This window comes from Sapajus apella, unplaced genomic scaffold, assembly GCF_009761245.1.
Source record: "Sapajus apella isolate SASKATOON/1434 unplaced genomic scaffold, GSC_monkey_1.0 scaffold28, whole genome shotgun sequence".
Lineage (NCBI taxonomy): Eukaryota > Metazoa > Chordata > Mammalia > Primates > Cebidae > Sapajus > Sapajus apella.
Genome location: NW_022436968.1, coordinates 2,081,716 through 2,153,804, shown reverse-complemented (window position 1 = coordinate 2,153,804; position 72,089 = coordinate 2,081,716). Strand labels below are relative to the sequence as shown.

The following is a 72,089-nucleotide window of genomic DNA, read 5'->3' as shown; positions in this document are numbered from 1 at the left end:
TAAAAAGTTATTCATACATCTACCATATGGCCCAACCATTCTACTCCTAGGTTTTTACCCAGGGAAACGAAAGCATATGTCCAAAACTGGAAGCAAATCTAATGGCTGCCAATATGTAAACAGATATACATATTGTGGTGTATGGTTACTCAGCATACAAACTCTTGACACAAAATAACACACATGAATCTCCAAGCAAGCTCCTGAATGGAGGACAGACAAAATAAAAGAGTACTTACTCTATGACTACACTGATTAACATGTGCAGAAAATACAAACACCACTTTTCGTGACACAAATTTAATCAGTGATCGCCTGAGGATGGGAAGATAACTGAGAAGGGACATGGGAAAGAGGGAACAGAAAGCTTTCCTTGTGATGGGTATGTTTATTATCTTAACTGCAGTTTTGGTGACAGGTCTGTTTATCTATATCAACATAATAAACTTTAATACACAGTTATTTTATGTCGACTACACCCCATGGTCATTTAGCAGTTAAGTGTCTCAGTAATCTTTGTCCATGAAGCAAGCAGAATAAAATTGGGATTGAGGATATTATTGGTAATAAAGCAGCAAGTCCCACAGAAGGAAGTTTTGTGGGTTTTTTTTAAGTTTTTATTTTCTTTTTAAAACATCTGTGGTAGAGATATGTATAGAAACATTGTTTCCATACCTTGTCCAGGTCTCGTTAGAAAAATTTTTAATAGTCTTATACCTGGAGGGCTAATTTTCACTTTCCTAAGATGTATTCTGATTCTTAATGACAGATATTCCTTAGATAGACATTCCTCAAATGAGAATGCTAAATATGAAATTGTGAATAGATGGATATAAAGTTTTAAGAATTGAACCCCCATTTGTTTCAATATAAGCCATTTGGACCTAGAAAATCTAGGCAACACTTACTTTAGGTTGTTAACTTCATGTACTTGACTATTATACTACACTGGGGCTTGGGGTTGGGGTGGGAGGACTCCGCCTTATGATAGTTAAGTTTCTTTGCTTTGTTTAATTATTTTTTTCATAGATCCTGAAAACATGAACTCTGAGTGAGTGCTTAACTGAGAGACTAGGTATTTTTGGATTGATATTAGTAAAAATTATCCTAGTCCTAATCCCAATTTTAGGAAGTTTGAATAACTAGAGGAAGACACAAATAGAATTTGGTGCAAAATTCCCCCAAGAAAATAAAATGAGTTTTCCACATTTTAAGGTATTTGAAGTATTTTATACCTTCAACAACATGACTCCTGTTAGAGCAAGTGTAACATTGAATTTGTTATGAGGATCAGGGTATGATTGATTGGAAGTTAAATTCATAACTCACAAAATCCTATATGATTCAATCTAAATTGAGTACAAAATAAAAAGAGAAATATTATATGCTATTTGGGGCTTTGGTTCAGCGCTATCAGGCAGCAGGAGCTGATCGACTGCCATTTTACTCTTTTTGTCATTCTTTTAATCTCTTCACTCAGCTTTAACAAACTCTTAATTTGTTTCCCGAATAATCTTCACCTGTGCTCCTGAATCCCTTTTCATGTTCATATACAACAATTTAAAGAATTAACAAACAACTTGGTATTCAAATAAACCTCCATGTTAATCATAATAATCAGTTTCTGAAGATACTCCCAAATAATTTAAAATCCCAAGAAGTAAAAGCACACTTTCAATGAACACCCAGCTTTAAAACAGATTTCTTAATCTTTTATTTTAGCAAGCCAGTTATACCTAAGTACAGTCTACACAGGAAGTTTAGCGCTGCTAACTCTGAAGACTTGTGTTACTTTTTCACAATATCTCAGAAATAATACTTTCCTGTGCTCTTATGTTTGACTAGTACGTATTACATATACTTAAATTCGAATTATGGTGGTGGTGAATTTATGATCAAAATAAATTAGATCAAAATAAACTATAGAGAACTAACACAGTTCATCAATGCACACACAAAAATACAAAAAAAAAAAGCAAAAAAAAACAAAACTGGCATCTGTCTTTACAATGAGTATACCATCATTGCTTGGTATGGAGATGAAATCCATTTTGTACATCTTTACAGTGCCAGGGGCAATAATAAAATTGGCAAACTCTACCTTTGGGATATTTTGAATCTTATAATACAATTTATTCAGAAGTTGGGAAGAAAACACAGTAAGAAAGAAAAAGCATTATAATTTAATGAAAGAGCAGAAAAAATATTTTTCAGGTTTTCTAACAAAGTCTGGAATTCAGGTGAATGTAAGATTTGTATAAAGACAGATTGATCATACAATCAAATGAAAACTGTGGAAAAAATAAATAGAAAAGAAGACAAAGATACTGAGAGCCATCCAATAGTAATTGCTATGTATAGAGACAGAGGTAAAAAGCATTCAACTTCTGAAGTATAAAGTAGTTTTAATGTGTAAGATTATCCTAGTGGAAAAGAATAGAATAAAAGGATTGCTATCATAAAGCAATGCTGATACAAATTTAATATGCATATGAATCACCTGGCATCTTGTTAAAAGTTAATTTTGATTCAGACCCTGGCATTCTTTATTTCTAATAAGCTCCCAGAAGATGGGGATGCTGCTGTTTCCCAGATCACCCTTTTAGTAGCAAAACACCAGAAGGCATACAGGAAAATGGTCAGAGAAATAAATGTAAACAAATATTATTGAAGGTCTTAACGCTTCAAAAGGAGAAAAGGTATGGCTTTAAGGATGTCTATCCAAGTGAGGACATATTAAACTTTAGTGAACCCCAAAGAAGAGGCTGTGGATTCATTGACCAAGATAAGTACCATTCCTATGTATTTCTTGTTATAAAATATAGTGTGTTAATTAAACCATTTGAAATAAGGACAAAAAATCAAAAGGCCATTGTCATTGAAAAAATACTGTATCACTCACAGTTCAAGAGTAGGGGCTCTTCCACGCCTTGGGGAGCCACACAGGGAGGGTTAGGTACAGGGGGAAGAAATGGAAGAACTGTAAGAAAGAGACTTCATTGTGCCTTCTGCAGGAAAGAACAAGTAGAGAAGGGTAAGACGACTTAGTATTGGTTAATTTGAAAAATTTAAGTACTCTTTACAGTATAGGGGGTTTCCATCATTTTGTGGTACCTGAACCTGGGATGATTAGGGCAGGGACATAGTGGCCTGGTGAAGGAGGTGGTTGCATGGTGGCTCCCCACTGGTTGCTTTGTTTTTGAAAAGCTCACAGACAGGCACGTTATATACTATCTCTATGAACTGGATAACCTAGAGAGGGACAGTTCCTCCAGGGACAGCAGGGGTGTAGATGTCAAGGTATCAGGATACAGTAAATAAATGACATGATTAATACAACATGAGCACAAAATAAGATGTGATTAAAATGGAAGGCATGGTTTCTTCTAATTTGGGGAAATACTGGGAAAGATTTTCTTACGGGTGATTCTTAAAATATATTGTAAAATGAATAGAATTTTTTTCAGGCTCACATATGAGAAATATCTGATGCAAAGAGATTAAGCAAAGGCAAGAACATTTGTTTGGGACATATTAGAGATACTGGAGGAAATGAGGTATGGCTAGAAAAATGAGTTTGTGATCAGAGAAGAATTCATGGACAAGACCTAATGTGACTTTACAACCCCCCTTCAAAGAAAACTTTGTAAATCTAGAAAAACAAGTTAGAAGAAATATGTGTCACACATCTGTTTTCTAATTTTCCAGTCTCTCCTCCATCATCCTGACTAGTGACTTTTCTGAAGGATTGCCTGATCCTGTAAAGAATAGTTTGTTTGAGCACGTTAGTATCATTAGAGTTTAAACTACCCTATATCCAAGATTAATGCCATTTTGCCATACACCCTTCAAATGTTTGGCGACTGTCTCTCTCATGAATTAGAGAGAATATGTGCAATTATCTCATGGTCACTTACCTGTATACTTGCATGGGCATGCTTACATATTGAAAATATTTACCATGTAAGCAAATAATTAAACAGAGATGTGCTCCAAAGTAAGTACTTCGCCAAAAGAAATAATAAAATATATAACATAATCTCTGTCAAGGAGAAAAGAATAAGGGAATAATATTTAAAATTATTATGAGCTTATTCTCTCCTCATTACTTTACCAAGTTAATTTAGTTGTCATGACAAATCTGTAAGTAGATTTTGTTCCTGAATCTAAAATAAAGGCCCTGCGTAATGATCACCTGCATGCTTGCAGACATGCACACTATATGTGAGAACTCATCCTCAGGAATTCTGATTCCATAGGCCTTTAGTGGGCACAGAAACTTGTATTTTTAACATACAACACAGATAATGCCAATTCAGGTGACCTTGGCTTATATTTTGAGATAAACTAGATTAATTGATTCATCAATATCATCTAATTAGAAGTAGACTTCCAACTGAGTTTTGTAGTTACACTTTTTTTAAAATTCATCATAATCCCAGAGAAGAAATATTTTCTCATAATATTTTAAAGATGGTTTTATTTTTTATTTTTTGAAGTTCAGATGTTATTTATGAAAAATGCTCCTTTATACAAAAGTAGACATGACAGAAGCTAAGATGGGGTCAGATGTTCTTTATCACAAATGGGAAATTTTGTCAAGGCTTATCTAAAATTTAAAACATTTAATTACCCCTATTTAAATGACTTACTTCGCTGTTATAGATCTAGAGAAACTGATTTCTTTTACATTTAATGAGATATAGAAAAGCAGTCTTATTCCATGTCAAAAGAGGTTATGAGAAATTTTCTATAGGATATTTTTCTGACACATACAAAAAGCAGAAACATTTGGTTATTCCTACTGTTGTTTTTAAATCATTTCTCATAGAATTTAAGTTTTTCTTACATAAATTAAAATGGAAGTTATAGATCCCTATAAAGCTAAACTTCACTGAAACTTGATAGTAAGCAAAATTTTAATTTTATTATGAGTGCAATATGTCATTTATAATCATGTATTTGTAAAGTGAAAAAGTCATGGGTTAGTAAATTTTTAAATATATATATATTGCTCTGCTAATAACATGTTTTTTGATTCAATTCCACTAAGTTACAATTTTTTTCTATAAAATGTTTAAATATAAACTTATTACTCCTTCAAGGTAGTAAAATAAGAACAAAATGTTTCTTTGGAGAGGATATTGAACAACAGAATCTATCAGTTTCTGTCAATTTCTCCTGCTTTTTGATCTGTGACAATGGAAAAACTTAAATGATGTGCCTAGAAGGGAGAATCAGGGTGAATACTGAAGCAAAAATATGTCTGGTCAACTTAAGAGTGGAAGATTAAATGTCAAAGCCTTTTGACCCCTATTGTAAAATCCATACAAATTTAAAGCATTAAATACTTTATTACTCGTGGTAAATATATTTTATTGATCAAATCAAATGTAAAGTTAAATGTATGCCAGAGAAAACTCAAAAAGTAAGTTTTGTTTTTCTCTAATATCATTAAGTTGGGTTGATATTCTTAGCAGTGGACTTTGGAAGATTCATTACAGATAAGCTTTCTTCTTGGAATCACCAGTTAACAGGCATTTTAGGTTTAAAATTTGGATAAAGTAAATTATGTGATTGATTTTTTAACCATAAGCATAGATTTGAATATAATTTAAGTATATAAAATTACTTCTCTTAAGGTTTTTCATTTGTTTTGCCTTATTAGATACATCTTAGTACCCTCTAAAGTCTCATTAAGTAGCTAATTAGAATGTTTAAGTCTTCTATATCTTATTCAACATATCTTTTAGTAAAACAGTTTGCAATGTATTAATATAAAAATATATTTAATTTATTTGCTCCTACTAAAGTGATCAAGACATTATATTTTAGAATGATGAGAATAATTATGTTATTTGAAATAATCAGTGAATAAACTCTATATAATGGAATCTGATATAAAGTACCCAATGTTAAAAAGAAAAAATTTAGCAACCCCAGAATATTCACCACGTTAAGTGAGCTGAATTTTTGTTCATCATCTTTGACCATTCTGATTCTGTTTATAGGAATTTATTATATGGGAATAATGCAAACTACAGAGAAAGGCATATGCATGTTCATCATGCTCTTATTTAAACCAACAGTATAGAAAATGCTATTTAGAAATAAAGAAATGAATCCTATGACTGGAGTAGTTATCAATTAATGACGGTAATTGTAATCCATGTGGTCATACAGATAAACATTTAAGCAATAGTTATTTTATAAAAGCAAGGCTACACGTAAATAATTATTATAACTATTTAAACACATAAATATGAGCAAAAATAAGAATAAAATAATCACAAAAAGGAAAAAATAGTGATTTTCAGGGAAGGAGGATTAGAGACAATTTCTCATCATATTTTTATACTTTTAGTGTATTTATTGTATTGTTTTGATAACTTGAGGGAGAGAAAGATCTCTATTATTTGTCAAATTAAATTCTGCATTTTATAAATAGTAAAAAAATCTATTGAAACATACATGAGAAAATATATTTATTTTTAATCTCATATTATATTTTCCAAATTAAAAAAGAAACTGCACTATAAGATTAATTGAAAGATTATCCATCGAACAGATGAATGACCAGCCAACCCCACACCCTTGCATATACGCACACTAGCGATTGAATCTTTCTTGTCTCAAAAGAATATGCAAAAATCATTTTAAAAGATACATCTTGAGCTCCATTTCCAGACATGATTGAAATATGGGGGAAACTGAATTAAAGTTCTTTTTACTGATTTTTAAACAAAGTCACTACACAAATGTGGCAGAATGCAAGGGAAAAGAGATATCAGCAGACTGCAGCTAAACATAATCACCCATTCATTCACACGTCCAATTATTCAACCAATACAAATTCACAGAGCAGTGATAATCTAGTAAGATTGGAGGTCAAATAAAGTATTGATCAATATCTATTGAGTTTTTATTGAGTTCCACCTTGACAGAACAACACTTTTGGTTTTTCTAACACTCTTGACAGTCCAACATACAGGCTTTGTCTACTTATTTCTTCTTTTATTTTTTAATTTTTATGTACTTATTTAATTTATTTATTTATTTATTTTTGAGACAAAGTCTTGCACTGTCATGGAAGCTGGAATACAGAGGTCTGATCTCGGCTCACTGCAATCTCCTCCTCCAAGGTTCAAGTGATTCTCCTGCCTCAGCCTCCTGAGTAGCTGGCACCATGCCTGGCTAATTTTTTGTATTTTTAGTGGAGACAGGGTTTCACTATGTTGGCCAGGTTGGTCTCAAACACCTGACTTCATGATCCACCCGCCTCGCCCTCCCAAAGTGCTGGAATTACAGGTGTAAGCCACCATGCCCAGCCCCTATTTCTTCTTTAATTATCTGTTTAGCAGATATTTAATAAGCACCAGCTGTGTATAAGGGACTATTCTGAGTAATGGATATATTGCAGTGCAAAATAAAGGAATTGTATCTATCCTCAAAGAGTTTATGTTTTAATTGGAGGAGAATGAAAATGAATAACTGGTAAGTAATTAAATATAATATAGATGTTAGTTTGTACCGTATAGAACAGAAGGATGATGAAAAGATTGTAAGTGAAGTAGGTAGAGAATCATCAGGTAACATTTCTCTGAGGAAATGTTATTTGATCTAAGACTGGAAGACTTTTCTGCAATTCTATAAAAATATTAATCAAATAAAGCCATCTGGTCTTATAAAAGCATTTGAAATCACACATATATTAAATATATGAGTAGTTCACTTAGAGGTTACTGCACAATATATTCCAGGTCATATAGGAAACTCACCTACATTTTTTACTGTGAAACTTCAGATAAAAATTATATAAAAGAAAAGTGGATATTCTTTTTTTTATATCTATAGATACTTAGTTCCTGAATAAATAAAAGGCAATTCTAAATTAAATATAGATTTGAAATTTCAAAACCAGATACTTACTACCAGCCAGAGTCTGGTATTACATTTCTTGTCACCTTTGTCGGGTCTTAATTGATGGTCTTTTAGGCCCTACTTACATTTGTGCTACCAGGCCATGTATTAATAATAAAGGTCAACTAATCTGCTCTATTTCCTAAATCAGTTCTTGAATTTCAGGATTTTTAAAATCCTTTTAACAGCTATTGAGTGTCCTGTGGGTGAGATTAGGGTCCTTGTAGAAGACGTCTTTAAATACCAAAAGACTCTATTATCCCTTTCTCACCCCATACTCGTGTATCACTAATCTCTTACATGTAGAATTAGTGGGGAATGAGAGAAAGAAAGAAAATCCCTTGGCTTGTGAATTATCAACATAATAGACATGGTGGCATTTCTTTTCTCCCCAATGAACTCCAATGACAGAGGGCTCCAAGTGTCTGTAACAATCTAGGGTATTTTATCCTCTAGTATGATATTTTTCTAAAAAGCAAATCTGTTTATCTGCTATGTGCTTACCTGAGCAAAGAAAAAGGTAGAGAGTGATAATGAGAAAATAGTTGGGATGGTAGATGAATAGTCTCAACTCCCATAGTTCGGAGTAGCAGTGACAAGTGGACAAGTGAATTTCTTAAGGGTTAACTGGACCAAAGGAGTCACACTGCAAGCATTATTTATTTCATGCATTATTATTATTCCGTGTCCCCCAAAGACAACAAGCCTATCTCCCTCTGAGACTCAGGTCTAGATCCAACTGAACACATGAAACAGGCAAACCTAGAATAAAGTCAACTCCAGGCCTTAGCAAGTTTCTCCCTTAACCCATATTCCTTCCTTCACAGCCCTCTATTCCCCTGTACCCCCAATTAGGACAACTCCTAGCCTCTGAGCCACCAGGGAGTTTTCTTTGTGGGGTAATTTATAGGGGTTCAAGTGTCACATAACGAAGATACTCTGAACTCTATTGTTCCATAGAGTAGTTAAAATTACTCCCTCATTTATAATACTAATCGGCGATGACAGGTCTTCTCTCCTTCATCATAAATGCAGGTTTTGAAGTAGATTGTCTCAGACAGCTACATACTCTAGCTTCTTTATGGGCTTCATTAAAGGCTACTGTCTTCACCTAGGATAGTATTCAAGATAGCTATACTTGAATAATGTTGCCATTCCCCATCCTAATTTATTATCTCCCAAAAGGGTCTTCAACAGCAAGTGGCCACAGGGCATCCTACTGAAGGAGTACTACTGAGTGAAGGAGTGAGGGGTGGTACTGTGTATCTCATCTAAGACAGTACAGTGATAGCCCTTTGAAGAATCTACACCAGATCCTCAGGAGAGAGCTTTTGATAGTGCCGTGCACAGGCACTAATGGCCAGGTAACAGACAAAGCAGCAACAATTGATAGAGAAACAACTAAAGCATTAATTAAATGAGAGACGTCTGTTTCATTGCTACTCCTGTCCTAGAGTAACCATAAAATGAATCAGAGGAATGGTGATGAGATATCCCAGTGATCTTTCTAGTACTTCTCTCTTGACATCATGATAGAGTGAAGTTTGGGGGGAGAATAAACACCCTATTACACTCCATTTCATCTCAGGGTCTTCAAGTCCCAAGTTAGTGTATAGACAGACAAGTGAAGGAGTGAAGATTACACATGAGAGTGACTGTTCAAGTAGACTTACTTTTTATTTATTTATTTAGTTAGTTAGTTAGTTAGTTAAGATGGAGTCTCACTCTGTTGCCCAGACTGGAGTGCAGTGGCACAACCTCAGCTCACTCTAACCTCTGCCTCACTGATTCAAGCGATTCTCCCTTCTCAGCCTCCAGAGTAGCTGGGATTACAGGCACCTGACATCATGCCTGGATATTTTTTTTTTTTATTTTTCAAAGAGACAGGGTTTCACCATGTTGGCCAAGCTGGTCTTGAACTCCTGACTTCGGGTAATCCACCCACCTAGGCCTCCTAAAGTGCTGGAATTATAGGCATGAGCCACCGCACTCAGCCTTCAACGTATTTTTTGTGTCAAATGATTCAAAACTATATATGATGGCTTTTATATTTTTAGAAAACATAAGAAGTATTTCATTGAATGCTCCTCAATTGGTATCTAATTTTTCACATTTTTTTTTCAAAAAGGTCTAAACAGCTCTGATGTCAATCAGTTTCATGATATTCATAACAGACAAAATGTTTGGAAAGTGCTGAATGCCAAAGTAATTATTTTAATTCTACACTATATAAAGCAGATACTTTTATTCACTTGTTCTAAAGCAGAGTAGTAAAGAGGAATTGTAGTAATGTAATCAAGAAAGTGTTATTGTTTTTATTTTTCATCCTGGAGTCTTGTTTTTTATAAGATTAATTTGTTTAAGTTATACTGTTGGAGAATTACCTTCAGGTAATCATTCATTAGGTGTGGCATTTGATGTCACATTCCAACACTTTTCTCTGGCTGAAGTTTTCTCACTCTTTTACCTGCTTATTTACATTTCTAAAGTCTTCCCATACTTCAGGGTCTGACTCAAAAGCCATCTCATGCATAAAGCCCACTTCCCTCAACCCCAGAATTATTCAGTTTTGACTGGGAACATGGAGGGGAACATCACACACCACACACCTGGGCCTGTTGGGGTTGGGGAGGCTAGGAGAGGGATAGCAGGGGGTGGAGGGATTGGGAAGGGATAGCATTAGGAGAAAATGAAGATGATGGGGTGATGGATGTAGATGTAGATGACAGTGTGATGGATGCAGCAAACAACCATGGCACGTGTATACCTATATAAAAACCTGCACGTTCTGCACATGTGCCCCAGAACTTGAAGTATAATAAAAAAAAGAAAAGAAAAGAAAAAAATAATCCTGAATCTTTTGGTTTCATTGGGTTCTGCTTTGGTAAGAACCCAGCCACACAGATATAAGATGAAATCAAGAGTTGATGTGATAGTTGCACAAACCTACCTGTGATAAATGGAACTATATGCATACAATGTAACAAAGTTAACTTCCTGGTGTTGGTACTGTCCTCTAGCTATGCAAGAGGTAGCCATTCAGAAAAAACCGGCAAAGGGTACCTGGGACCTTTCTGTACTATGTTTACAACTTCCTGTGTATCTATAATGATCGCAAAATAAAAAATAAAGCATAAAAAAAGAAATAAATTCATAATATCAATGATTATTAGAATTACCATTTTGTAATTGCCTACTGTGATCCTGGAAAATGTATTTGACTTTCCTAAGTCTTAGTTTTCCTGTTTGTATAAAGGGGATGATAATACATCTATGTTATCTACTTCAAAAGTTGTTACAGGAAATTATGACAATATACATAAAGCACTAAGCATGGTGCCAAAAAAATAAGAATAATAAACACAAAATGGGTGTTAGCTACTATTATAATGCAATGCTGCGTATAACAATCAACTGTTTCCTTTTACTTTCACTAAATAACTGGAGATTCTGATGCATTTTCTGTTTTTCTAAATTCCTTTTAGGTATGCCTGTTCCTAATAACCTTTCTGGAATTCACTGGTGGTTCAGCTACTAGTATCTAATAATTTCAACTTCCTCAAACAGAACATTTGATGTTTCTGTACTTCAACAAGTAGAGATAGTAGATGTCCATTAACTCTTTTCTAAAGTAAGTATAATTAGGTGCTGATTGGATGATGCACGAGTCCTCTTATTAATAAAGTGCATAAGAATCAGTGCAGATTTAGCACACAGTATCTGGGGGATGAAGTCCATTTCCTTTTATGGAAGGAAAATGTGTTTATCTCGAAGGACATTTGAAAGTGAGATACAAAATAATATCTGCACAGTTTATAAGTCCCTGTCTAGAATATGTAATTTATTTGAAATATATTAGTTATTTTTAGCATCATTACTTGACAAAATATGGCGGCTCTGTGTACACTTGTTTTGTTTTGTTTTGGCTGTAACAGAGGAAAGAGTTTGCATTATTCTTCTTCACAATAAGAAACTGAGTTTCAAGTTATCTTTAATTAGAAAAAGATTTTTATTACAAAAGAGAATTTAACTTTCCTGGAGGCCAGTGCAGAAGGGTTACTGGATGCAAGATACGGCCAGCACAACAAGATCTGAGAAGTCTGAGGGGAAACTTCACTAAAGAGCAAAAGTCTTCCTGGTCTAATGAGAAATTTGCAGTTCATATTTTGAAAAGGCTATTGAAGAAATAATCATTTAGAGAAAAGTGTCTATTTTAAAATAACTTTAAGTTCATAACTAAAACCAAGGACTTGCTGAAAATGTAGGGAAAGCTTTGAATAAGAAAGTGACAGCCCAGCTCGTATCTAAGAGTGTGGGGAAAAGATTAATATGTGACACTTAGATGACGTTCAGCAAAAACTGAATAAAAGAAAGATAACTGTTGAGAACTTCAATCAGGTGAGAAAAGAAGTTATTCTCTAAGCCACAGACACAAAAAATTAATAAAAATAACTTAAGAACTGAAAATTTAATTCTAGAATATAAATAATAGAAAATCAAAATAAATTATGTTTAGTTCGTATTAAGGTGAATGACAAAAGGCTTCCCGACAAGGAGATGCTGTGGAAATACATATCAGACTGGCTCTTGTTTCAGGGTAAAGCTAAAAACAATTTTAAAGCTTCTCTAAGAATTTCCTAACCACATTCAAATGGGTAGAAATCTTAATCCACTCTGTCTCATTCCTGCAACTACCCCCACTGAAACCAAGCAAAGCCTCCAAACAAAACTATAGTCCTAAATTGCTTTTAAATACAAGTTCCTAGAAGAAGCAGACACCCTTTATGGATGATTGCTTTTCAAATCCAGTCTTCAGAAAGTTGTCTTAGAGCAGTTTTTAAGAAATATGAATGAATAATGAAAGAAAACATTATATTTACAAGGAAAAAACACAAATATAAAATCATAACTGTAAAAACTGAAATGTTAAAATACTTTGATATAAAGTATAATTTTTAAAATAAAAGATACACCACAAAAAAACAAGTAACTATCAAAAGTTTGAAAAGGGATGGTGGTAGACGTTGAGATGAGCTGCTAAGATCCTTATTGAAGAAAAAACTCGCTGCCCAGCAGTAGGGAAGGGAATTAGCAGCCAGTCTCCAGATCTCAGATCTTCCAAGGTCTTCATCAGCTTCAGAGAGCCCCTATACCTGAAGTTATACCCTTCCAGAAACATCCTGAAACTGATGTTAAATTCAGGTGTGGGTATAAAGGCTTAGCTATTTCAGCCCTATGCAGGTTACTCTATCAGGCAATACTTGCTCCTGAACTCTCTAGAAAGGTTAGCTGAATTCTGGACAGGCCTGAATCCCAGTTCTCCCTTTGCTCAGTTCTGCTTCTTTGTTCTTTCTTTCACAGATGGTAATACATAGATAACATCCTGAATACCTAAAATCCATTTCAGTATTCACTTCCTGAGGACCAAACCTGCAACAGTGACCAAACATAATTGCAAAAATAAAAAGGAATTTTTGTAAGACGCATACACAGTTATGGAATGAATTGTGTGCTCCCAAATTATGTTAAAACTCAATCCCCAAAGTGACTGTAGTTAGGGATAGAGCCTTTAAGGGGTCTTTAAGGTTCAATAAGGCCATAGTGATGGATCCTTAATCCTCTGGGACAGGTGACCTTAAGTAGAGGAATAGACACTAGAGACCTCTTTCTGTGTGCACTCAGAGAAAAGTCCATGTGAAGACAGAGAAGATAGCTGTCTACAAGCTAGAAAGCCAGCCCTCACTAGAAACTAAATTTTCAGGCACCATGATCATGGACTCCTAGCCTCCAGAACAATGCCAAAATAAATGTATTTTTAAGCCACCTAATCTATGATGTTTTGTCATGGCAACCTGAGCAGACTAATACGTGTTTACATATAATTAAAGCTACAAACTTAACAAATAGGTGAAGCTGCCAATTAGGCAGGTCAAATAGGAAGCATGAAATAAGATTTTGGAAGTGAATTCAAATAAGTTCCTAATCACAGTACTGTAAATGAACTAAACTCTCCAATTACAAGACAAAAAATACCAGACAATTTGTAGAATAAAAAAATAAAATTGGACCATATCTATTAACAAGAATAATATTTAAGCAACATAAGGACACAGTGAAAGAAAGGGAATTTTGAGAATTTTGAGGCATTGGCTTTCCCTATCCAAATCACAAAACAAAACTGTTGTCCCCTTTGAACAACATGGGGTTTGGGGAACAACAATCCATTCAGTCAGAAATCCACCTATAAATTTTGACTCCCCTCAAACTAAACTAGTAATAGCCTACTGTTGACCAGAAGCCTTGCTGCTAACCAGCTGATTGACACCTATGTTGTATGTAATATATTTTATATACTGTATCCTTACAATAAATTAAGTTAGGGAAAAGTAAGCATGATTAAGGAAATGATAAGGAAGATCAATTTATTTACTATTACTATAGAAGTGAATCATCATAAAAGCCTTCATTTTGTCATCTTCACATTTAATAGGCTGAAGGGGGGAAAGAAGCAGAGGGATTAATCTTGCTGTTTTGTCTCAGTTGTAGCAGAGGCAGAAACTGAACCGACACGGTTCATACCCCTGTTGGTCAAGGGTCGACTGCATATTGAAGCAGCCCAACTGCTGGACTTGAAACTTTTTTGAAGAATGTATTAAACTGCACACCCCAATTCCTTTTCATACACTCACTAGTGACCAAACTCTTAACCAAAATGACCCTTATTTAAGAATATGAGCTGTAAAAGACAATACATTCTAAGGAATCCTTTCAGATACAAATCTTGGAAAAAAAATGAAAAACAAGAGATTGAGATTCCTGTGGTGGAAGTAGAGGCTCTCTCTGAGTGTTCCCATGTCTAGCCAGCACTGGTTCAACTCCTCCTGTGGTGATGTGACATTGTTTTCCTTGACACTTGGTGTGCACTCCATATTTCATGAATGTTATAGATAATTCACGTGCATCTAGACTATTCAAGTTATAAATGACAGTGAATAAAAGAAAGTAAAAATCACAATAATTATTAACATGAAAGTTCTGGTGAAGCTGTAAAGTGTTCATTTGTTAGTACTTCCAATTTTTACACATCATTTTAATTGTTCATCAGTAATAGCAACAACAAATTTTAAGGTAATTTATTAATATCTTCATTTCCACATAAATTATATGAATAGCAAATTATAATCAATGCCAATGTGGGTTATTAGCAATATCAGTTACCATATTTTATTAAAAGTGGATAGTGTCTTTTGGTTCATAGTACTGAGACTCCTTAATTGAAAGAAGGTTAATTTTGGTATTTATTTTTAATTTTAAAAACTTCCATAAATATGACCTATTATGGAAGTTAGGAATGCATTTGATTGCATTTGCTTCTAATTTTCAGTATGATTCTTCTGGTTGCTCTATTTATCTTAAAAAGTTATTTATTATATTAGTATATAGTTTCTAATGCCAGAATTACTTTCTGTCTTGCCAAAAAAAAAAAAAAAATATAAAAAAAAAAAAAAAGCTCAGTGAAAGATTTTTTAGAGCAGTAAAATAAGATTAAGTTTGAGCCAAAAATGTAAAAACTTCTACAAGAAACTATAATTTTGCTCATGATGACCTTTTCTGAATATCTTAAAACTTTAAATTAGTGAAAAAAATTTTTAAAATAAAGCCTAAATAAATATTTTAACCAAATCCTTGAATGTAAACAATTTTAAATTTTAACTACCTGTGTAATATGTAGCATAATTATTATGTTGTAAATTTCTGTACAGAAGCATCCTCTTTGTAAATTAATACCAATCATTGTTTAACAACAGTAAAGGTATGCAAATTCGATATTTTCAGCAAAAAGTATAGATGAGGATATAAAAATATTCATCTTGTTATAGTGTAGAATACTGAGGTGTTTTGTCTGCCTAATGTTTTATTATAAAACTATACTGTAATTGCAACATAAATGTCTTAAATAATTAACATATGCTCTCATTTAACATTTTTTTAAGCCCTAACATGGTGTCATGTATTTGCTGTACTGAGCAGTGGGACCGCAATAGAAAGTAAATACTAACTTCTTGTCATTGTAAATACAGTGTCAAAGTTATCATAAATGTCAAATATAGATCATTTGATAAAGTTATGAGCTGCTATTAATAGGAGAAATTAATATGAATAAAAAGAAAAACAGTCAATAAATGGACTCAATGAACACTATTTTAACTACAATAACTACGCACACTAAAATTGTCAATTAACTGGAGAGAATCTTGTCTTTACAGGGTAAACGTTATTTCAGGGTTACTAAATAGGCTTAGTTGATGAGTAAAATAACTTCTCTATAAAAACATTCTAAATAATAAATATAAAATGTATAATAAAAGTAGAAGATCAGCATTTTATAATCACTAATAAACTAGTAGGTTTAGTAATGCCTATCAATGGATGAATACGGTAAATGAAAGGTGAAGGGAAAATCTTACAATTGGCAGAAATGGATGTCACCACTTCAACTCACTGATCAACTTAAACCTAACCAAAAGTGGGACGGCCAGGTTTTGTATATTCTCGATGCAATACAATATGAAGTATATGGTATCACTTATGAATTATTCTTGGCTAGTGGAACCTAAATCCAATTAGGCCTTTTAAAAAATGCCCATACTTGTAGAGATGAAAACTATAATAAGTATCTAACGGTAAAATGACATGCCATAATGCTTGGTATTTGTTGCAAAATAATTCAGTAAGAGAAAAGGAAAGAGGAAGGTGAGGAATTAAAACAGATGAAGCAACAGTCTTACTGAATTTAGGTGATAGGCATTTTGGAATTGATTCTATCAATCTCTCTAATTTACAGTATGTTTGAGATACTTTATCATTTAAAAAATCTGATGAGAACACTGAATAAAGGAAGCCATACTGTAGCACAAAGAATAGGTGGAATATGAGATTCCTTTTAGAAATAATGCAGGTGAGATTTCAGAAGAATGTTTAGGTAATGTCAAGTGAAAAGATTTTAGAAGTTCAACTGAAATTTATTAGTAAATTTCATTTGTGGTCAAAAATGAAATTAAATAAAATAGAATAAAATAAGCCTTTATCAGTGGTAATCATTGTGCTAAGTCTTGGAAATCCAATAAAATGACAATTACTTGGTTTCTACCTATGGAAAATGTATAATCTAAGCACTTCCTTGGAATGTAGAGATAAGGATTTGAGAGACTTTATCACAAAAAACAGAGCTGAGAACTTTCTAGTCTTGTGTTTGTTTTTACATTTCACTGACTCTATGAGACAAATACTTATTTCAATAATCACTCAAAATATTGCTCGGTGCATTTGCCTTATTAGTCACTTTTTGTAATTATCCACTTTATAAGTTATAACTTTCTGATTTAGTTTTCTTTTTTATTCAGTGGTCAAAGAATACTTACCTATTATAATTCTTCAATGATAATGATCTCATCTCTTACATCACTTAACTATGCAGGTATAAAATGAACTCATGGTTTTCTGAAACAGACTTCACAAATTTCTTATTAAACAGAATAAAAAGAAATGGCATAAAAGTCTGAAGTAATAAAGGATGATCAAAATCAATCGTCCACTTTTAAGAATGAATTTTATTACACTTTTAGATACGGAAAGTTGTCTGATACTTAGGTACCTAATCACACTGAAAATTTCAGGATCTTCCTTGGTAGCAAGATAAAGTTGGCCATTGCATCACCATTATAATAATTGCAGAAAGTAGGCTTCTGAGTGACACTTCATAAAGGACCAAGACTAGATTGGAATGGAAGGCAGAAACCATAAAATGATATTCATGACCAAATTTTAAGTGCTGACATCATCTCAGAGAAAATATCATGGAGAAAAGAGACTCAAACATTATTTTCATATGTACTGAGGTTTTTCCAAAACACTTAAATAAAACTATTCAAACTATGGGCAAATCAGGAATCGTTAACTGCAAACAAGACTCAAGTGACAACAATTTTAAAGTAATAATATTTACTTCTATTTCAAAATAATCTGTAATTTTAAAAGGTATTACACTGAATGACCTTTGTATCATGTGACACTCTATAATACCTTTTTAATTCAATTTAAAAAACTTAAATAAAGGCCAGGCATGGTGGCTCAAGCCTGTTATCCAAGCACTTTAGGAAGTTAAGGCAGTTGAACTGCTTGAACCCAGGAATTCAAGACCTGCCTGGGCAACATGGCAAAATCCTGTTTATACAAAAACTACAAAAATTAGCTGGATGTGGTGGCACACTCCTGTAGTCCCAATTATTTTGGAGGCTGAGACTAGAGGATAACTTGAGCCTGGAAAGTCAAGGCTTCAGTGACCTGAGATCACACCATTGCACTCTAGCTTGGGTGATAGAGTGAGACACTGACTTAAACAAACAAACTTAAATAGAAAACACACACACACACACACAATAAAATTTGTTATTAACATAAAAAGTGCACATTCCCACAGAAGTATAAAATATACCACATCCACTCAGTAAGGGGGAATAAAAAATCCCATCCACCAAGTGATTACATTTTAAAAGGCTGTGTTTTAAGCCATTCAAAACTTTAGCAACATTTATAATTAACTTCAAGTAAATTTTTCTGTGGCAAAGTACCCAGCATTTGAATTACATATGTGCTCTAAGGTTGTTGTTTCTGTTGTTTTTAAATTCACTCTAAAATTTTTATCCAAAATCTGTTGTAGAAATACTCAAGTGAAGACTACTGTTACATGGTAATGGAGATTCCCATAAGTTATTAAGAGCATTGTGTGTGTTTATAAAACTGCATTTATGGAATTTTATTTTCCAATTGATCTCTCTAGAACATTTTTCTATAAAGAGCCACATAATAACTATTGTAGGCTTTGTGGCCATATAGTTTCTGTTCTGTCACAGAAACTAGTGGCCACAACTAGTTCTAGTTCTGTCACAATTCAACCCTGCCATTGTAGAGTACATAGAAACAGGTACATAAATTAGAGTGCTACAAGAAAACTTTAGAATTATCAGAAGGCTTCATTTGCTCAGCTGGTTGTAGACTGCCAATTCTGCTCCAGAATAAAGAAGAGTCATAGGATGGGGTCATAAATATGAAATACTTAAAATTCCTCCCATGATGGAAGCTGGTTAAAACATTCAGGTTCAAAGAAGTGAAATCACTGGGCATTTCACAGTTATCTCCACATGCTTTGATTTATAGCATAAAAAACTTTTCCTAGATTTAAGAAATAGAGTATAAAGCTTAAAATCAGACAGAACCATGTTTTCTATACAGAATTGTTTGTATGTGTGTGTATGTGCTAAAAATCCTTTGGGCCATAATTATTTAGTGACATTAACATTCATTTTTCAGGTGACCATATACTTGATTTGAATTCCAAATTTATTTGGTCAAATGTATAGTACCTGGTGACTCCACAAGGCAAGAGCAGCTATAGTATAACTGAATGCTATTTTACCTTGCCTCTAGGTTGTCTGACTGGAATAACTGCTGCCAATAGCATCTCTCTTAAAAATAGAGTCCCGCGAAGGTAGGAAAGAACAGTAAAGTCTCGCCATAACTAATACCTCTTATCCACAGTGTGTTTGTCGCCATTACCCCAAAACTAACACCATCATCCATATACTTATTTTTAGGTAATTGTATATAAATGTTGGGATCTATTGATTCCTGATGGAATTTCATAATCAGTAAGATATGCATGTGAAAGGAAATTATTTTGGCACATTGCTCTTATTAAAATTCATTTCTAGTTTTCTCATGGCTGGGAAAGCCTGACAATTATTATTATTTTCATTTATTTTAAAAATTATACATGCATAGAAAAAATAAGTTTGAAAATGAAAATGCACAAGAAAGAAATGATCTAAAGAAAACCTTAGAGAAAAAATGAAATAGTAAGAGACTATAACATAATATTTTCTCAACAAGTGTTTACTACACAGCTAAAAATGCCTGAACCCAGTAGGTGGAGATTGCGGTGAGCCGAGATCGCGCCATTGCACTCCAGCCTGGATAACAAGAGCGAAACTCCCTCTCAAAACAAAACAAATAAACAAAAAAAAAAAAAAAACAAAGGCAAACCGTTCAGGACATACGCATAGGCAAGGACTTCATGACTACACCAAAAGCATTAGCAACGAAAGCCAAAATAGACAAATGGGATCTAATTAAACTCCAGAGCTTCCGCACAGCAAAAGAAACAATCATTAGAGTGAACTGGCAACCAACAGAATGGGAAAAAATTTTTGCAATCTACCCATCTGACAAAGGGCTAATATGCAGAATCTACAAAGAACTAAAACAGATGTACAAGAAAAAAAAACCCATTCAAAAGTGGGTGAAGGATATGAGTGGACACTTTTTAAAAGAAGACATATATGAGGCCTTCAAATATATGAAAAAATGCTCATCATCACTGGTCATTAGAGAAATGCAAATCAAAACCACATTGAGATACCATCTCACGCCAGTTAGAATGGCGATCATTAAAAAATCTGGAGACAACAGATGCTGGAGAGGATGAGCAGAAATAGGAACGCTTTTACACTGTTGGTGAGAGCGTAAATTAGTTCAACCATTGTGGAAGACAGTGTGGCGATTCCTCAAGGAGCTAGGAATACAAATCCCATTTGACCCAGCAATCCCATTACTGGATACATATTTAAAGGATTATAAATCATTCTATTATAAAGACACATGCACACATATGTTCACTGTGGCACTGTTTACAATAGCAAAGACCTGGAACCAACCCAAATGCCCATCGATGATAGACCGGACAAGGAAAATGTGGCACATATACACCATGGAATATTATGCAGCCATAAAAAACAATGAGTTCGTGTCCTTTGTAGGGACACGGATGAATCTGGAAACCATCATTCTCAGCAAACTGACACAAGCACAGAAAATCAAACACCGCATGTTCTCATTCATAAGAGGGTGTTGAAAAATGAGAACATGTGGACACAGGAAAGGGAGCATCACACACTGGGATCTGTTGGGGGGGACTAGGGGAGGGACAGCAGGGGATAGGGAGGTTGGAGAGGGATAACATGGGGAGAAATGCCATATATAGGTGACTGATGGGGATGGAGGCAGCAAACCACATTGCCATGTATGTACCTATACTGCAATCCTGCATGTTCTGCACATGTATCCCAGAATCTAAAGTGCAATAAAATATATATTAAAAAATGCATTAAAAAAGCTAGAAAACAAACTGCAGAAGTATGACTATTACTCTTCACTTAATTTCTACTATTTCTACTATTCTTTAAGAGCTCCCACCTATATGCTAAGATTTGTCATAATTTCTGAGCCAATTCTGCTGAAAGCAGGAAGTATTTTGGCTCTCCTAATCCAATATGGGTTAGTACTAAATAAGCCTTTGAAAAGAGGACTTTCGGTGAGCAAAAATGACATCTTGGGTTACATACAGTTTGTATGATCAAGGACATCCTCTGTTCTGATAAGAGTTATTGGACCCAAATTCTTCAGTGTATTTTTTGCAATTTGTGACTCTCTCTCTCTCTCTCTCTCTCTATATATATATATATATATATATATATATATCTTTTGTATTAATTTTGGGTTTATGGCCAACTATCTTGTTGAATATACATGAGTCTTCAAAAAGTTGCAATTCCAATTGTAAGGACTAGTGTCTGCCCTCTGAACAAAGAAAGCAATGCGCTGAGTTAGGGCTCTGCCTTTTGTAAAGAGAGATCTTAGTGCCCTCCTGTAGTTTCTCTGTTGGCTTTCCTTGAGTACTCCAGTGGATTACCTCAGACCTTGACACTTTGAACTTCCTTAGACATTGTATCATTTTTGTACAACTGAGGTTTTTTTCTTCCATTTTGTAATGCAAGACAAAGTCCTGAGTTAGGAGTCAGGTCAATGACAACATTAGTCCTTGTTCCACTTCTCTCATGTCAAGTTTATCAAAAGATTTTAGGTTGAATAGAGAAAGACAAAACTTGAAATGATCTCCTTTGGTGAATAATTTGATTGAAATCTTATTATTGCTACTGAAAAATATCCAACTTAGGCATAAGAAGAACTTATAGGAAGATAATAGGAATTGCTCAAGTAATTAAAATGAAACCTGCAAAAACAAAAGAAGGAAAGGGTGATGAGTGGTTACATAAGTGTATAAGTAGCTATTATTTCACATTACAATTAGATTAATGACATAATAATGTTTATGTGGATTTAAGTCAAGAGCAATTACGCTAATTTGTAAGTGAAAGAAGAGAAAGAATTTGTAGTAGTGATATGAGCCTTAATTAATTGAATTTTCACAGACTAAGATTATATATTCATAATCAATGTCAGTGTTTGAAAAGGTAAAGATACAAATAGTCCTGTTTCTCCACATTGTTTATATTTGAACAAGTGAAAGGAATACTTAGAAACATGGATTGAACCTTATAGAAGACCTAATGAACCTAAACAGATAATTTTGCTTTAAATTTACTAATCAATGAGTAATCATTGATCACTACTCCAGAGATGTTTTTCATCATTAAAGATTATCTAACCAAGACTGTATTTTAAGCCGCTGTAAATGTGATGGTTTGGAGCACAGAGAGAGAGACGACAGGACAACCAGTCAGAAAGTTTCTGCAACACTTCAAGCAGAAATGGAGGTCAAACGTGGGTATTATCACTGGAACTTTTAAGATGCAAAGATAACTTGATGCCTCACTGAAACTTACTGAGTAAAGAAAAATAAAAAGAAGATCAAGGATGATTCTAGATTGGGTGAATGAAGAAATTGTTCTATAAACAGGAAACTGTGAATGACAAATTGATACTATTAGATAAATGTGATGAGCGTTGGAAAGCCTATGTTTAGTGTCATGGGCAATTCAGTTGAAACTGGAAAGGATGGCTTAACTGGAACTATGAAGACGAAGTATAATATTCCAAAACTTTGACGTTGCATAAAGGCAGAAGTTTGAGAGGAAGACTATGAAAGAGCCATTATTTATGACGGGTCAATATTCTAATTTTCTCCCTCAGCTACCACCTCTCAAGTTATAGAACATAGACTGCAGAAGAAATACAAGAAAGAAAATAAAACAAGAAATAACACAATTAAGCAAACAAAGAAGTAAATTCAGCAGCAAAGTTTTGAGGTTTGCATATATAATGTAATTACACTCAATTTGATTTTAAAATATGCAATGAAAAGGGCAATATTTTATATAATTTCTATATTCCTTATAATATCTAATGTTGTATCTTTTTACTAAATAAGTACTTTATCAGAAACTAATGAATTAAGGAAGTACAATTACATGTAGTTCTATTAATGCATAAAGATAATCGTGACAAATCAGCTTGCAATAAACAGTATAATTAAAAAGGAGATTATTTCTAACAATATTGTAATAATATTTGTAAATACATTAATGACTTTTCTAATACATCAACAATTTGAAGTTATGAATATAATAAAGCTTATAATATCTAAAGCAATTATTATTCTTATTAATTAGCTACTAGTACAATAAAATTTCTAAGAAAGAAGCATAATTAAATTGAAAGCATTCTATTATTTTAAAGGATTTTAAAACTAAAATATCTTCATAGCCTTACCAGAGTAAACAAATGCTTTCCTCACCTTTAATTCAAAATTAAATCAGATTTATTTCCATTTAGCTAATTTAATGTTTTGTTTTCAAAACAGCTACAATAACTTTGCTATATCTTCATCACTTGGCACAGTGATTAGCATATCATAGATAATGCTAAACAAATTTTATTGCAAAAATGAGTGAGTAAAGGAATAGAGAAATCAGTCAACTAATTTCTCAATATTAAATTTATTATCTACTATATATTTACAGTATGTCAGACCTCATGCTAAATAAAAATTTTACTTAATTATCATTAATTTACACATAGTTCTGTGAAATAAAGATCTCTCAAATAATGAAGAGAAGTTAGGAATTATTATGGAAATTTTTTGTAAGGTCTTCCAAGTAACACAACTGTATGTGGTACAAGAACCCTCTTCATTTCTTTTCAAAACCCTTTGCTATAAAGTGCTACCTTATATTACCTTTTCTTTCTCCCTCGAAGTATTCATCTTTGTTTACTATTCATTTATTTTCTGAAGAGTCATGCTTAGATATCTAGATTTAAATTTTTAGTCTAATGTAAAAATTTATAATCATGTTTTCATTATAGTAATTCCCCCTCATCAAGTCATCTGATCTGCTAATGTTAGGTGGCTCATTGTCATTCAAAACAATGAGATTGGGCAAGTCAATTAAGGTTTCTGAGCCTGAACTTTTCCACTGGTAAATCTGAAGTATATTTGTTCAACCCATGTTCCCATACTCCCAAACTCAATTGTAATTCACCAGCATGAAAAAATACCAGAAAGGTGAAATACTATTTAATAAAAACACTTACTATGTTAATTTAATAGGTTTTACTATAAGTTCGAATACACAGATTAAATCATATTACCTATAAATAGAAACATCTCATTTTATTGTACTCTGGTTCACTGTTCTTCACAGATACTGTCTTTTACAAATTGAAGGTGTGTGGTAACCCTGCATCTAGCAAGTCTACCAGTGCTATTTTTTTAAATCAACATACGTTTGCTTCATTTCCCTGTGACACATGTTAGTTATTCTCATATTTCAAAAACTTTTTATAATTATTATATCTATTATGATAATCTATGATCAGTGAACATTTATGTTACTATTATAATTGTTTTTAGATGCCATAAACCATGCCCGTATAAGACATCTTATTGAACAAATGTCATGTGTGTTCTGGCTGCACCATCTGCCAGACTGTCTTCCATTTCTCTCCCTCTACTCAGGCCTCTTTATTCCTTGAAATACAATATTCAAAATAGCTTAGTGAGGAAGCCATGTGGAAAGCTGAGATAGGCCAAAAGCTAAACCTTTTGCTCCAAACAGCCACGTTGTAGATGCAAATAAAATGTTCGTGAAGCAACATTCCAGTGAATATACAAACTGTAGAAAACAAATCACCCTTATTGCTGATAAGGATAAGGTTTCGGTGGTCTGGATAGAAGATCAAACTATCCAAAACATTTCCTCTGGTGAAAGATTAATCTCGAGCACGGCCTCAACTCTATTCAATTTTGTGATGGCTAGTGGAGATGAGGACGCCACAGAAAAAGAGTTTGAAGCTAGTAGAGGCTGCTTCATGAGGTTTAAGAAAAGAAGCCATCCCCCTAACATAAAATTACAAGGTAAAGCAGTAAATGCTAGTGTAGAAGCTGCAGCGAGTTGTCTACAACAGTGGTCCCCCCACCTTTTGAGCACTAGGGCCCGGTTTTGTAGAAGACAATTTTTCCACAAACAGGGTGAAAGGGGTCTGGTTTCAGGATAAAACTGTTCTATCTCAGATCATCAGACATTAGATTCTCATGAGGAGTGCATACAACTCAATCCCTTGCATGGGCAGTTTACAATAGGGTTTGTACTCCTATGAGAATCTAATGCTGCCACTAATTTGACAGGAGGCAGAACTCAAGTGCTAATGTACTCTTGACTGCTGCTTACCTCCTGCTGTGCTGACTAGTTTCTAATATGCCATGGACTGGTACTGGTCCAGGGCCCAGGGGTTGGGGAACCCTGGTCTAGAGAATTTCAGGTAATTGATAAAGGTGGCTGCACTAAAAAATCCTTATTTTCAATGTAGACAAAATAGCCTTCTTTTGGGAGAAGATGACATCTAGGGCTTTCATAGCTAGAAAGGAGAAGTCAATGCCTAGATGCAAACTTTTAAAAAACAGAACAGCTCTTCTGTTTAGGACAAAGCAGCTGAGGAATTTACCCTGAAGCCAGTGCTCATTCACCATTGCAAAAGTTTTATGGCCCTTAAGAATTTTGATAAATGCACTCTGCCTGTGCTCTATAAATGGAGCAACAAAATCTGCTGATAGCATGTCTGTTTGTAACATGGTGTACTGAATATTTTAAGCCCACTGTTGAGACCTACTGCTTAGAAAATAATATATTTCAAAATATTATTGCTAACTGACAGTGTACCTTGTTAACCAAGAACTCTCATAAAAATGCATGAGATTAATGTTGTTTTCATGCCTTTCAACACAATATCCATTCTACAGCTATGGCTCAAGTAAGCTTGATTTTCAAGTCTTATTATTTAAGAAATACATTTCACAAGACTACAACTGCCAAATATGATTCCTCTGATGGATCTGGGAAAAATAAATTGAAAACCACCTGGAAAAGATTCACCATTCTAGATTTCATTAAGAACATTTGTGATTGATGAGAGAACATCAAAATAGAAACATTAACAAGAGTTTGAAAGAAGTTTGTTGTCAAGCCTCATCGATGACTTTGATGTGCTCAAGACATCAGTGAAGGAAGGAACTGCAGAGGAGGTGGGAACAACAAGAGAACTAGAATCAGTGCGGTCTGAAGAGGTGACTGAATTATTGCAATCTTATGATAAAACTCAGGCAAATGAGGAGTTGCTTCTTATGGGTGAGCAAAGGAAATGGTTTCTTGAAATGAAATCCACGCATGGTGAAAATGATGTGAATAATGTTGAAATGACAATGAAGGATTTATAATATTACATAAACTTAGTAAAGCAGCAGCAGGATTTGAGAGAATTTTTTTCCAATTTGAAAAAAGGTCTACTACTGTTGCAGGACTTTGTCTTAGTTCAGCTAAACATGGGTTCCTTGTCATGTGGCCACAAAAATTTAGGCTCATAGATAATTTGAAGGGTGAGTAAGGCAGAGTTTAATTGGGGTAAAGGGAAAAACAAAAACAAAAACAAAAACAGGGACTCTCCACAATGCCAGAGTCCCTGCTGGTGTGCTTCTCCTCCTGCAGCTTGAATCCCAGGTACCTCCCAGGAAGAGGATGGGCCAGGCTCCTTCCCCCTGCAAATGGCATGAACTTCTGTGGCCCCATCCCAGTGTGTAGGCCCTTCCCACCTGGCTGTCTCATTTGCACCTCTAAAGAAGTACATCTAAATGCCATTGGAGTGAGGATAAGGATAATCTATCTTAACTGCTTGCTGCTGAGGGAGAGCACTGTTTTAGGGTAAACAACAGCTAGAGCTCCCTCAGAGGCCTATCTAAGGTAAGGGTTCTGGCAGAACAGGCCATTGTCTGAGGCTCCAGTTGCATGACCTGACCCTTTGGAATTTGATAACCTGAAGGCAAGGAGAGACAAACCACTACCCAGCACTTTCCTGCCCCACTTTAGTACCAATAACATTCAAACATGCTAAATGCTAAGTGAAATGAGTATATTTACCAGTTTCTCTGTGTTTGCGTGTATGTGTGTATGTGTCTATTTTTTTCATGACAAGTCAGTTTCTAAAAGGAGACTTGATTTAGTTTGTTTTTACCAGTATTAATCTATTTACTCATCATGACCAAATTAGACTTCTATTGACAAAGGATAATCTTTTAGAACTAGAGTTTTTCTCCAAAGCCTGTGGCTGTGTTTTAGGGGCCTGTTTACTAAAAATAAGACATAATTTTAAGAGAAAATGATATGGGCAGTACTAGCTTAACTATTGTGCAGCTTTCTGTGAGTCTATAATTATTTTAAACTAAATAGTTTTTTAAAAGACTACCTTAATGAAATTACTACTATATTCCACTGTGTTAATTATTCACTTTATTCAATCTATTCAATTATTTAATTTTTTTTCTCATGGATTCTTGAAATGTATCCACAGCAGTTAAACTGCAACTATTTCTTTTTGTTCTTTGAATTCCTGCCTCATTTCAAAAACAAAAATAGTCACAATAATTAGTATTTATATAGAACATTTACTGGTTACCTTTCTTTAATACATTATTTTTTCTTCATATGATTATTTTAATAACTTGCTGATCTATTTCACTGATGACAAAACTGAGGCTAAGGTTAAAATGGGTCATGTGGAAAGTCACATAACCAGTACCATAGAGGAGCCAGGATTCAAATTTCTGTTTTCTAAATGTACATCCTTTCTCTTTTTCTCTGCATCACAATTGAAGGGTCTTTAGTGATCATTAAGGCCAAACAGCTCATTATAATGATGAAAAAAGCAAGGTTCAGAGAGGTCAACTGGCTTGCCACCAGGAGGCTTGAGGCATAGCGTGAACATCAACTAGTTGCCTTCAAGCCATTAATTGTAATAATTACTGCACTTGCAGCTTAGTTGCTATGTCCTAGCTCCTTTGATCTGAAAATAAACATGAATTAGTATGATGACAGTATAGCTATTTTTTCTTCCCCTGCTGTTTCTTAATCCATCTGCTTTCGCACAACTTTAATGCTCTCCTTTATGGATGAGAGCAAAGCGTCTTAGCATAAAGTCTCAGGAGATGTCTGTGGGACCAAAAGTCGAGAGATGTGGACAGTGAAAGAAAAAAATAAAGCAGGCAGAATTCAATGTTTTAAGAAGAAAAGTAAAAATAAGTAAATAAATCCAGAAAGGTTAAGGGAGAAACACACCATAAGGTACAAAGGATGAGGTTCTTGAACTTGGTAGTAATATAATCAGACTTAATCTTTAGGAAAATCATTCTATCAGTGGAGTGTAGAAAAAAAATTATACTAACTGAAGTGGGTAAAGAGTACAAGCCTCCCCCACCTGTGCTAACATCCAGGATGTAGTTGTCCCCATTAATATAGTAAAATGAAAATAAATAAGTACTCAACCTAGTAAACTGTAAATAGATTTTGAGTAGTATTTACTAAGAACAAAGTTGAATGTCTTTCTGGTCCAAATATAAAAAAGCATTTTAGTTGAATGCTTGATAGTTATTCACACAAAGAACATTTATTTGAACTGAACTGTGCCCAGTAAAACCAAACACAGCAGTGAAAAGTAAAGGTTGAATTAATGTCAGTAACTTGAACAAGAATATGAACAGTAACTCAGCAGCATATATTTCTTTTTTAAATGTGAATATTCATTTCACACTGTCTGCTACCCTGTAGCTCATTATCTCACTTTTAGAATAGATGATTTTTATTGCAGGGTATATTTCTAAATCCCCTGGAATATTGAGATATTTGATAATTTTTACCATGCATTTAAATAAATTTCATACTTATACATATTATTTGACTGTCTGAATTGGGGTCCTCAACCCCTAGGCCTCCTATCAGTACTGGTCCATGGCCTGTTAGGAACCAGGCCACATGGCAGGAGGTGAGCGGCAGGTGAGTAAGTGAAACTTCATTGATATTTATAGCAGCTCCCCAAGGCTCACATTCTTTAGTGCCCGAGTCTTGCCTTCTGTCAGATCAGGGATAGCACTAGATTTTCGTAGGAGTGTGAACCTTATTGTGAACCATGTGTCGAGGGACCTAGGTTTTGTGATCCTTATGAGAATCGAATGCCTGATGATCTGTCACTGTCTCCCACCACCCTCAGATGGGACTGTCTAGTTGCAGGAAAACAAGAGCAGGGCTCCCACTGATTCTACAATATGGTGAGCTTTATAATTATTTCATTACATATTACAAGGTAATAATAACAGAAATAAAGTGCACAATAAATGTAAGGTGCTTGAATCATCCCCAAACCATCCCCTGACCTTGGCCCATGGAAAAACTGTCTTCCCGGAAACCAATCCCCAGTGCCAAAATGGTAGGGGACTGCTGCTCTAGACAACATTAAGTGATTCTTAAGAGCAATCAAAGTAAGCAGTAGAGTTTCTTCATCAGTTATTTAGTGTTACAATAATACTATATAACACAATAACTATAATAACTATATAAAAATATTATGTAATATAATCATTACATTAAATGAATTATCCCAAAAGAAATAGCTTAAAACAGTAAGTATTTACGTAGCACATTTGGATAGTAGGTCGATAATTTAGGTTGAACTTTGAGACAGCTGTTCTGATCTCAAATGGGCTCCCACACACATTTAGTGTTTCGGTATCCATTGGCTCTCTGTCATCTGGCTGTTGCCTGGGTTGTTGTGGGTGACTAGGCCTCCTCCACCATGCTTACCTGACAATGGTCTCATGTTGAAACAAAGGAGAATGATCAAGTAAACTAAAATATACAAAAACCTCTATTACTTAAGCTTAGAACCAGTGCACTAATCACTTCCAACACATTCTAGCAGCCCATGTAAGTTATAATGAGTGAAGGGATGGAGGAACAGATTCCACCTCTTTAGTGAGATGTGGTAGAAGTCATATGGTATAGGGTGTAGATTTAGTGCAATCTGTCATATACATAATGTATTGCAAGACAATATTTCAGTAAAATTAAATTTGACTTAGTGAAATAATTTATAGACTTTACTACTAAGTTAATACTGTTAAGAAAGTTTAATTTACATTAAAATTGCTTTGCTGTTTATAAAAATTCATAGAATTAAAGATAAAGAATTCCTTGTCATGCTAATTTATATCATCAGCTTTAAAAAGGCATTCACAGACATTTATTAACCACTTATGTGCACATTGTACTAAGTGTTGGGGGAAAAGTGTGAATAACAGAATCAAGGTAGTTCCTGCTTATGATAATTAGTTTTATGTGCCAGACTAATACACAACCGTCATAGAAATTATAATAGAGTACATCTGATAGTGTCACTCAAAATCTTCCAAATATAGGCTGGGGTGTTTACAGAATTAAAAATAGAGACTGAATAGGTTATGCTGACTGTTAATCAGTTGTCAGGATTTGAAACATATTTAGAATGGGGAGCAGGACACTCAAATCTCATCGTACCATTAGGAAAAGGGCAGCATCAGCTGAATACCATACAGAATTTTAAAATTGTTTACATGTAAATGATGTATTTCTAGCATAATCCACAAATTAAACCAGGAAGTTTGTTAAGCTATGTGCTTTCTTTTTCCATAGTATTTGTCAATCAATACCAATTGTTGTATATCCTGGAACATCCATTGTATAGCCATTTAAAATTTGTAAATTATTTTTATACATATTTTTCTATTATGACCTTAACAAATTTTTGAGACAGACAAAACAGTAATTATTAGACATTTTTAGATAAACTTAATTTGGAGAGATTATCTTATTTGCCCTTGTTTCTCAACTTGTGCATGTCAGAATAAAGACATAAGTTCATGGTGCCTGATAGCTAATGTTCTGTGTTTATGACAGGCTAGCTTAGGTTTCCTTCTATAACAAATGGGGTTCCTAATCATATATGGTTTCCAATCATGCCACTTTGAGAATTCATGATAATTCTTGTGATTAATAATGGATAATCTATGTTTTCTCTGGCATACATACACATGAATTGTAAAGAGTATATTTTTGAGTTAAAGTCCAATTAAAATATTGTACAAGACCTAGCTTCTTTCAAAACACTATGCAATTTAGGCAATACTCATTTATATGCGAGAAGTTGTTTAAAGGCTTACTGTTCCAGGAAAAATCACGTAATTATTTGCGTTATCAATTTCTTACAATGTGTTCTGATGAGTACCATGAAGCCTTTCTGAAAACCATTCTTGTACAATACCAAAGTAAGGTGCTAAATTCTAGTGCAGGTTCATAAAGGAAGTTTTTAGAAGCAGTTATCTGACTCTAACACACTTCAGTTAGGTCAAGAATACAAAAATATATACAAGGTGGATCAAGGTATATAGGTCAGAGGAGGGCTTCTTTGGAGGAAGCTGTGCTTTGTATGGAAATATCTGCACTTTTTCTTAAGTCCAATGGAAACAAAAGAGTCTACGACTGGATCATCTGGAGAGCCTAGAATATGTTACTTGCACGTAGAAAACACTCAGGACCTGTGTTTTTGATTGTATACCTGAGAAAGCCAAAGCAGATAATGGCAGAGCAAAAAATAGAAGGAGCAGGATTCTATATTTAAAAAGTAACGGGCCGGGTGCGGTGGCTCAAGCCTGTAATCCCAGCACTTTGGGAGGCCGAGGCGGGTGGATCACGAGGTCAATCGAGACCATCCTGGTCAACATGGCGAAACCCCGTCTCAACTAAAAATACAAAAAAAATCAGCTGGGCATGGTGGTGCGTGCCTGTAGTCCCAGCTACTAAGGAGGCTGAGGTAGGAGAATTGCATGAACCCAGGAGGCGGAGGTTGCGGTGAGCCGAGACCGCACTCCAGCCTAGGTAACAAGAGCGAAACTCCATTTCAAAAAAAAAAAAAGTAACTACACTTTCAACATCAGGGAAGGCCAAAAATATGGGCTGGGTGGGAGTGAAAGTTGGCAGTCATTTTAAATATTACTTAATAATGTAGCTAGGGAAAAAAAAATGGAACCCAAGTAGGGAAAGACAGATAGAGCCCCACATAAAATCTATTTTATTGCATTCTATATAAAAGGTTTTTCAACATTAATATAATTACTTATATAATTTCTAATCATAGTGTAATTTTCTTTAATATTGTTTTATGAAATTCAACATGACATTGTTTTTTTTCTCATACTTCAGAATTTTACATTTTGTATTGTAAATGGATGCATATTATTGTATGTGATATTATATAGATGATTGTTTACCTGTGCCTGAAAATTTAAGTAGGTTCCTATTATTTTGGTTTAGGTTCTTTTTTATTTGTTTATTTTTATTTTTATTTTTTTATTTTGCTGCTTTAAATAATACTGATATTAACATACTTATTCATATAGTTATTTCTAACTTTTAAAACTCTTTTTCTTCAACTTTGTGAAATGTTTTCTATGTGTCAGTTCATATAACAGAATATGGTAAAACATATACTTTGCTTATGACTAAAAGCTATGGCGTTGCAAAGTACTTTTTATCCTTACGTAGTTGTAATGTGAGTGCTTTATGGTAGTGGCAAAACTTGTAGCAATTTCTTATTGATTTTAGTTATAATTATTTTTCCCTTAATAGTTTATATGCAGATAAAATCCTCACTGTACATTTGAGTATTACATGCAGTCAGGCAAACCAAAACACATATTATATTTATATTTCAAATACAAAAACAAAGATATATATCAGATTATGCTATGCATCTAGAAAATATAAGAATATTGACTACAAAAACTATAGAAAGTTTATTAATTTAAATTATATAAACTTTCTATGCAAAAAACACAGTGTCATTCTTTTCTTCTTGACCATTTTAAAATTTCATTTGTATTTTCAAAAATGAATGCCCATAATTTACATAAAATATATTTACATGCATATAATTATACATATGTTCAAGCACATAGGCATATAAATATACATGTGTTCAAACATATATGTTTATATTGTTATGTGAGGGGCATGCAATTTATGGCATTAACATTATTTTTCATCATAAGAAACAGCATTTTTTGTCACACTTTACCAACAAGAGTTCTTTTTTACGTTTTTTTTCTTTTTTTTTGAGAGGGAGTCTCATCCTATCGCCCAGGCTGGTGTGTAATGACAGGATCATGGCTTATTGCAACCTCCGCCTCCCAGTTTCAAATGCTTCTCTTGCCTCAGCCTCCTGAGTAGCTAGGATTACAGGTGCTTGCCATCACATCCAGCTATTTTTTTTTTTTTAAGTAGAAACAGGGTTTCACCCTGTTGGTCAGGCTGATCTTGAACTCCTGATTTTGTTGTCCACTTGCCTTGGATTCCCAAAATGTTGGGATTACAGGCATAAGCCACCACACCCAGCCACCAACTAGATTTTTTTCAAGAAAAGGAACTGAGCTTAAAGAGGAAAAAGAAGAAATTTTACTACAATATATGTTGGAATTCTTACTATCAACACCATGTTTTATCAAAATACATTCCTATTAATGAGCAATTATCCAGTCAAAGCCTAAGAAAGATGAACTATTCCCTATGTATTTTTTTCTGTTTTTGTGATGCTGTATAACAGATGGAGTTTTATGTCATGGTGCATTAGTATACTGTTAAATTTTAATTTCAATTAATGATCTTTATACTTTTATGCACATGAGGGATATTTTAGGCATTCATTTCCCTTCTAATTAGCTTTTATTGCTGAATTCATTCTGAATCAGGAAGTCATTAAATGCTAAAACATTCACAGCTGAATTTACTTATCTCCTAATAAAATAAATTAGTCCTTTGAACAAAGAAATCTAAAGTTCTTATTTAATCAACCTAGATGTGAATTGGGTACACACACACTTACAAACACACACACATATACACATACACATATATACATAATATTTTCCTGAATAGAATCCTGATCATATTGTCTGGCAATAGCCATATAGAATTCATTGGATACTAATTAGCTATCATTTCTTATTTTTTTGCATGTTTCAAGAACATCTCAATGTTCTCTGAAAATATAATGCACTGTCATAACTTTGAGACTTTGTTTTCCTGTGTGAGAAAGTATTTCTCTTCTTTTTTTCTGTAGCCAACTTCTAAGATTAAAGAATCCAGATCCAGTTTTAACAATTTTTAAATGTGCAAACTTGACATCAAAACAAAACTATTATGTTAAAGATTTGATGCTGTAAATCTCTTAAATTTCTAAAACTTATTGCAGGAAGTAAAATGCCAGAAGAGTCAAAGATAAGTTAAATCAAAAACAAGTTACTTAAAAATTAAATTTATGAAACAATTTAAGTGGAATAACGTAGCATCTCTTTAAATAAAATAAGCACTCTATGCTGGACACGGTGCCTCATGCCTGTAATCTCAGCAGTTTGGGAGGCTGAGACAGGCAGATCACTTGAAGTCAAGAGTTCAAGATCAGCCTGACCAACATGGTGAAACCCTGTCTCTACTAAAAATACAAAAATTAGCTGGGCATGGTGGCATGCATCTGTAGTCTCAGTTACTTGGGAGTCTGAGGCAGGAGAATCACTTGAACCTGGGAGCTGGAGGTTGCGTTGAGCTGAGATAGGCCACTGTACTCCAGCCTGGGCAACAGAGTACGACTCTGCCTCAAAACAAAGAAAACCAAGCAAAACAAAACAAAAGCACTCCAACTACGCTCGTCAAATTTTCCTATGTAGCATCTTGGGCCATTTTTTCTTTTCCAAAAAAGCAGGTTTGTAGTTCAAAATAGAAATAATAAGGAAAATTTGTTTTTATTTACTTTTCAAAACTACATTTCTTGGACCCAAATAATAAAATTTGAATTAAACTTTGTAAGAATTTATACTTAAAAAGATCTACTCAATTGATTTAAATGTTCAGTCACGTTTAGAAACCAGTTTTCCCAGACAAGATTTAATAAACAAATAATAAATACCTAGTCATTAAAAGCTAATCAGCCCATAAATAAATTTCCAAAGATGTGTTCCTATATGGTTTAGATTACTTCAAGAGATTTAATTGTTTAATTTTCTAAACATTGTTTCAAATTATATGGTATTTTACTTTTCTTTTTATTCCTTAAATATTCATTGAACATTTATAGTTCCAGGCTTTTATGGTATTAAAATCACAACTGCCCTGGAATCTTATACTCTAGAACAAGTGTATAGAAGGCAAAGGCTATCAGAATAGCATTTAAAATGCTTTGTGATTAGTCAAAATTATTAATTCTATTCAGCAGATATTCCTTGAGTTACTTCTTAACTGTCTCTCTGTACTGAGTGTTACATAGATAGGAGATTCTAAGACAGTCATTTGTTAGTTTTTGCATTACTATAAAGAAATAGCTGAAGCTGGGTAATTTACAAAGAAATGAGGTTTTAGTTTGACTCATGAATCTGTAGCTACACAGGAAGCACAGTACCAACATTTTTTTTCTAGTGTGGGCCTCAGGAAGCTTCCAACCAGGGCAGAAAGCAATGGGAGCTGGCATATCACATGGTGAGAGCCAGAATGAGAGAGAGAGAAGAGGTGCCATTCACTTTAAAACAACCAGATCTTGAGTTAACTCAGAGCAAGAACTCACTAATCACTGAAGGGATGACACTAAACCATGACACTAAACCATTCATGAAGGTTTAGTGTCATGATCCCCCCATGATCCAATCACCTCCCACAAAGCCCCACATTCAACACTGGGAATCATAGGAGATTTGGATGGAACAAAGAGCCTAACCTTATCAGTCTTAAGGATCCCATCCCCAGCAGTTTATAGCCACAAAGCAATTTCAATAAAGTGAGCTAAGGGTTTTGATAAGGGAAAGTATAAAGTATCAGTATAAGTGATAGCAATCAGGCAGGAAATTCAAACGTAGAAGATAGCTGTGGTTGTCAATTCTGACTGCATGCAGAGCAACCCAGAATGCTTTCAGTAACCTCAATGACCAGTGTCTGTAACCCAGATCCATTAAATCACAATCTTTTCTTTTAGGATCCAGGTATTAGTATTTATTGAAGTTCTCAAGTGTTTTCAACCTGCAGCCAATCAGAAAATCTATTGGATAGAGTAGACATTCTAGAAGATAGTATTTTTTGTCTGATTGTTCACATAAATAGTAGTTAGTCAAACTAAGGGAAAAAGTGAAGGCAGTTGGGGGCAGAGGATCAGGATGTTTTCCAGGAAGAAGAAAAATTTTACATAAAATTGAAAATTCTTTCAATTTTAAAATTGAAAGATATCAATAAAATTTAATGCAATAAAGATGATTTCATGATAGAATAAAAGAAAAGAAACTATAGGATCTGTTAAATTACGTTGAAGCAAAATATTTAAATTTGTCTCAAAGGTAGAGATTCTCAAATATTTCTGTGCTTAAGAAACACTTAGGAATCTTTCTAACAACATGATTTTCTGGGCCCCCTGTCCCAGAGATTACAATTCCTTAGGTCTGTAGTGAAAAACAGAAATATTTATTTTAAATAAATACTCTTACATTATTTTGATATAAGTAGTTTAACGACAATTTAGGGAAACAAGAAGGTGATACAATTCAGATTTGCTATTTGGAAATATTCTTATGGGGTAGAAAATGAATTTGAGAGGCTCAGTGCTAGTCTCAGGGATACCAATGTGTCCCTAGGGTTTGTTGCAATAGCATAAGCAAAAGGGGACTGAAGAGAGGATTTTGATTGGTGGCAATGGAGATGAAGAACATTTTACTTTTTTTGGTGATATTTTAAAATCTTTATTCATATTTTATGTTTCTAATGTGAATTGATCTGTTTTTTGAAAGTTGAAGCAATGTAAATAATAAAACATTTTCATTGGTGTTATCTCTTATTTGTTGTTTTCACCTTTTTATGAACTACATGTTCAATTGATTTGTTTTCTCCTAAGGCCAACTCTTTAATTATCTAAGGGCCAATTGTCTTGCTAATTGATTATCAGTTCCTTTGCTGCTTATATGTCAGTAGTCCTCAGAATTTGTAAAGTTGGTTAGACACGGAAGAAAATATATATGTATTGCACTTTAACAAGCTTGACATGTTTGCTCTCTCTTATGCCTTAACCTTACACATTAAATAGATAGAATGCCAAATGGTATTTATTGTTTTTGTTTAATTAAAACTAAAATGTTAATTATCACACACAGCATTTAATTCTAAGAAGTAATTTTTAAGTAAGTTTAAATTTTATTCTCTACCTATCTGTATTATTTCATTTCATGATGCTGATAAAGACATACTTGAGATTGGGTAAATTTATAAAGAAAAAGATGTTTAATGGATTTACAGTTCCTCATGGCTGGGGAGGCCACACGATCATGGTAGAAGGTGAAAGTCACATCTTCTGTGGTGGCAGGCAAGAGATAATAACAATCAAGTGAAAGGGGTTTCCCCTAAGTTCTTGTGAGATTTACTACCATGAGAACAGTATGGGGGAAACTGTCCCCGTGATTCAATTATCTCCCTCGGGGTTCCTCCCAAAGCACACGGGAATTATGAGAGTTACAATTCAAGATGAGATTTGGGTGGGGACACAGCCAAACCATATCACTATCTGAACACCCATCTTAGTTTTGCATCAAGCATTTAATGTTCTTAAAATTAGTGTTTAAATGGACAACACATGATGTGAGCCCTCAATTTCTTTGTAGAACAAATGATGATAAATATGTTGTTGAATACCTCCTTTGTAAGAGGTAGTTTTCTTGTATCTGACAAAAGAAAAACACCTCAGAGCAATTTGTGTTCTGTGAGGTCTACAAAATGCATCAGGCCCAGCGAGATAAGACTACGGGACTTCAGCCACTCCTCCCACTCACAAGCCTGGGATCAACTGTTTAAAGACATTTTGTTTCTTTCTAATTGCCTCACCCATTTTCTTCATAATCCTCGAATTTGTGATAGGAAAAATATGTATAGTCAATCATTAGCTTATGTTATTGTGATATAAATTCTGGTAAATAACTTAGGAACTGCCTCTTCTTTTACTGTAAAAACCTCCATTCAACTGCTGCAATTAGAGTGTATATTCTGAGTTACCTGAGCTTATGCTCCTGGTTTGCAATTGAGCAATAAAAAAAAAAAATTCTGGGCCAGGCGCGGTGGCTCACGCCTGTAATCCCAGCACTTTGGGAGGCCGAGGCGGGTGGATCACGAGGTCAAGAGATCGAGACCATCCTGGTCAACATGGTGAAACCCCGTCTCTACTAAAAATACAAAAAATTAGCTGGGCATGGTGGCACGTGCCTGTAATCCCAGCTTCTCAGGAGGCTGAGGCAGGAGAATTGCCTGAACCCAGGAGACGGAGGTTGCAGTGAGCCGAGATCGCGCCATTGCACTCCAGCCTGGGTAACGAGAGCAAAACTCCGTCTCAAAAAAAAAAAAAAAAAAAATTCTAAGTCCCCCAACCAACTGGATGGAATATCTCTTGCTCAAGGAGATACCAGAACAACCTTAAAAACAGAGTTTCTGACCATGACAGGATATATTGGCCTGCCCCTTTCTTAATAACCTTTAACCAGAAGTGTTTCCTAAGGAGTGAGCAGAAACCAGCTCTGGAAAACAAGAAATAGATGATTCATTCCTTCATCGCCTTAAACCAATCATCTAAGGCTGAGGCTGGGTCCCCTCTCCTTCTCTGCAGTTTGGATGTGACAGCTCACTGGTTTCACAAGGCATTCATTCCTAAAAACTGACCACCATCTCAGGACTGGTTTTGGCTGGCTCAAAGAGCAGGTGCAGTGAGAAATTTTGTGTTCTCTGCATCACCTTTTGATGTCAGAGGGCTGAAAATTCCACCCTTGAATTCTGCTAATGCTGTCAGCTTTTGAACATGTAACACTTGAAGAGGCATGAAGCTCAATTACCTGCATGTTTCTCCTTTTATAAATATTCATGACTTCTATAGTTTCTTGAATGTGTATACTTAGCAAACCTGGTCAGCATACATTTCTGTCTTTTCCTTCCCTCTCCTGAAGTGCTTGCTCCTGGCATCTACCAGAGGCTGTGTTTCCCAGCTTGCTGGATGGCCAACCTGCAGGCTGCTATCCTTTATGAGAAATAAAGCTCTCCTTTCCAAATTTATGATCCTTATGATTGTTCAGTTGAACAATTTTCAAACTTGATCCCAATAAATTCTTTACTTGTATTAATTTGGAGTCAGCTTTTTTTCTTTTAGGTCAATATATCTAATACTATATATAATAAAATTTTAGTACAGAGAAAGTGTAAAACAACTAATAAAATGAGAATTTTTGCTTAGCTATTTATTTATTTATTTTATTTTATCATATTTTTTTTCCTGAGACTAAGAGAGATTGAGTGCGGTCAGGGTGGCATGGTCATGAACCAGTTTTCCTTTTGTTTTTTTTTCCATCTCCAAAGATGATAACCTATTTCTCCATGTCTGAATGAACTTTTACTTACTGTGTCTTTAATGGTAAAGATTCTGTGCTAGGTGCAATTTATTTTGACTTTGGTCCTCCCAATGATTTCTAGAAATTCTTGAATTGTACTTGCATACTTATCTTTGAGTTGTCCCTGTAACTAATTTTCTTAAAAAGTTCACACCTTATTCAAATAATCTACCAAGTGATTCTTTTATATTTTATTTCCATAGGTATAGTTTTTCTTTGCTCTTATTATTACCTCTTAGAAACTGCCAGTTTCCAATTTTGCTATAGACTTCCTGTCAATGGATTCTTTCTTACTAGTTGTATGAGCTTGCTGATGCATATGTTTTTAAAGTCCATTTTCTTGGTTCTTTTATTCCCTTCCAGTTCATGATCATTATCTCCTAAATTGCCTTCCACTATTACCTTTTCAGCATATAAAATATAGGTAATGAAAAATGTTGCTGTAACATTTGGTCATCTATTTTGAAATGTAGGGTCCTTAGAAATGTTTTAAAAGCTAAAAGTATTCTTCTGTTTGTAATTTGACATTTTTTTTCTTAAACTGGTTCAAAATATGTCCAAATGATTTAAAGATGATCCACTTACTTGGCAACATGTTTCTTTGGGTGCCTTAACTTGCTGAAATAATCACCTTATTTGGGATTTTTTAGGAAAGCTGTTTAATCTAGGTTGAATATTTCAATATGTTTTAAAAAATATTTCTAAATGTCCCCATATATCTGTTTTGGGTCAGTGTTCCTCTTCAATTTTATTCTGTTTTCCTGTTAGAAATCTTCCTGTGTTTATCAACCAGTTTTATCATTTTTTAGTATTTAGATATAAATGTTATTCACTATCACCTTTACACAGTTTGTAGTGTAATAACACTTTAAAAAAGTTTATATTGATCTGGCTATTGATAATGACAAACTAACAGGTAACAGATGCTGTTTATTTATGGTGTTTTGAAAAGTGAAACCCATTTTCTGTAAGTTTGGATTTTAAACTGTGAAAATCTTTCAGAAATCACCTACTTAAGAAAACCATTTGCTACATGTGCGTTACTTCCTAAGTACTTGTATTTTTTCTCATGTCAAAAACATGCCTGCACATCAGCATAACTTTATACAGTCAATGACAGACTTTATTTTCAAAAACTGCCATATGTTTGTGAAAGAATTATGAGTCAAAATATGAAATTGCAGCAAATTTAGTTTTAAGGAATCTTAATTGGCATTTATTCATGATTCCAGAATTGGGCAACATCTCGCTCCATAAAAGAGAACAAGTACTCCAGTGATCCAAACAGAAGTTGGCTTTACAGGCAGAAAAAAGCTGAAGAAAGGAGACACAAACAACAAAAGCCAAGTCATCAGTTTTGGTTACTTTTCTCATAGGATTAGAACAAAGGAGATTTCCTTATTACAGCCGCTCAAGTTGACTAGAATCTCCTGTTTTAAAAATTGGTCCATTTCGAAGTTCAGTTTGATTACCTGGCAAGTAGCACAAGGTTAGTCCTCTGGTTCAGTTTAGTCTGCTAAGGCCCAGTGTAAAGAAGTAGTCTAAAACAATGACCTCCCATAACTTTCTTTATTATGAAGTTAAAGACAGGAATCTTGAAATAAACTTTTAATTATTTTCTTAAATTAAAAATAATATTTGTTATGAAAAATATTACTTTGGGTAACATTAACATGATTACTTGGGTATTTTTGGTTTAAATAAATTATTGGAAATGGGACAATGTTAGATATAATCCAAGCAACATGTTTCTGGAAAGCAGCAATAGTTAAGAGAGAAAACTTCTCACCCAACCCTTTGTCTTCTGCACAGTGGCTTACCACAAAGAACCAACCCTCTTCATATGACTTAGATAGCATTTACTTATGTCCCTTTTTTATGTATGTCAAGGCCAGACACACATCCTGCAAATTACTGTTCTTTGTCTTATAAATAGTTAGCTGAGCTGTTGATACGCCTTAGTTCAATCTGGACAAAATATCTGCTGACTTGACCAAACTTTGCTCAGCCTTCTCTTCTTCCCCCAGGCCCCTGAACTTGACCACTCTTGATCTAAGCCAGCATCAGAATATAAAACAACCCCTCCAGAAAGCCCCCCCAAGAATTCGCTGACTACAAAGCCATTGTCTGGTCAAAAAATTGATCACATCACCTACCCAATCCCACACTAGGATTCTTTTTAGCCTGTTTTCTCTGCCTGATCTTGGAAATACTTATAGTCTCACAGTTGGAGGATGGATGGTTCTATTGCCACAGTTCACCTCCCCTAATTCAATAGTTGCCATTCCCTCATTGCAGTAATCTTTTAGAATAAAGTTTCTCCTTACATAAGTCCAAAGTTCAGATTTGTTTTTATTTGATAAACCTAACAACGAGAGATATAAGAGATTCTTGCTTAAATGGACTCTATGTTTGAGCCCAACATGTGGACATAGATATTTGTTAACTCTGTAAACTGATTTTGTGAGCTAGAGAGACTGTATGTGCATAAATATGTATGTGTGTGTGGGGGGGACGTGTGTGTATGTTTGTGTATGTGTGTGGAAACCAGACACTTTATTTCTAAATAAATGCTGGTAAAATACATTATAAAATATAGTGAAGGAAATAAGGTAGTTATATAATTACATAAGATATTGGTTTCTGTTTATAATGTTATTTTCTTAACTTAGTTAAAATAATTATTTATATGATTTGAAGAGAATGTGTGACTCAAGTACAAAGTGAAAAATTGTGAATATTCAATTAAGAAAGGGAAAGGACAGAAAAGAAGAGCTAAAGATCCAGACTTTCAGAAGCCCATAGAATACTGGAAAGACAAATTAAGTAAACAAGTGCTTACAGTAAATTATAATTAAATGGAAATATATAATAATCGAAGTTTTGTAGATTATTGAGACGGGTTTTGATATTTTATAACTCAAGGGAGAGTTAGGACAGGTGGTATTGATATATTAGAAAAAAAAATTAACAAAGTAGGAAAAGGGAAGGAGAGATTGCAGGAAAGGCATTCAAGGCTCATGGAAATCCTGTATAAAAATATTTGCCTGAGGAAAGATCGAGAAATTGTGCTCCTGTTTACTTCAATATACTTTCTCTATTGTCCAACTACACAGAAAGTAGTGTCAGAAAAGCTAATACCTAGCACTATGAAAAGCACCTTTATTGTTTATAATTAAATATGTTTATAGATTATATTTTGTTTAGGTAAAATTTACATTCAGCAAAATGCCAAAATCTCAAAACATTCTATTTGAATAATTTAAACAAATGCATACGTCTGCACAGTATGATTCTTATAAATATAAAAAACACTTTCATAAAGTTCCTGAAAGCATTCTCCTGCCCCTCTCCATTCAATTATTCCTAGATGTAGTATCTTTTTAGAAAATTTTGATCATACATCAGTTTTATCAGTACTACAACTTCATATAAATGGAATTATAAAGCATTATATTGCATGCCCCACTTCTTTTGCTCAATATGGTGATATAATGCCTGAGATTTCCATCAATGCTTTTGCATGTATTAGTAGTACTTTCTGTCTTGTTGTTAAATAATACTGAATTAATATAATATAGGATATGTAGTATTCTATAAAATGTCATATAACTAAATATGTTCATATATTTTCTTTCTCATGAATATTTGCTTTGTTCCAGTGTAAGGAAGCTATGAATAAATTTGCTGTGATTATGGGTGTACAAGTCATTTTGTGGACATATTTTCTTGATGAATGTCTAGAAGTACAATTGCTAGGTCACATTGAGTCCTATTTAACATTATAATATGCTGCCAGAAGTTTTTCCTACGTGATTGTACAATTTACACTACGATTAGCAATGTATATGAGGGCCAGTTTGTCAACATTATTAAGAAAATTGATGTAAACCTGTATAATTATAGCCATCCAAGTGGGTATGAAATTCAATATTAATGAGTTTTAAATTTTCATTTCCTTGAAAACAGATGACATTGGGCCTTTTCTTGTGGGGTTTCTTTTTGGGTTTTCTTGCATTTTTCTTTGTGTAATATCTCCTTCACAATATTGCCTACTTTTTATTAGTCATATATCTTTTAATTTTTGTCATAATCGTTGTTTACATATTTGAGTACAAGTTCTTTATCAAATACTTGAAACTATTTTCTCAGTTCGTGGATTGACTTTTTAACAGTGATTTTCAAAGCACTATTTTTTTTAATTTTGATAAAGCTGAACATTTTTTTAGATTATTGTTTTCTTTGTTCTAAGAGTTCCTTGCTTAGTTTGAAAGATACATAGCAATCATATTTGTAAAAAAGATTCTTTTTGAGTTAGGTTTGGCAAAACGTGTCTCTTTTCTATTTCCCTCACTTAGTTCCTTAGTACAAAAGTAGCAATAGGTAATATGTGAACACAGAGTTATGGTTTGTTTCAATAAATACTTTATTTACAAAGATTTACTTTACCTTAGTGCTTCAAAGGTTTTTCTGATAATCATTCATTTAAAAAATGTTGATTATGTATATGAAAAAAGCACAACATCACTGATTATTAGAGAAATACAAATCAAAACCACAATGAGATACCATCTCACAGTCAGAATGGCGATTATTAAAAAATCAAAAAATAACAAATGTTGGTGACATTCTGGAGAGAAGGAAACACTTGTATACTGTGTGGGAGTGTAAATTAGTTCAGCCATCGTGGAAGACAATGTTGTGATTTCTAAAAGATCTAGAGACGGAAATACAATTTGACCTGACAATCCTGTTACTGGTTATATGCCCAAAGGAATAGAGATCATTCTGTTATAAAGCCACATGAACATGGATGTTCATTGTGGCACTATTCGCAATAGCAAAGACATGAAATCAACCTAAATGCTCATCAGTGACAGACTAGATACAGAAAATGTGGCACATATACATCATTAAATGCTATGCAGTCACAAGAAAGAATGAGATCATGTCCTTTGCAGCTGCATGTATGGAGCAAGAGGCCATTATCCTTAGCAAAATAACACCAGAAGAGAAAATCAAATACCACATGTTTTAATTTATAAGTGGGAGGCAAATGATAAGAACAAATGGGCACGTAGAGGAGAATAACACATGCTGGAGCATTTCAGAGGCTGAAGGGTGGGAGGAGGGAGGGGATCAGGAAAAAGAACTAATGGGTACTAGACTTACTACCTAGGTGGTAAAATAATCTGTTCGACAAACTCTAATAATGCAAGTTTACAGATGTAACAAACCTGCACTTGTGCCCCTGAACTTAATATAAGTAAAATAAAAATCAATCCTGATTTCTCTAAAATAAATTGATTATGATGTACTCCTTATGAAAGAATTTAACCTTGCCCAAAAAAGGTCTGACCTTTGCCTTATAAGAGTTTGCTTATTTCCCTGTGGGCCTTGGGTCACCAGGCAGTTTAACAACATGATTTAGCATTGAAGGTGGCCACAGTATATCCAGGAGTCGAGGGAATGATGGGAGAGGTCTGGTAAGTGGATAAGCATTCCAGAGATACCAACAATAACTTTAGGATGAGGACAATCAGTCATATTCTATTCATTGATCTAAAAAGTGGGTAGAAACTAAGAACAGCCATGTGGACAATCAATCACGATTATATGTGAAGCCCCCCCAAAATTTGGGAAACTGAGATTTCGGTGAATTTTCCTGGTAGCCATATTTCATGCATATTGTCACACCCTGATGCCAGGAAAGTAATGTTGTTTTCACACTGTAAGGTGAGGACAATTGGAAATCTCCACATTTGAAACTCTTTTGGACTCCGTTCTGTGTGCTTCTTTCCCTGGCTAATTTTAATCTCCATTATTTGCTTGTAAGAAACTATAAATATTAGTATAAGAGCTTTTATTGAGTTATGTTTTATTCTAGTAGATTATTGAAACTGAGAGTGATTTTGAAAATTCTGCTAAACGTAACAATTGACGTCATAAATGAGAGTGGTCTATAGACTGTCTACCTGAAGCTATGCAGTTGCTTAACTCTGTTGCATTTTTTGTGATTTTTTTTTCTTTTTTGTATTTCATGTTGTCTGTGTTTATCTTGTTTAGGTTTTGTTGAGTTTCCATGATCTATTGACTTAGAGATGTGTAGAGTGGCAACTTTACATTCTTGCTAAGATAAATAGAACTACATATGTACATAAGAAGACTCTATGTTTTTAGAAATTTGGCCCCCCTCAAATTTTTCTGTAGATTTTTCACAATCCCATTAAAACTCAAACAAGCTTTCCTTAAGAATTGACAAGTTGATTCCACAATTTATATGGAAATGCAAGATACCTAGGATGTTCAAAACAATATTTAAAAACACAAGCTTAGAAGCAAAACAGGGACAAATTAATAATGCAAGAGAAAAGATGGCAAAGGTATAAAATGATTCAGGATATCAACAAATGTATAGCAATATATATAAAATGTCAAATAAAAATGAGTACATTTTAGGAAAACAATTTGTCAAAATTTACTTAAGTACTAATTGAAAATATCAGTCAACCCTGAAACCATTAATCTGCTTCTTTAAGCATTTAAACAGTTGCCCACCAAAAAAAATGTAATTGTTTTAAGGGTGATTGCTACCAAAAAGTCATGGAACAGATCATTGCAACTTTATACAATTATTTTAGAGAAAATAAAAAGAGAGATTATTATTATGCAACTCATCTTATAATGCTGAGAAGGACCTGACAAGAGCAACAAAAGAAAAGAAAATTATATAACAATATTATTTACTTAACACAGATAAAGATATTAAAACATTAGTAAGTCAAATTTAACCATAGGTTAAATAATAATAATAAAAAATGCATCACAACAATTTCTTCAACCTTTCCCTAACAGTGTTGACCTCTCATATCACAAGATATGTTACCTGCAGAGGAGAATAAAGGTAATTTTGAAATGTTGAAGAGTTTTCCTTTGGTGCATTTATCAGTATAGTTAGTTATTTCAGGGGATTTTAAAGCTCGATAAAGTCCCTATTTCACTAAGAATAGATTGTGAGTGACACAGATACACGTTTATAGACATGCAATAAGGGTAACCTTCTCTATTGCTATTTAAATTATGATCATACATTGAAAGCAGTGATGTTACAAGGTCAACTAGAATTTTTTCTGTTTTCCAGTTGATTGAATCCAGGTCATCTGTCACAATGTGATCAAACTAATGACTAAAGCCAGTGATGGGGAAAGTCTCTGGTTGTGTTTTAAACTTGCAAAGCATATTTCTCTGGAACCTTTGTCTTAGGAGAGTAAAGCATAGAGCATGACTTCCTGTGAGCAATGGAAGAACAATAAACACATGCTCCCCAGAATCTGCTGAATTTGCTATCTATAGAAAATGAGATATTGCCTAACAATTAAGGTAAATTAAGCAGCTGTTTCTTTCTATATTGAGCTAATGTTGCTTTGAAATTGTAAATTGTTGATGGGAGATCAGAATAAGAAAGAAACAATATCATTTCCCATTTCTTGAGCAGTTCATTTTATGATTATCATAAGAAGCAAGTGTTTTTGCAGCTGGCAGTGAATAGAAATAAAATATGACACTCCAAGGAAACTGCTTAAATGAATAAATAGTAAAAAGTAAAATAATTGAAACATACCAGTTTATAATTTTTTGCAGTTAAAACAAAAACTCAACTCACCCAAAGCTCACATAGAAGTATTGGAAGAGATAAGTAATACTAACGTTGAGCATGTCTCCTTTCCATCTGAAAGTGAAAAATGTAAAAGAATAAGCTGGAAAATACACAATTCTTTTTAATATCATAGAGACTAATGAGTACTCCAAAAGTAAAAATAAAAAGGCCTGAAGAACTCAAATGTTTTAATTGAACAGATATTTTGTTATTACTCCATTGAGCTAGCTTGATTTTTTTCACATTACTTAAATGCCTTTAGAATTTTCAAAGTATTAGTGAAATTTAGAAATTAAGTAAATAAAAATGCTTTGTAGGAAACAAATGTGCTTTCTCACCATTGGCTGATCTTAAATTATTCCTATGTCTTAGACCTGTGCAATTTATAATTTTCTTTTATTCTACATTTTTAAAGAAACATATATAAACACAACATAGACATGATAAAATGAAATTTAATGTTTGCGTATATGTATTTCTTTGAAAAATTTTTTATTTTTGTTTGAAAATATTAGTGAAATTTTATTATACAACATGAATATTTCAGGCATGTTATTTTCCACTGTGTGGACAATCAATAAACACTAAGTAAACACAAGAGCAAATCCCATTCATAAACTTATCACAGGCCATTTTGGAAATATGTTTTTTTACCTTGGAAAGAATTCAAAAGTTTTGGTTTGCTTTTACTCTCTTTCCTTTACCAAAGTTTCAAGTGATATTATTTTAGGTGACCACACTTTACTGCAGTGCACCCAGAAGTTCAGTGATATTAAGGTATCTGTGTGGTAGGCGATATATTACCTTTGCAAAGGTATATAATAAAGCATAAAGAAGACGAAAAATTCATTTTCTTTAGGTTGCAAGGTAACACACAGAGAATTCAATATAAATTCTCAAAACTTTGACTTTTGTTTCTATGCTAGGTTGCATCCCTTATAGTTATTAATTTGGTAGCAGTCATTTTATTCTATTTACTTAGTGTTTGTCACGTGCCTTCTAGTCCTTTAGTTATTTTTCCTTTTTATGAATGACCCTTCTGATCTAATGATGATGGGTAAGAAAATTGAAACTGTTAAGTCTGGTTAACTGAATTTACCTGACTAAATAAATCTCTATTCATTCGTTTTGATAACTGTATTCACAACATCAATAAAAACTTGCCAACTTTCTGTTTAACCTATTTCAAATTATTACAACCACAATCATTAACTTATAATTCATGGTATTACAGAGATTTTTTAAGGAGGGTTTTATTTTCATCACAGTGGAGGTTTTATTATTTGTATGGTATTTTAGAACTTAAAAAACTTTTAAAAATCACTTTTTTACTTCAGTCTCACTTCAATGTCACAGAGTGACATAACCAGCATTAATAAGATGTGCCTGTTGGCAGATTTGGAGAATTAAGCTTTGAAGGAATGATTTAATTATGTTTCTCCAGAAGTAAAATATGTAGTTCAATTTTTGTGAAGAGAGCTAAATGAGTTTACTTTTTGGGTATGTTTAGTACATACCAGAACATAAAGTTGTACTGCAAATATACACAGAAAACACAAATCAAAAGGGCCAGGAATGATCTGATTGGCAGTTGGTTTGATTAGAACTATTAGGTAATGTTGGCATAAGAAGCATCAGGGATGAAAAGGAAAGAGTGGAAGTCAGGAGATAGCTCATGCATATTAGTTAGCAAAAGTTAAAAAAGAGTTGGAAGACTTGAGAAGAGCTATTTCTGTACTCTCTTAAAACATTCTTTATCATTACTTTTTACGACAAATATCAATCCTGGTGAATGCAAAATAAATTTACCTGGAAAACCCTACATATGAACATCAAATTATTAAAAGAAAATAAGCAAATTTAATACTAACACGTATCTTGTGTTTATCACATTGGTACTCCCAAATCATCAATTTTTGATAGAAAGGACAGATGTTATGAATTAAATTTAACACATGACAAAGATGGAACAGATGTTATACTTTGCCCCCTTCCTTTTTAAGCACAAAATAATTAGTCTTTGTGAAATGTGAGGCACATCCTTTACCCATTGTGTTATGAATGTTTTATTCCATTATTTACAAGTAATATATTACCCAAAATTTGTGATTTCCTCGAGTATAGAGGTTGTTTATATAATTCTACTGATGTGTGCTTGATTCAGCTGATCTTACCTTACATGATTTTAGGAATGCTATTGGGTTGGCTAGAGGCAGCTGTCGAGGTGAGGATGGCTTTACCTCAGGCAACTACGTTTCCTCCATATGTCTCTCATATCTTCCCAGCAGGGTTGCCTGGACATGTTCTCATGATGGTGGCTGGTTCTTCATTAGATGAAGTAGAAATACACAAACATTTTTTCAAGCATCTTCTCACATCATGTTTGTTCCTTTTTCATTGAATAATGCAAGACACAAGACTTGCCACAAATTGTACAAAAGCATAGTTTCCTTTTTTGATGAATCACAGTGCAAAAACCTGACCATAGAAGGGCTGAAAAATTCAGCCCATATTCTCAAATGATGTACCACAATAAGTGTTTGTTTTGTATATAACTATTTGAAGATCTGTAAAATCTCAGATAAAGGTTACAGAAACAGTTCCTATGGTCCAAAGAAATGGAAGATAATATTAGGCTGCAATATGCTGCAAGACAGAACAGAATAACATTCTGAAGAGTATAGTCTTGGTTGATTAGAATTATGAAAGATTCTTGAAGTTAAATTATATGACTAAATTTAGGAGGAAACAGGGGCTTGATGTTTTCACTCTGATGACAATATTTGATGTGGGATAATAAGTTGGAAATTGTAAGCTAAAAAGTTTTATACTTTGGTGTTTGCCAAAGTTGAAAAGAGAAAAACAGTGAGATACAGGAAAAACAAAATAAAACAAAACAAAACAAAAAAAACAAAACAAAACTTGATTTAAGATATTTCTCATCATTATGATGGTTTAACTTTCTATAGTTCAGTATTTAGTCTCCTGTTTCAATTGTGCCAGATGTGAATTTGCATTTTTTTCCATTTTGGATTAGAACCAAAGAAACATGTTCAAATAAGGCAAACTTCTATTCATGGAACTGACCTGTAAAAAACAGAATGTCAAACAATAAAATTACTTATTTCCAGTGTTATGAAGCTTTTTGATCTTTTCTAGGGCATTTTTCTTTATAGTATGGAGAAAACAAAGAAAAAAATATATATATATATACATGTGTACACACACACAATTTTAATGTATATAACCTCATCCATTTAATGTTGATTTCAGCCAAAGAAATATCATTTTGTCTCTCCTGTGTCTTGGTTACTAGCTAATAACCAATCAGGATTATGTGATAAATATTTCGGTAGCTAATTTTGGAGTAAAGCAAAGAAGAGTAAAAGTGTGTCTGAATTTTACTCACCCACATCTCACTCTGTGGGGGAAGCCAGCAAGAAAGGAAGAACTAGAAAAATAAAATATTATTGGACCTCAGAGAGTTCTTGTGGAAATGTAGACAATACGGATTGGTTTTATTTGGCTGCATTTTATTGGTCATTCTTGGGAGAAATAATGTTAAGAAGAAATTCTGTGTGATTTTTGTTTGTGTGCTTTTAAAAGCAAATTCAATTTTTCAAACAACATAATGTCATATATATTACTCTATCCATTAATTCACTGTTGGACACTGAATTCACATCTTTGCTATTGTGAGTACTGCTACAATAAACATGTGAGTGCACGTATCCCTTTTATGTATTGCTTTCTTTTCCTTTGGGAAGATACGCAGTAGTATGATTGCTAGATCAAATAGTAATTCTAATTTTAGTTTTCTGAGAAATCTCCATACTGTTTTCCATAGCAGTTATACTAGTTTCCATTCCCACCAATGTTGTTATTCACAAAACCTTGAGACACCATTCCTGGTTAAAGGAGATACAGACTTTCCAGTGGAGCCAAAATCCCCAAAGTGCCATTGCTATTCCTCAGTTTTTACATTGGTAGAATAGATGGACATTCATCTTGCCTTGCTGATACTACTTTTCCTATATTAACTGAAGAAACGTGGAGTTATGTAGTCCTTTTCCTTATTAGAAGAACTATTACTGTGGATGTAAAGTTTTTACTCTTATTATGACTATTATTTTATAGCACAGAATCTTGGCATATTAGGTATTCAGAAATATTTATTGAAGTTATTAGCTATTTACAAAAATATAATTCTAGAACATTTCTTTTTTAATATTTGAATTTTGGAAGATTTTAGATATCTAGTAAGAAATATCTATTGTTATTGCAACTCTAATATCACAATATTTCACTCAGATATAAATTGATGGGGATGATATTGAGACAAAAATATGACCTAAATAGGAAAAAAAGACAAGTAGAGACTGTAAGCAGGGTCAGAATAGTTCTTACGGAAGATAGATTACAAGTTAAACCTACTTCATGTATGAATTGTAAGTTAACCTACATGAAGAACCAACTTGAAGTAATATTTCTTTTCATTTTCTGGCCATGTTCAAAGGAACATGTACTTTTACTATTTAGACAATTTTAATACTGTGACCTAAGTGAGAAAATCCCAACGGATAACTATGGTAAAATATTAGTGCTTACATCATGAAAAATACATTAGTATTTCTCATTACTTCATAGTGCCTGAAAAAAATAAAAATGCATGTCTTAGAAAAATTTCGAAATTAAAAATAAGTTCAGTAGATAAACATACATTTTGGCAGAATACTCCCGAACAAGTAAATGCATGCCCTGACAATGTAAACAGAGATCAAAAGGACAATCAAATTCAGAGAATTGAAACCTAGAGTTAAAGTCAAAAAAAAAAAAAAAAAAAACAGCTTAAAAAGCTTTTAAAAAGATGGTATGTTAGATATACATGAGTCATATGTAGTGATTCATGAAACAAATTAAAACAGACTTCAAGGGTGGTTGTATTCAAATTATATAGATTATTTTAAAAAGTAAATTGTAATTTTTATGTAATTTTCATTTGACTTTGTATTGTCATATAATTTTTCCTTTTTTTTTTTCTGAGATGGAGTCTCATTCTGTTGCCTAGGTGGGAGTGCAGTGGCGAAATCTCAGCTCACTACAACCTCCGTTTCCTGGGTTCAAGTGATACTCCTGCCTCAGGCTCCCAAGTAGCTAGAATTACAGGCATGCACCACCAAGTCAAGCTAATTTTTCTATTTTTAGTAGAGATGGGTTTTCACCATGTTGGCCAGGCTGGTCTCCAACTATTGACCTCAGATGATCCACCTGCTTCAGCCTCCCAAAGTGCTGGGATTATAGGCATGAGCCACCATGCCCAGCTTGTATTGTTATATAATTTAAAGTATGTTTTAATAGCGATAGAAACATTCATAGAGGATTGCTGAAATCATATTCAAGAGATATATGATAAACAGAGAAGAAAAACTGATTTAATAGGTGAAGAAAAACAATGAACTATGAGAAATTACTATTGGAATTCCACCAGATTATAAATAATTATATAATTTTTTGTGTATATCTGTAAAAATTTTAAATTATGATAAAAATGTTCAATACTTTTATTATTTGTGTTGTGTGTCTGGAATTCCTAGAAAAAGACAGTGTAGAAAGGACACACCGGCTTTTATCTGCCTAAGGCCCTAGGAATGCCTCTTCTCACCACCATTCACATTTCATTGGCAAAGATGGCAAAGATCAATCTCTTGGCCCCCCTACATGTTGGGGCTATGAGACTGGGATTCGTAATATATCTACATATTTATCAAGAGTTAGAGAATAATTGTGAATTGTTACAATCTCTATCATGGAGTCTAACTCTCAGAGGCTGACTCATGACAACCAAAGTCATGAGCGACATATAAAGAAAGGCACTCATTAATTGCCACTAAAATCACATTGCCACAGATACTGAATATATTTTCCCCAAAATCATAATTTGAACACAGAATGAGACTATCTTATCTTAGCCTGGTAAATCTTCATCAATATATCTCATACTGGAAATTATAACTACTTCCAATGCCTGAAAGTTTTATGTTCTTGGGCAAAGACATAAGTGACTGACAAAGATATCTTTTGAATGACAGTTTCTCTTGATAGATTTGAACTTTCATTCAAATGGCAGTGAAGACTGGCTGACCTAATAACTATTCCAGATCTTAAGACAACTTAATATTTTTCTGCTTTGATAAATTACATTTTGTTTTAAAAAAACACAAACATTTATGTTTTGATTATTTCTACTCTGAAGGCTGTCAGAAATATTTTATTAAAATAGTGCTTAAAATCTCAGTACTATTTTTTCCTTCAGGTAAATACTTTCAGAACAATCATATTTTCAGTTATACTATATAATAACTTTGAAAAATACTAACAAAAATAATATAACTCTAATATTATCACTTTGTAAAATAAAACATCAACAACTGTAGATTTTAATGTAAAAATAACAATAGTATCTTCTTCAATTTCCATTTAAATAGAATAATCACACACATCTTAAAAATCAGTATTATTCATTTAAAACCTCAAAAAGTTAAATTTCATTTCAGATATAAATTTTGGTGCCAATAAAACACACTAAGTATATATTTTTTTCAAAGCAAAGGCAAATATTACCTTTTCTATTTCAATTTAGAATAACTCAAAAAGAAAATGAAGTAAATTTTAAAGGGTCAATGATATAAAATAATACATCAAATACTTTCTAGTCAGTTGATTTAATAATTCACAGTTTTTTCCTAAGCTATTATTCAACTAATGTAGCACAGCTTTCTATATAAAAATTTTTTAGTCTATTTATATTTTCCATTTAATAATACTTTTAAAATTAATTTAAGCAGGTATATATGAATAAACATAAAGTGCCCTCTCACTCTCCATGTATATATATGAAGCTACTTTTGAAGGGAATCATGGCAGACAGGAGGCAGGACTATATTGTAGCTCCCACTTAGACAGAGCAGTGTGTAGAGAATTGCATTGTAAGGTTTTCCTCCAGAGCTACTGCAGGAATAAACCAAGAAAGCCAAGAGAACCCACAGACCTTCTAAAGGAAGCAAATTGCTCCTCCAGGACCTAGGAGACACCCCAAATACTGTGAGTGTCCAAGCTGCGAAAGTGGGAAAGAGAGATTGTCTGCCCCTGAACACTCACCTTCACTAGGGAACAGGAAGGTCTTGATTATAGGAGAAAATTCTGACCTTATCTGGAGTGGAATCAATTTAGAGAGCTGAGCGAAATACAGGGGTAGAGGAAGGAGTGGGAAAACCCTGTAGGCTTGCTGGGTCGCCTAGCAAGCCATTTCTGCCCTGACTCACAAGGGCCCTTAGAGAGGATGGCTAGAGGCACTGGGGAAACGCCACATGGAGAAGGAAAGCTCCAGCTGAATGCTGTAACAGTCCCAACCATATGCAAAGTATTCTCGCCAGAAATTGGGAAAAGGCATGAATCCAGTGTGCTGATTCCACAGGTGGGGATGCACCTTTTGCAACTTTTGCAACTGGGAGGCTAGTAGCCTGAGACAAGTTCTCAGCCTTGCTTGTCCACTTCCTGGAAACAAACTCAGTGCCATTGAAGGGGACACGATGGGTGTGAGACCAGCCCTTTGCATTGCTTGGGAGCTGGGTGAGGCCTGTGACTACTGGCTTTCCTCCACTTCCCTGACAACCTGTATAACACATTCGAGGCAGCCATAATCCTCCTGGGAACATAACTCCATTGACCTGGGAACCACACCCTATGCCCCACAGCAGCAAGACCCAACCAAGGAGAGTCTGAGCTCAGTTATGACTAGCTCTGCCTCCACCTGAGGGTTCTTCCTTACCCATCTTGGTAGCTGAAGACAAAGGGCATATTCTCTTGGGAGTTCTAGGGCACCACCCATCACCTGATCCTGCCTATACTACCATGGCTGTTGCTCCCTTGAAAGCGCCACCTTGTGGCAGGAGGCCAATGAGCACAAAAATAGTGCATTAAACAACCAAAACTAAGGACCCTCATACAGTCCATTTCACATCCCTGCCACCTCCGTTGGAGGAGGTGCTGGTAAACAACAGCTGAGAGGCCTGCAGATGGTTCACATCACAGGACTCTGTGCAGACACTGAATAGTACCAGTGAGGGGCCTGGTAGGCCTGCTGGGTGGCTAGATCCAGAGGAGATAATAATCACTATAGCTCAGCTCTCACATCCCTAGGAAAAATGGGAGAGTACTATGAGAGTACCAAATAATCTGTCTGAACAGCAGCCTTGAATCCTAGACCTTTCCTCTGACATAGCCTGCCCAAATGAGAAGGAACCAGAAAAACAGATCTGGTAATATGACAAGACAAATTCTTTAACCACCCTCCCCCACCCCCCCACCCACCAAAAAAAAAGTCACACTAGCTCATCAGCAATGGATCTAAACCAAGAAGAAATCCCTGATTTATCTGCAAAAGAATGCAGAAGGTCAGTTATTGAGCTAATTAAGGAGGCACCAGAGAAAGTTAAAGTCCAAATTGAGGAAATAAACAAAAAATAATACAAGAAAAAGGAAAGAAGTCTTCAGTGAAAGAGATAGCATAAATTTAAAAAAATCAAAACAGCAGGAAATAATGAACACACTTAGAGAAATGCAAAATGTTCTGTAAATTTTGAGCAATAGAATCAAACAAGCAGAAGAAACAACTTCAGAGCGCAAAGACAAGGTTTTTGAATTAACTCAATCCAAAAAAGACAAAGAACAAAGAATCAGAAAAAATGAACAAAGCCTACAATAAGCCTGGGATTATGTTAAGCAACCAAACCTAAAAATAACTGCTTTTCCTGAGGAATAAGACTAATCTAAAAGTTTGAATAACATATTTGGGGAAATAATTGAGGAAAACTCCCTGGCCTTGCTAAAGACATAGACAACCATATAGAAGAAGCTCAAAGAACACCTGGGAAATTCATCACAAAAACATCATTGCCTATACACATTGTCATCAGGTTATCTAAAGTTAAAACGAAGGAGAGAATCTTAAGAGCTGTAAGGCAAAAGCACCAGATAAGTTATAAAGGAAAACCTATTATATTAACAATTTCCCCTTAAATTCCCTTTTGACTTAATCTTTCCCAGGTCCAATCTCCTAAAAATAAATTACTTAAGTACTACAAAGCAAAGACTACATGAAAAGTAAACAATGGTTATGTTAATATGATTCTGAAACTAGGTAAGTTAACTAACCACAAACGAAGTAAAACGACCAGAAATAAAAAATAGTGCAAAAAGTCTCTTAGAAACTTGGTTAAATAATATTCTTTTAAAGGAAGCAGGCACAGTTGTAAAGCTTCAGCAATGTTTAACAGTGTTGACATTTCTTTATCGTCTGCTTGTTCTTTCTCCCACTGTTTGGCCCTCAACCTCCATAAAAGCAGCATTTCTATCTAGGCTTTAATTTGGTGTATACAGATAAATATGCAGTATATGATTAACAACAACACGATTGGACTAGAATAACCCCTGTTTTCTTTTTAAGTATAAAAACCCACTGACTGACATGAACAATAGCAACAGAGAAAAATCAATTGGCCTATGAACCTTTGCAACCAGGATGTGCATTGTGAATGCTGTGTAGTGTGTGTCATTTCAAATAAAGCCTGTCTGATTAGATGATTTATGACCCCCATTTGCAAATAAGACTGCAGTGGCTGGAATATGTGAAAGGTTATTCTTGGTCTCTAATTTGTAGCTGTGTAAAGTGAAAGACATTGTTTTGTTGTTCTTCCAAGCAAAAGAGTTTATTAGAGAAAGTACAATTATTACAATGCCTATAATTAGGGGTCTAAGTAATACACTTATTAGAATGATTCTAAATGCATTAGCTTTGTTTAATTCTGATTTTGTGGGAAGAAATTTTAAGTAGAACCCTACAAGTTGGAAAACTGACAGGCGTGCGGGAATTAGGAGATGATTAGCCTTCAGATCATTGTGTCAGGAATATGATTCATATAGGAAAAAGGATAATTTGCTTTAGTTACATAGAAGAAGGCCAATGCAAAAATTTAGGTGAAATGTATAATTTTATAAGATTTTGATCATTGATATACCACTCCAATCAAACTCTCATAAGTTTTGGCATTGTTCCTTAAAAATACATATTAAAAATATATATTTATTATATTTTATGTAACATATAATTTATATGCTCATGATAATATACCAAATTTTATCTACATGTATCAAAAGATTTATTAAATATAAATAAAATAAATTAAAATGATTTATATAATATGCATATTTTATAATATATAATTTTTATATATTATATAGTTATATAAACTTTATAATTTATAATAATTTATATAATATAAAAATAAACAATGTATTAAATATAAATAATACAATTTAGTCTTGATATAATTAAATGTTTTTTATGTGTATATATACACATATAGTCATATATACTGCTATACCCATTTTGGTCTATGTATTACATATATGTTTTTATATATGCATTATATGTGTGTGTGTATGTGTGTGTATGTGTGTGTGTGTGTGTGTGTGTATATATATATATATATATCACTCTCTCTCTCTATGTGTATTTATATATATATATGTAGCTATTTATTTTTTCCAAGTTCCAAAGAGAAAGTTAAGAAAGATATGTTGGAAGACCAGATTGCATCTGAGTAAGAAAGATAGAACTTAATACTAAAACCTACAGAACGTTGAATAAACACTATTAAAATATTTTTTCCTGGATTAGTTTGGAGGGTCAGCAAGACATAGTGGACTAAGGAAAGATTAGTTTTGGAGTCAAATCTTCTTGAATATGAATTCAAATCCCACATGTTGTATAACAATAATAAAATTAATGTTTCTCAGTCTAAATTTATTCATAAGTTAAATGAATATTAAAATTTACTGTCATCAAGTTATTCCGAGGAATAAATGATAGAAAATTTGTAACAGGCATACCAAATTTCAAGGTACTAAATAAATACTAAGTACTAATAAATATTTAACCACTGCATAAATCTTTACTGCCATTATTATAAAGTTTTATTTTTTAAATTTAATTAGAGTTAAATCAGCAAGTATGCAGTGATAAAGTGACTAAATACTTATTAGACTAAAGTTATTAACTGTACTAAGCATGTGTTGAATGGTTTAGAATTTTTTTATATCAAGTAAATCATATTAATAACATTTTAAGTGCAAGAGTCACTGATTAATTTATTTAACAAGATTTTTAGCATCTTTTATATACTAGGCATAGTGTGAAATATTAAGGATAGTCATAAAAATAGTTCTTACCTTAATGGAGCTTATAATCTGGAATATCAGATATTAATCAAATAATTACAGAGCAAATGCAAATTTTTATGTGATGAAAATGTACATAATATTTTGTAAATGATTAAGTATTTGACCAAGTCAGAGAGATCAGCTAGGTTTCCAGGAAGATAATAATTGCATTGCATTTTTGTTACTTCTGGCTACAATAATTAATACTCAACATATGGCAAAACTTTAAAATAAAGAATATACAGAAAATTTCTCCTAATAATAGGTGAGGGAATTTTAGTTTATTTTGGAAAGCAAAATAAACTGTAATATAAATAAAAATTAATATACACAGATAACAGTGTTGTAGGAAATATACTTGTATATGACACAGATGAAAAAAATTCAAGTTTTCCTTCTGTATGTAACAGGTTTTTTTTGTAAAGAATCTTCAATAAGTTCATTTCTCATACAATTTAGCCATTTTTAAATTGAAGTATTGTTTGGATGCTCCATGAAATAAACCTGAATATTTATATTTTATCCAGATTTCTTAAAAAAATGATTGTTATGAACATAATTTCATTTAAGGGAAGTGAGATAATTATAAAAGTAACTTGCATGAGAAATATTACCTGTGTAATTATTTGCTTTCCCAGTATATAAATTTGTAGGTATATACAGGACTATAATGAAATCAATCATAAAATCAAACAGTATGCTGAGTTGCACAGTACAGCGTATTGGTAGGCAGGGATGTGTTGTGTTTAAGTATTTCTGTCCAGCAAAGATAAGCAAGCACTTTCTCTGTCTCTGAAAGCCACCTATTCTCTTTCTCTGCAGATAGAGGGCATAGATTTTGAGTTCAAGACTTAAAGGAATATGATGCATTATTTACTTTCTAAGTTTCCTTCATAAGTAAACTTTAAAATTCATAATGCTTCCTAATATTTTTGAATAACATCACTGGGTTTATATTAGGGAAATTGACCCTTATAAATGCATACATTCCTCAGGAGAATATTCACCAGATATATATTTTAAAAGGACACATGTAAAGATGGGATAAAATGTAGTTATTATTATTCTCACTTCTTAAAGTCAAGGCTATCTAAATTGGATAGTTTATGTGATTCACCAGCATACAGCCTGGACAAAAAGTATATTTTGTCACTTGAGATTGAGAGTCATTGACCAAAATGATAACGTGAAATATGATAATAAACATTCTTTCCCTCCTGCCCAATCCTTATGACCAACTGTGGCAATATCTCTATTCACTCTCAGTCAGTATGTAGCCATCAAAAACACATGAATAAAATTGAATGAAATGAAAACAATGGGCTCCCTTTTTTTCTCCTTTATTAAAACTTCTGAGGTGTTGGTGGAAGTAAAGGATAACATTTTTCTTTGTATTTGGAAACACATAAGAGTATTGTTCCAGCAGGATTTACAATTTAAAAGCTCCTCAAACTTTGTTAAAATGATGGAGTCTACTTCTGAAAGTTGAGGTATAGACAGATATGAAAAATAGATACTGCATTCTTTAAAAACGATGCCTTCCCTATTTGTTTTCTCTTTGGCTTTGATTTAAGGAGCTAGTACCTGATGCCTCTATTTCACAGCAGAGTTTGGGATTAGGCAGATGGAAATGTATCACCACGTTATCGATAAACACCAGATTGGAGAATATGGTTTCAGGCTGTTAGCAAAGTAGACTTGGGACAAGGTTACCAGGAAAGAAGTTTTAGTTTCCAGGGCAAATACAGTGGAAGATGTGCCTCAAAATTGTCCAAAGTGAGAAAAACAGAAAGAGACTAAATCCCTATTCTTTAATTAAATGCCATCAAGCTATAAATATGAATTGATGATTATAATTCACCAATTGTGTAATTCAGTACATTTATTCTGTGGAGTTGTGTGAGAAATGGGGAATGGGAAAAGAATGGTGACATCAAATTCATCCTTAAGGACCTCCACCTAATGACACCTCTCTCCTTTGTTACAGGCCCTGACTAGTACTTCCACATCCACTCTTTCTTTGTTTATGTGTAAAGTTTTTTTTTTAATAAAAATTTTATCTAGGGATAATTTCAGAATTACAGAAAAGTTGCAAAGAAAGTGCAGAGAGTTCTAGCAGACACATTAGCCACATTTTCCTAATATTGATAGTTTATGGAATTGTATATTTGTCAAAACAAAGAGATTAACACAGGTATCATATTATTAGCTAAACAAATGTTACTCAGTTTTGACTATTTTTCTTTGACTTCCTTCTGTTTTGTTCTAGAATCAAATACTTTTATATATTTGCTTAAAAAATTTAAGTGCAGATTTTGTTATTATTTAGGTATGATAAACCCAACATATCAGGAGACAATTGCCACTGAGAAGACAGTTCCTTACACTTCCCAGGAGAAGAAGCCATTTCACTTCTCTATGGAAGATCACAAGAAGAGGCACCAGGGTCAGTCAGGAAGCAGATGGAGCCAGGGAAAGCATTGCAAGAGCTCTCATTGTTTAGAGGAAGAAATGAACAAGGCAGGTAAAAAGACTAAGCAGGTTTAGGTTAATTTGAATAATATCAGTAGGCACTGGGATCTGGGATATCCCTCTAATTATCTCCTACTTGGCCCTGAGAAATTAGGAAAATAAAATAGTGACCCAAACGTGAAAGCCCTGCAAGAGCCTGATAAGAGGTGATTGGGATATGTGCTTCAGATTGGTTGGTTTACATATGGAAGGAGAGCTCCTGAGTGAATCAGCTAACCATGGAAGGGCAGTCCCTTTGATGTCAACAAGGCCCCAAGATGTCAGAATAAAAAGCATCAGGATAAAAAGGCATTCTTAATACAAATAGAGACACCAAATTGCATTTGGCCGTCTTGCTTTTTTCACGTTACAGCTAGAGTATTATGAAACATAGTTTAAAAGGCACCCTTTGATCTACTAATCTGTGCCCTCCCTTCCTCACAAAACTTTTCTTGCACATTTCCCCATATGGTTTTCTTTGGACTTCAGCCGCAATGGCTGTCTTTTATTCCCTGGAAAATACTTGTTTTCTTTTTAATTTTGGACATTTATAAACACGGTGATTTCTGTGCACATGTATACAACAGAATCTTTCTCTCTTTCTCTCTCTCTCTCACACACACACCCACAGAACACACACATCAGGCTAACATCTATACTCCCTCAGCTATTATTAAATGTTGATTCTACAAAGAAATCTCCCCTGGTCCCCCGAGAAAGTGAAAGCCTTACCCTCCATTCATGTTGCCTTCATACTCTGCACATCTCCTTTGTCCTTACTGCAACTCTATTTGAAACAAGTAAATGTGTAATTAATAGTCTACAGCATAGTTCTTCTAAGATATTGTAAACTGTGTGATGTCAAGGGCTACCTGTCTGGTTCTGCACTTTGCTCTCAGTATGGCTCTGTATATAGAACAGACGCATAACAATTTTTTCTTAAGATGAATAAAGTTATATTAATATTAAAATTATTATCACGTCTTTTCTTAAATACAAATCTTCCTACACAATTTGTTGATATTTGTGTTAAATATCCTTAGCAATTTGCCCTCTGAACTCAATTCATCTATAACTCTGTGTGTGTGTGTGTGTGTGTGTGTGTGTGTGTGTATGTGTATCTCAATATTTATTTAATTATTGTGGAACCAGAGGAAATTGAGTTGTAGATATCATGACATGCCTCTCTTATGCACTTTGGCAGGCATCTCCTTAGAAAGTTTCCTTTTCACAATCACAATACTATTGTCAGATATAACTAATTTAATTTGAATTCTCTAAAATCCCCCAATATGCTGCTTACCATATTTTTAACCATATTCTGAATAACATTCTTGCATTTGTTTGTTCTATTTCTGGATTCTATTTTGATCAAGAAGCCCCTGTCTTAGTTTGGGTACTCCCAGAAGTAGACAAGAAGATGATTCAAGCATAAGAAATTACTAGGAGAGTGAAGAAAACACAGGGAGTGAGGAAGTGAGAGAGGGAAGAAAAAGGCAGCCAATAAAGGGTGCGCTGGCATAACCAAGCCAGCTTACCACTGTGAGTGTCTGAACCTAATCTTCCCAGGGAAACTCTGGAAAACACAGAAGAGAGAGCACATATTTCTGACACGTCTTCCCTCTATTACCCAGAAGGGTAAGTAGAAGAGAATATTTTAATCTAACTCTAGTTAGCTGTAGTTTGCAGACTTATTCTTAAAACATTGATTCCTTGACACATCTTGTCAATCTCATGAAAAACAGCAAATGTTGCTTTGGTAGCAATAAAAAGCTCTCAGGAAGCCAAATTAAATGCTCACAAGTGGCATGCAGACTGACACACACAAAAGGAGTAAAGTCAAGAGGGTAGAGAAGTGCACTGATGACTGCTATTTTCCCCCATGCCTGTTTACTTTCTAATGATACTGCCTTTTGGAGGGGACCAGGCTAGTTGTACTGAAATAAAATGACCCACAGTATAAATCTGTCTAACTGTTGTCTCATAATGTTATCTAACTTGTTTCTGTGTTTCCTGTATTTCTAGTAAATTAAAAATTACTGCTAAAGGCTTGAAAATTCAGATTGAAATTTTTGCAAGGATGTTCCATAGAGGATGGTGTTGTATCATATTATATTGTACAAAAGCTCAAATTATACCCCATTTTATGATGAACTTTTCATTCACCCTGTTCTGCTTGTAACCACTGGGTTTTTCCATTGCAAATGTAAAATTTTCCCTTTTTCATGATTAGCAAGTAAACTTTGGTTTAATACTCTGACACTATGCAATTAACCACTTTTCATCAACTCTTCAAATTCTAGTGTTTAGCATCCAATAATGATCCTTGCTTGAATCAATTATTTCAGAGTTATGAGGGTGATTTTTAACTATTGTTTCTTTTATAATTATTATCTGGTATTCTGTTGGTTTGGGAAGAAAAAGGAGAATGAAAGGAAAACAATAAAAGGTCTTTTTTATCAAGCGAGAATAAATTGTAATTTCCTTTAACAAGGCAAGCCAAATGTTTATATGCATATCAATTTACCCTTAGTTAAAAAATATCATTGTAAGAATTTGGTATAATAATGATCTTCAATAGTGGTGAGTTGGTTCTCTCTTGCACACACACAAAATGTTCATAGATTTCGTTTATTTAGTATTTTACATTCAATTATAATCAGTGTAATACTATTATATATATTATAGTGTGCCAATTTTATCAGAAAAATATATCCTTCTTTATAATGCCTACCTTTTGTCTCATAGTGACTTATGAAATGTAAATAATATATTTGTCAACATATCTTTAATGTATTTTTAGTATTTACAATAGCAAGTCCTCATTTTATATGTTGTAACTTCTAAATGCATTTTCCCAGAATAAACCTTTATTAAAGGGTGTATGCTTTTTGCTACCTTTAGAAATGATGAGTCCATTCATTTTGTTCATAGACCCATAAATAAAGAGGGTTACATGTACTAATGAACTCTATTAATTTTAAAGACCTATAATCTGTGCAATTTTTTTAAAAAAATTTTCAGCTCAAAGATTCATTCTAATCTTTAGAAACACAAGAACCATTCTTAATTTGATAACACTGAATCAGCATTAATTTTGTATGTGGTAGCTTTGCAATTGTAGTGCATCAACATATAATTAAGTTTCAAAAAAAAAACATATAATTAAGTTTCTAATGTGTGCTTTCTAAATGATTGATTTTTAAAGAGTAATTTATGTACATATGGCCTTTTCTAAGAAACACAAAAGGGTTTTCCTTGAGGGTTGTAGAGGCAGAAAATATGGCAGTGTACAATTTTCACAAATGAACTTTTAATAAGGGTACCCTGCCAAATAAAACCAATTTATATGCAATTGTAAAATACAAATACTTAATGTGATTTTTAAGGCACTGACTTGCATTAAATTGGTCACCTCCATGAGTCATAGGTGTTGATTTTTAAAAAGATTATTTTTAAAAAGATTATTGATTTGTTAAAGAAGAAAGTATCTTGGGTTCATAATTTTTCTCATTATTAAACACTAAGTAGCTAAAGCTTTTAAAGTAGTGGTTGAACCAAGATAATTTAATTTTAAAAGATTAGCTTTAAACTTCTAGTGCATCTCTTTACAATTTCTATGAACATTTGGAATTTAATTAAAAATATGTTTTCTATTTAATCAGCCTTTATTAACTTCTTGTTATTTGATGATGGTTGGCAAAGGTACATTACTCTAGACACTAAATGTGAACATATTAGTGCCACATAAAATACATTCTTGTAGCCATGAATAAAGAGGATTTAGTAAAATACGCTTCTTTGTTAATGCTGCATTACCATCACATTGTGGTGTATAGTTCTTATTTATTTCTTTCTCATTCGCCATTGATCCTTACTGTTACTCTCTGTGCCTTATCCCTCTTCCATCAATTACTTCATATTATTAAAAGCATTATAATCATCATAGGGAAAGTGTGAAGACTTGTAACATTTGTGAATATAAGAGATCTGCATCTATTACTGGTAATGTATGATCTCATTGTGATCCTTTATATTAAGATGCTGCAACAGACGGTATGTTGTGAATTGAATTGTATCCTCCTTCTTCCCAAAATTCATATGTTGAACTTAATCTGAAGAGCCTCAGAATGGGATCTTATTTTGAAATAGGGTCATTGCAGGTGTAATTAATTAAGATGAGTCATACTGGAGTAGAGTGGAAACTTAATCTAATGTAACTGGTATCCTTATAAAAGGACCTTGATTTTGAATTTTTATCTTCTAGAACTTTGAGATGACAAATTTCAGTTTATTAACTCAGCCAGATTGTGGCACTTTTTAATGGCAGCCCTAGGAAACTAATACACAGTGGCTGTATTCTTACCAGAGTGGCTTAAAAGGGAATCCATATGCTATAATAATTTTTAAAGAAGTATATATGTAATGAATATATTATTATCTATTATATATTAGTGTTAAACATAATTAACTTGTTTGCAACATGATGACTCCAATCTGGATTAACACTTGCTAGCATAACTTGTCTATTTTCATTTCATTACAGACTATATATTCACATCATTGAGTATGATTGTACATTAAAGTGCCTGAAGCTAAATTGGCTAACATTTTCCCAGGCTGAGAGAAAGTGTAATACTGTGTCCAGAAAGCTCTCTCTATGATATTCAGAGCATTACATGCAGATGAGATAGAGGACTGCCAACTCAGTGGATCATCCCAGAAAAGCTTTCTTTCTTTTCCCTCTGTCCATGGCTGTCCAAACAGCTTGAAAGATAGTGGACATTTATTTTCTTTATGTAATTGGCCAGTGTAATTAAATAGATGTAATGACAGTTCCATTGTATTAGATAGTGTTAAATCAATATTACACTGTCATTTCACTTGATTCTGAAACTGACAAAAAGTAATTTTATAAAATGAATTTTTGTGGTTTTGTTTCTATTTGAAATACATAACTAAATTTGAAGTATTTAATACAAATTTTTACCCCAAATGGTGAAGGTTCACCTTATGAATACACTGGTAAAAGATGTTGGCTGTATGCCAGTATCATATTTGAAGAAAATTGTAGATAATAATCTCACTACCCAAATTAGAAATCTATATTTCAAATTGTGAGTTTTTATATTTCTATCAACAGAAGACATGTAAAATAAAACAATTACATTGCCAAATTTTAAGGCTCTATGTTTATAACTATTGTCGAAGAAGCATATAAATTATATTTGCTTTTTTTTTTTAAACTTTACTTTTAGTTTCAGGGGTACATGCGCAGGTTTGTTATATAGGTAAACTTATGTCAGGAGATTGCAATATTGTACAGATTATTTCATCACTAAGTCTAGAACCTAATAGTTATTTGTTCCTCTCCCCTCCCTCCTCCCACCCTCCACTCTCAAGTAGACCCCAATGTCTGTTGTTCCCTTCTTTGTGTTCATGAGTTCTCATCATTTAGCTCTCACTTACAAGTAAGAACATGCAGCATTTTGTTTCCTGCTCCTGCTTTAGTTTATTATGGATGATGGCTTCAGCTCCATCCATGTTCCTGACAAGGACATGATTTTATTCTTTCTTATGGTTGCATAGTATTCCATGGTATATATGAATCAAATTTTCTTTATTCAGTCTACCATTGATGGACATTTATGATGATTTCAATGTCTTTGTTATTGTGAAAAGTGCTGCTGTGAACATTTGTGTGTGTGGGTTTTTATGGTAGAATGATTAATATTCCTCTGGATTTATATCCAGTAATGGGATTGTTAGGTTGAATGGTAATTCTGTTTTTAGTTATTTGATGAATTGCCACACTGTTTTCTATAATGATTGAACTAATTTACAATCCCATAAACAGTGTATAAGTATTCCCTTTTTTCCACAATCTTGCCAGCACCTGTTATTTTTTGACATTTTAATAATTGCCATTCTGACTGATAGGAGATGGTATCTCATCGTGGTTTTGCTTTGCATTTATCTAATGATTGGTGATGTTGAGCTTTTTAAAAATGCTTGTTGGCTGCATGTATGTCTTCTTTTGAAAAGCATCAGTTACCATTCTTTGACCACTATAAAATACACACACACACACACACACACACACACATATTATACTTTAAGTTCTGGAATACATGTGTAGAATATGCAGGATTGTTCCATAAGTATACACGTGCCATGGTGGTTTGCTGCACCCATCAATCTGTCATCTATATTAGGTATTTCTCCTAATGCTACCCCCTCCCTAGTCCCCATTCCTCACACAGGCCCCAGTGTGTGATATTCCCCACCCAGTGTCCATGAGTTCTTATTGTTCAATTCTCACTTATGAGTGAGAACATGTGGTGTTTGGTTTTCTGTTTGTTAGTTTGCTGAGAATGATGGTTTCCAGCTTCATCCATGTCCCTGCAAAGGAAATGAACTCAACATTTTTTATGGCTGCATAGTATTCCATGGTGTATATGTGCCACATTTTCTTTATCCAGTCTATCATTGATGCTTTACCCACTTTTTAGTAGAATTTTTTCTTGTAAATTTGTTTAAGTTTCTTAGAGGTGCTGAAAATTAGACCTTTGTTAGTTGCATAGTTTGCAAATATTTTATCTCATTCTGTAGGTTGTCTATTTAGTCCATTGATAGTTGTTTTCTTTTCTGTGCAGAAGCTCTTTAGTTTAATTAGATTCCAAATGTTAATTTTTTTGTTGCAATTTCTATTGGCATCTTTGTTATGAAATCTTTGCCAGTTGGTATGTCCAGATCAGTGTTGACTTGATTGTCTTTCATGGTTTTTATATTTTGGGATTTTATATTATGTCTTAACCATCTTGAGTTGATTTTTGTATATGGTATACGAAAGGGGTCCAGTTTCAGTCTTCTGCATATGGCTAGCCAGTTATTCCCGCACCATTTATTGAATAGGTAGTCCTTTCCCCATTGCTTGCTTTTGTCAAGTTTGTTAAAGATCAGATTATTTTAGGTGTGCAGCTTTATTTCTGGGCTCTCTGTTCTGTTCCATTGATCTATGTTCCTTTTCTTGCATTAGTACCATGCTATTTCAGTTACTAAAGCCCTATACTATAGTTTGAAGTCGGATAATGTAATGTCTCTCCAGCTATGTTCTTTTTTCTTAGGAATGTCTTGGCTATTCAGACACTTTTTTAGTTCTATATAAATTTTAAAATAGTTTTTTTTTTTCAGGTCTTTGAATAATTTCATTGGTGCTTTGATAGGAAGAGCATAGAATGTGTGAATTACGCCTGTAATCCTAGCACTTTGGGAGGCCGAGGTGGGTGGATCACCTGAGGTCAGGAGTTCAAGACCAGCCTGGCTATCATGGTAAAACCCCATCTTAAAAAAAAAAAAAAAAAAAAAAAAGAGAGATAAGGTTTTGGCCGGGGGCGGTGGCTCAAGCCTGTAATCCCAGCACTTTGGGAGGCCGAGGCGGGTGGATCACAAGGTCAAGAGATCGAGACCATCCTGGTCAACATGGTGAAACCCCGTCTCTACTAAAAATACAAAAAATCAGCTGGGCATGGTGGCGCATGCCTGTAATCCCAGCTACTCAGGAGGCTGAGGCAGGAGAATTGCCTGAACCCAGGAGGCGGAGGTTGCGGTGAGCCGAGATCGCGCCATTGCACTCCAGCCTGGGTAACAAGAGCGAAACTCCGTCTCAAAAAAAAAAAAAAAAAAGAATGTGTGAATTACTTTGGGCATTATGGCCATTTTAATAATATTGATTGTTCTTATTCATAAGCATGGTATATGTTTTCATTTATTTGTGTCCTCTCTGATTTATTTGAGCAGTATTTTCTTATTCCTATTGTAGAGATCTTTCACCTCCCAGGTTAACTGTATTCCTAGGTATTTTATTGTTTTTGTGGCAATTGTTAATGGGATTGTGTAGCTGATTTGGCTGTCAGCTTGACTATTATTGGTGCACAGGAATGCTAATAATTTTTGTATGTTGATTTTGTACCCTGAAATTTTGCAAAAGTTTTTTTTTTTTTTTTCAGATTAAGAAGTTTTAGTAGAAATTATAGGGCTTTCTAGATATATGATTATATCATCTAAAAACAGGGAGAGTTTGACTTCCTCTCTTCCTGTTTGGATGCCCTTTATTTCTGCCTCTGGCCTTATTGTTCTGACCAGAACTTCCAACACTATGTTGAATGGGAGTGGTGAGAGAGCACATCCTTGTCCTGTGTCAGTTTTTAAGGGGAACACTTCCACCTTTTACTAATTTGGTGTGATGTTGGCTATGGATTTGACATACATGACTCTTGTTATTTTGAGTTATGTTCCTTCAATACCTAGTTTATTGAAAATCTTTAACATGAAGGGATGCTAAATTTTATTGAAAGCCTTTTCTGCATCTATGGAGATAATCATGTGTATTTTTTGCTTTAGTTTTATTTATGTGATAAATCACTTTTATTGATTTGCATATATTGAACCAATCCTTTATCCCAGGGATAAAGCCTACTTGATTGTGGTGAATTAGCTTTTTAATGTGCTGCTGGATTCAGATTGCGAGTATTTTTTTAAGGATTTTTTCATCAATGCTCATCAAAGATATTGGTCTCATGTTTTTGTTGTTGTTGTTGTGTTTCACATATTTTGGTATCAGGATGATGCTACCCTCACTGAATGAGTTAGAAAGGAGTCCCTCTTCCTTGACTTCTTGAAATAGTTTCAGTAGGAATGGTACCAGCTCTTCTTTATACATCTGGAAGAATTTGGTTGTGAATCTGTCTGGTCCTGGGCTTCTTTTTTGGTGAGTAGTTTTTTTTTTTTTTTTTTATTACTGATTCAATTTTGGAGTTCATTTGTTGTTGTTTCAGGGAATCAATTTCTTTCTGGTGCAGTCACGGGGGAGTGAATATGTCCAGGAATTTATCCATCTATTCCATGTTTTCTACTTTGTGTGCATGGAGGTGTTCATAGTAGTCTCTGATAGTTATTTGTATTTCTGTGGCATCAGTGGTAACATTTTCCTTGTCATTTCTAATTTGGTTTACTTGGATATTCTCTTTTCTTTTCTGTTAATCTAGTTAGTGACCATTCTAGCTCTCTATTAATCTAAGTATAGTCTCAAACTTATACAGTGTGTCTATTGATTATTTATTCAATAGTCCTCTGTAATTTTCTTTCTTTCAGGAGGCAGCTTTCAGCAACCTAAGACTAAAGCATCAAAATCTCATCTCATTTAGGTTTTCTTCTCTCTCAAGTATATAGAAATAATGGATGTCAAAGGAAACAATATATGACCTTTCCAATTATTTTTCTATAAGGTAAATATAAAACATTTCTATTTGTCAAGTTCTATATAGTAGTTATTTTCATTAAAGTAAGTAATTTCCTCATTTACCTTTTCACAATGGAATTCCATATTTCTTCCTTATTCTACCTATTTCTCAGGATCCCAGGTGTTTTTGAGCAGATGGGTGGTAAAATTAAAGCATGTTTATCACTATTAAGTGTATCAGTCAGAAAGAAAGGAAAGAAAAAGTAAAGAAAGTAAAAATTAAGGTAGCACACTAATAGTAAATGAAGAGAGCAGCTACACCCTGAAGACCAGGGCAAGGATCACCAAATTATGATCTGTGTGTCAAATCCAGTCAGTCACCTAATTTTTAGGGCAAACTAAGAATGATGGAAACATTTATTAACTTTTGTATAAGCATCTACATAGTTATTGATATTGTCTGCTGGCTTTCAGAACCTAAAATATTTACTATACGGGCTTTTAATAAAAATATTGTTGACCCCTGAATTAGAGAAATAAATGTAAGGGGTTGGGATTATAGTATCTAGAATCTAGAAGAACATGCTCCCAGGAGCTGAGTTTCTCTCCCCTCTCTTAAACCTTCTGATAGATTTGCATTCAAGTTGGTTCTAGAAATGCTAAAAGGGGTTGAAGTCTAGAATCAGCTGTGGGTGCTATGTTGCAGGGCCATTGCAGGCACTCAGCTAGGAGGAACAGCATACAGCCAGAGGCAGTAAGTCTTACTTCTTGCCGTCTGCGTTCAGTAGCCCTTTATTCTTCTTTATCGGTAATTGTAGAGCCCCAGCCCTAGCTTGTGATACTTGGAACTATGAGTATTTGGGGCTGAAAGACCATTGATTGTTAACCGATGTGGTATTTCCAGTGGCTCTGGATAATTTAACAAGTAAGAGAGATGCTTTGGGTTTAGGTAATATAGCTTTCAAGACAGAAGGGATAATAAAGATATTCTTAAATAAAACACTGAAAAAATACAGAAATTATTAAACATGTTTTGCCTGCTCTCCATTCTCATTCCAGGGTGTGTATTTGCTCTCATGGACAATTTTTTGGCACCTTAAGGATTACTGGGATTCATTACAGTCACTTTTTTTTAAATTCAAAGTAAGATAAATTAGGTTCCCACATGGCTTTTTTTCATAAGTACATGGTTAATTCTAACTATAGCAAGCTTAGGTAAGTGATAGCTGCCCCCATGTTAGGGACAAATTATCTTCATTCCCTTCTCCTCCAACTCATTTATGTTTGGTTAAGTCAAATTAAGCATCGATTATTATTATAACCCAGGGTGTTACTTTCAGAAATGTAATGTACAAATGTAAATTAATGGAACTGATAACCAATTTCTCCCTTCTACCCATACTTCTGAGTCATAAATTAGAATTGCTTCCTGGTTTTATTCTCTACTTATCATTGAGTTCTTAGTGAGTGCAATGTTTTCTGAACTGAACTCATTAACATTTGCAAAATTTGCACAATTTTAAATTTTCCATACATTGTAATAATTCCTTGGTAAAGGTGGTGGTGAGGGGGAAATAGACATTATGTTAATGAGTCAATAATGTGAGGGTCAGTTTGGTTGAAAAATACACACTCAAAGGTCAAGAGGCATGTATCAATTTCTTAGGGCTGCCATAACAAAATTTCACAGAATGGGTGGTTAAACAACAGAAATTTATTCTCTCACAGTTATTGAGACCAGAAGTCCAAAATCAAGGTGAAAGTAG

At 33.7% G+C, this 72,089-nt stretch overlaps 1 long non-coding RNA gene across 1 annotated transcript; it reads left to right on the top strand.

The window, feature by feature from the left end:
• The first annotated feature begins 33,149 nt into the window (after positions 1–33,149).
• Positions 33,150–51,160, top strand: LOC116560958. Its single transcript, XR_004273231.1, has 3 exons — positions 33,150–33,163; positions 40,117–40,120; positions 51,059–51,160. It is a non-coding gene; the product is annotated as an uncharacterized LOC116560958 (long non-coding RNA).
• Positions 51,161–72,089: the final 20,929 nt, after the last annotated feature.